At 26.4% G+C, this 72,089-nt stretch overlaps 3 protein-coding genes across 3 annotated transcripts in view; all 3 read right to left on the bottom strand.

Annotated features, from left to right (window-relative positions):
* The window catches only part of LOC145844147 (uncharacterized), a 16,589-nt gene extending 13,331 nt beyond the window's left edge, over positions 1-3,258 (bottom strand). The window contains exons 1-3 of the mRNA XM_082951509.1: positions 3,085-3,258; positions 1,423-1,506; positions 1-80 (exon numbers count right to left, since the gene is read on the bottom strand). The exon at positions 1-80 is cut by the window's left edge and continues 70 nt beyond it. Coding sequence (XP_082807635.1) covers positions 1-80; positions 1,423-1,506; positions 3,085-3,250 — 330 coding nt within the window. The 5' untranslated portion in view covers positions 3,251-3,258. The remainder of the gene's footprint in view (positions 81-1,422; positions 1,507-3,084) is intronic.
* Positions 3,259-10,233: 6,975 nt separating this feature from the next.
* On the bottom strand, positions 10,234-16,388 carry LOC145844922 (E-selectin-like). The gene is made up of 8 exons (XM_082952341.1): positions 16,370-16,388; positions 14,702-14,908; positions 13,467-13,676; positions 12,898-13,095; positions 12,472-12,672; positions 12,099-12,287; positions 11,746-11,958; positions 10,234-10,316 (listed from the first exon to the last, which is right to left on the bottom strand). The coding sequence occupies exons 1-8, from the start codon at positions 16,386-16,388 to the stop codon at positions 10,234-10,236; spliced, it is 1,320 nt and encodes a 439-aa protein (XP_082808467.1).
* A 14,048-nt stretch (positions 16,389-30,436) lies between these two features.
* On the bottom strand, positions 30,437-34,146 carry LOC145844107 (cilia- and flagella-associated protein 119-like). Its single transcript, XM_082951455.1, has 4 exons — positions 34,008-34,146; positions 32,760-33,241; positions 31,902-31,989; positions 30,437-31,020 (listed from the first exon to the last, which is right to left on the bottom strand). Exons 2-4 carry the CDS (start codon positions 33,230-33,232, stop codon positions 30,799-30,801), a joined length of 783 nt encoding a protein of 260 aa, XP_082807581.1. The 5' UTR covers positions 33,233-33,241; positions 34,008-34,146; the 3' UTR covers positions 30,437-30,798.
* Positions 34,147-72,089: the final 37,943 nt, after the last annotated feature.

Below are 72,089 nucleotides of genomic sequence, written 5' to 3'. Positions count from 1 at the left end.
ATCCCTGACCCCATCGCAAACTTTGTCTCCCGTCAGCACGACCCCGTTCAGGCACCTGAACTCTTCAGTTTCTCTGTAATCTGTTTTTTTTTTTTTCAACTTCAATTAATTTATAAACCAAAGAGTTGTATGCTTATAACTTAGAAATCTAATGAATGCGTACAGTAGTCGGGAAAACATGACAAACTTTTTCAAACAAACAAAAAGTTATTTGCTAAAGAACAGTATAAATGCTAATATGTAGACTTACACTACATGAGTATACTACATTTAAAGTGTTTTATAGGAAAATAAACCTTAGTAAAAAAGTTGCTCTACAACTAGCTAATAAAAAAAAGATTTACTTATAAAATGAAAAGCCCAAAACGTATGGAGATAATGATTTTATAAAACTTTTACAAATATTAAAAAAAATTAGTTTCAGTACTCTACGTTTATTCTATTAAAATGATATAATAAATAAATGAAAAAGTACAAAGCTTTGGCATTTTAATCAAAAAAGTAATTTTTAAGACAACTTATAATGTAAGTTTGTTATTTTATTGAATTTATGTTTGGATTTAATTTAAAACGTATATATTTTTTTAAAGTATGGAGCTTCATGATTTCCAATAACTACATTGTTAAATGTTATATTTATTTCTTAAAATTAGAAATGTTGTTGATGTTTTTGAACATTATAGTAATAGTCATAAAAATGAATCATTTTTGTTTGGTAACGCATTAAACTTTAATTTAATAAAGTCTTTTTTTTTCTTTGTGAGAAGGAGTTTATTTTTCTTAAAGCATCGCATTAGCTTAAGTGGTAATTGTAGCTCAGTTTTAAATTGAAAAGGATGTTATTATAATCGTTTTCTTTTTTGTTTTATTTTACAATTTAGATTTTATATAACGCTTTTAAAGTCAAGGTAAAGTTAAAAAATCAAAAGTGTAGAAGAACTTAAAAGCTAAAAATTTGTATAATTTTTTTATAGACAGTTTTTCTTTAAATTAAATATTTTTGTATCTAGTTTTAAAGATTATTTTTTATTGGACTTTAACAGTTAAAGCTGAAGTTCTTGATTGTGTAGAAAAAAAAAGTTTTACGATAACAAGTATATACTGTTTAACATGAAAATCATCATTTAAAGTTTGTTCAACAATAAAATCGTTACATCACAACACACAGTTAAAAAAAGTATTGTATAAAACAAAGCAGTTTTTTTTTTAAGTTAATTTTGATTTTTGAACATTGTCATGTTTACACTTCTAGCAATAAAAAATAAACTAAAAAAATTAAGTTTAAGTACATTTGAGCCAAAAATTATAATATAAGCAAAAATAAACTTATGTCTATCATTATGTAAAAAGGAATTAACAAAAAAAGAAATACAGTAAAAGCTTTAGACAAGCTGTTCTAAATTTTTTTTTCAAACAACAAACCAAAGAATTCAGTGGATAAATAATCGTTTTCTTTTTCTTCATCAGAAGGCATATATTTGTCACTGATATTTTTTAATTCTTCACCTTAAATAAATAAAGTTTTTTAGTGTTTTTCATAAGAAAAATAATCTAAGTTTTTATAAGTCAATATAAATCAAAAATACTACAAGTTATGTTAAAGTTTAGGTATTTCTAGTTTTTGTTTAAAAAAAAAATGAATAAAACTTTGTTAAAAATATAGTTTGATTAATGTTTAAAAAAAGATAGCTAAAATTATAAATAAATCTACTGTAATAAAATTGTTCAAAGTTACTTAAATTCTTATCACAGTACAACTATTGAACTTACTAAAAGCTTTTAAAAATCAACTTTTTATACTTATATTAAATAAACGAAAGTTCAAAAACTTAAGTTTGAAAATAATAATTAAATTAATTATATATTTGCAAAGTAAGCAGTAGTTTCAAAAGTTGATACATCTTTATTTAAAAAATAAATGAGTTATAGTAATTTGTAAGTATTGTATAATTAAACTGTTGTTATAACTTACATGTTAAGAAATAATTTGATCATAGAAAAGCAAAAATCATTGTTGTAAATAAAATTGTACTAAACTTATACTTTGTTTTGTTTTATTAAAACTAGTTTTTTGGTTTTTAAACTTAAAAAGTGATATCAAAAAGGAAGGATTAATATTATTTGTAAAATTTTACAATTTTTGTGTAATTTTCCAAAACTAATTTTTTTTTATGATATCATATTAATATTTTAGTCGTTGCGTAACTTTATAGCGTTTCACTTATCGGATAAAATTTGCACTACTGCCTCTTGAAATATAAATTTTAGCGTTTTGTTGTCGTTAAAATATAAAAAACAAACTTTAGAAAAAAAATAATATCTTAAATAAAAGATATCTAATCCTATAAAAATTTACTTGTTGGTTTATATTTCCCACTTTAAAAACTTAAGTAATTGATTTGGTATGCTATATTTAAGTTTTGCATTAAAATCTTAACTAATGTTTTATCTTAAGCTGAACCTTTATATCAACAAACAAACCTACTATAAACGACAATATTAAAAAACAGTCATACTTAACTTATCAGTTTACAACTATTTTTAAACACATTTTCTTAAAATTTACTACTAAACAAAATTTAGTGTGTAGATCTCACCTAAAATGATTTAATATTCATCAAAGACTTTTGTTGGTTTGTACTTTAGTTTCTAATTTTTTCGGCACGATGTAAAAACTTACGGTTTAAAAAAGAAAAAATTAAAATAGACTATTTGATAAACACTAGGTGACAAACGTGTGAACTAGTATGTAATTACAGCTTTTTAACCTATTTAAAAAATTAAGGTCGTATGTAAAAGCTGTTGCAATTTTAGCGCATGAGAAAATAAAAATTTAAAACAAAACAAACTGGAAATTTCATAAAACATAGTTAAATACACATAACAAATCGATTTTGTATAATTAAATCAAAAGATTTTCGGTCAAACTTCTACGCTTCAAAGTACAGAAAATTGTCAAAAGCCACTTTCCTCTCATACAACAGCCTTACTGCGAGCATACGTAGAACGCACGTTGAAATTCAATTTTTCGGTTGACGTGAAAAGTTATTTCCAAAAAAATTTTGAACGCGGAACTTTACTAACGTGAGTGGCTTTCGTTGAGTAGTCCTGAAGTTGTTTCGTCGTCGTAGTAGAACGCCGAGCTGTAGTCGGTTTGGTCGGTGCTGTTCACACGTGCTTCCATTAACACGATCGAGTTGATCATAAAAACAATGAGCTTGCAGCCCGTCATGCTGTTTTGAATAAACATAATTTATTTTTACACCTAAAGTCATTTATTATTGATTGCACAGCTGGATGCGTAGTTTTTTTTGTTGACGGTTATTCACCGAATGTTTGTACCGAGCATATATGTGTTTTTGTAAACAAGAAACTATCAATGCGTTAAATGATGTATGGAGTAGTCCCTTTGTAAACTAAAAAATCAGCTATTAGTTTATTAACAAAATTCAGAAACACGATACGAACAATTCTCAGTAAAACAAAGTGCTTTATAGCTTAAAAACAAAGTGTTTTGTAAAGCTTTCTGAATATTTTCTCCATTAACAAGTTATTTTTTATTGACTTTCTCAAAATTATTAATGTATATTGTATTGCTTATTAACCATTAAACACCTTTAAAATATCCTTCTCTTAATTAAAATACCAGTTTAAAACATACTTTTTTGTAAAATCTGACTTAAAAATAGAACTTTATACATGTTTAGTTTTTAACAAAATCTTTTTTTCTTATAGAAACCATGAGTTACTAGTAAAATACGACATTTAAGTAAAAATGCAAACTCAAACTCATTTTCACAAATTTAAAACTTTATATGCTTGAACGAATTCTCACTTTAGACTTTCGCGCACAAAACAGTCTGAGTATACTTTTTGTTTATAGTTTTTTCACTTAAGACTGATACATGTATTATAACGTATTCTACCCTTATATTTCCGAGCGAGAGCATTCCTTTTTTCTTATTTCTGGCATTTAGTTTCGCAGCTTTCAAATATCTTAAGCAGATTTATGCTTTTATGAGTATTGCGACTAACAACGTAAAGAAGGATTGGGTTTCCTGTGACGCAATTTTGAACGTTCAAAGCAAAAATAGAACTGTAGAGTCTGGCTTCATATCAACAAAAAACTTAATAGTTTTTGAATATACAACTAGTTTGAGGAATTGCGTAAAAATAGTGAAATAAGAATATTTTTAATTCAAATTAACCAAAATTTTGTAGTTTGTTTGTACTACTAGTGTAGCTACAACATTTAATTACTGAAGTTTTTTATCCTAAACAAGTAAATTAAACTTATCTAAAGTAATCATGGTGCAGTACTCAAGAAAAACATCGTAATTTAAGTTTTAAAAATAACTTGTGTGAAAAATATCAGTTAAAAACAAAATAAATTTTAAACATAACTTGTTTCAATACACTTAATTTTTTTACTCAAAACTTAAAAGATCAAAAATATTTTTGCTGAGCTCATATAAACGAAACCTTACACTACTAAAAGTATCTAGTTGTAATTGTGCGATAAAGAAACTGTGTTTGCAGTAGCTTTTTCCTTGATTATTAGTTTTTAATGACTTTTAGGCAGTTCAACACAAATTAAAACTACATTAACGAAAAAGGAGCTATACAGTTTGTAAAAGTTAAAGATTTTATTTACTGTTAAGCAAAAAAAGTTTAGATAAAAACATTTGAAAAAAGACTGAGCATGACTAGTTCAAAATTGAGACATTTTTTGAATGGATAGATATTTTTCATCATTTCCTGGAGATAAGCAAATAGAAATATAGTATTAAGATAAGTTAAAATATCTAATAGGGTTTGAGCTACTAATTGTTTAGTATTTGTTACGTATTTTCTATACAACATTTTTTACTTAATTTTTTACAAACGCTTTTTATTAAAGGTTGCAAAAAAGATTTTTGATGTATTGAAAATAACAAAACAACTTTAAACTTTTAAATAAAACGCTGTATATTAATGATACAAGTTTAGCTTACAACTACGAACTGTTATTTAGTTTTACGCAAGGTTTCAATCAACAACATAAAAGTTAGCTGACATTTAAAAAAAAATTAAACTGTTTCTCGAACTTTTTAATTATGATTGATAAATTTAATAAATAAAGTTGTATATATTTATTTTATTAAAATCACTAGTCAAATTCTTGTCAAGTATAGATTTAGAAATCAAATTGAACTGATTTTTGCAGATAATAGAATTATTTTTCGATATTCATTGGTTTTGTAACGTCATAGAGTTGTTTGTGAATTTTATATGTTTAGAAATGTCGAGCTGTATTACGCTTGTAATATTTAAAGTTATTTTCTCCTAGATTGTTTATTGACAGAAACGATAGATTTAAAAAACTAGTTTCTATGAACTAATAATTTAATAAATTGTTTCTCAAACTTTTAAAGTATAATTGATAATGAATTTGAATATCAGCTTTTTTTATTATTAATATTACTAGTTAAATGCTTGTCAAGTATAGTTTTACAAATCAAATTAACTGAGTTTTGCAGATAATGGACTGATTTTTCGATATTCATCAATTTTGTAAGGTCATAAAGTTTTTTTGCGAATTTTACATCTTAAAAAATGATTTTACATGTTAACAAATGTCGCGTTGTATTACTTTATTATTTCTTAAGTTGTTTTCTCATAAACTGTTTACTGACAGAATGATATATTAGAAAAAAAAAGTTAGTTCTGTGTTGTATTCTAAAATTTATCTTACGACGGATTGACTGAAAACTATGAAACCCAGCATCTGATTAATATGCACAACTTGTTTTGCCCAAGTTTATAAAACATAAGCAAAAAATAAACATAATACCTACATAGATTTTAAAACAAAAACTAAACTCTTGTACGTGTAAATTCATTTCAGCTTTCAAATATATACCTACACAGAAAAGCAGAGTGAAGTGCACATGTCAAACAACCCAAAAAAAGAAAAGACCAGAATCACCGTTCGCGTCAACGGGTTCGAGGGCACCTCGCAAAAGTTTCTCATCACGCGGGAAAAACCCTTCAAGAGGCTGATGGAGGCTTACGCGGAGATAAAAAAGCTCGACATCGGCCTGGTCAGGTTCTACTTCGACGGCAACCGGATCCAGCCTCACAACACGCCCACGGAAATGGACATGGTGGAAAATGACACCATAGACGTGCTTTCGAACCAGCACGGTGGCGGGACTGGTTAAGTTGACCGGATGTTTCGAAATTTTTAGATGTATTTCTTGGAGATAAACAAATTAGATGAATAGTTTTAAAATAAGTTTAAGTTCCTAGTAGGGTTTCAGCTACTATTAATCTATTACGTATTTTCTATGACCAAACTTTTTTAATTTTATATTTTTACAAACGCTTTATTTTTTGCATCGTTTTTAATTGCTATTTCAACTTAGCCCCCTGAGTGAATTGAATGTGAAACTGTTTTTATGAAGTCGTGATTATGCTAAGATTTTTTCTGCTGAAAAGTGCACTTTTTTTTTAAGTTTAGTATTTTTCAAACTTTTTTTTTTTAATTTTAAAGTATAAAAAGGCATGTTAAACATAAGTATTACGTTTTATTATGCATATAAATAATATATTTATTGGTTTTTAATGAACTGTTAATAGTACGATAATATTAATACAAGTACTTACTTGTAAAGTTTATACGAAAGTAAGATTTAATTAGTTTGTAATAGCTTGATTTATAATTTTTTCTACTCAATAATTAATATCAAAAGTTTCAAGAGCTTAAAAGTATAAAGTAAATGAAAAAAACGTAATTTTAAAATCTTTCTACGCTTTAAACAATGTCGGTTAAAAAAACAATTAAAATATTTAAAAAAGAAAGCCTTGATTTTTTTATAAAAGGTATTCGTAGAAACTGAGAATCTACATGATATTTAACTGAACTTTATTTACTAGCAATTTTAATGTGTAAAGTTTTTGTTTCAGTACTTTTGATTAACGTTTTTGTTTGTTTACAAAAAAAAATAAAAGTATACTCAAAGTAATTGCTAGTTTTTAACCATCTTAAATAGTAAATTTAACATTTTTTTTTTTCTTATGATTTCTTGTTTGAATGAAATTAAAATGTTGAACTATAACCGCATTTGGTTATACAAATACTTATAAAACTTTTAAACTGTAAAAATTATTGCCTGAAATTCAAGGTAGAGTTACAGTATTTTTTATTTGTTTTGATTTAATAAATTTGTTTTTCAATTAAAAAAATTTAAACTAACGACTGGTTTTTTTTTATAAAGAATGTTCACTGCAATTTCTAAAAACTTACGAATTTATGAGTAAATTAACAAAACAAACAATACAAATAGAAGTTTACATGAATCAATTTGTATATATTCAAGTAAAACACGTTTCTTCGTATGTAAAAAAATAAAAATAAAACCGATATACTATAAACAAATAATCTGTAGCTGAAATTTTTAAGAAATAAAAAGACGTATTTTAACATATATGAGATAACGACTGCTTATCTGTTAAATTAATTTATAATAATCGTACTAAGGTTTTTTTTTTAGTTATAAATTACGAGGTTTATAACTTTAGCTAAAACTCTATCTAACTTAACAACAAAAATGTAGTTTATTGATCAAACTTTACACAAAAAAAGCTATGTGTAATGTATATGGTGCAATTTTATCCCCGTCAATAAGTGGTTACAATATGTCCAATAGACTGATATATTTTTATCATAGGTAATTTGGTAGAACAGCCGTAGGTCATACTTTGCTCATCGTGATTTTACTTCTAAAGTTACGGTACCAACTGAAATATCTCAATACACATCAAACGCCTTTAGTTAGTATGCTTTTTATTTTTCTATTTCGTAAATGTTTTGTCTCTAGTCTAAATTTTTATCCTTCTTGTATTTTTAGCTACAATTTAATTAAACCGTTAATATTGAATTTAACTTATATTTAACTGTTTAATGTAACAAAAAGTTGTTAAAATGTGTTACTATTTTTTTACTAGTCGTTTTTGAAACTTGAAAATAATAAAATTTATTATCTGTAGGTTTCAATGAATTTAATTTCCAGTAAATTATTTATTTTTGAAATGGTGGTTTTTAATTCATGCAAAATAGTGTTCATTTTCAATTTACAATCATTGGCTTAGACTACACGTTAGAAAAATAAGCAAATGTTTAAGTATCTAGAAATTATATAACTTTAATTTTTTATATTATTTAACAAGTTTAGATTTATAATATATAAAATTAAGTTTTAGTTTTGTTGCTAATAAACATAATGCAACAAGTCTGATAAAAGTCTTAAACCTTATAGCTTATCAGTAATACCAATTGGGGCAAAAATAAAAGTACTATAAAATATATTTTATACCAAAGATTTCTATCTGTAACTTATTATTGCAAACTAATGTACAACAGTGCTTAGCCGTATATAAAAGGAACTATTGTCAGTTTTCCACTATTTTCAAACCAATTAGAGTTAGCCTGTTTTTTATTCTTACTAACTTATATCAATAAATTCTTCACTACAAGGCCAAAATATATACTATGTTCCTTTACTCTAAAAAACTATGTATTCGTAAAAAAGGACCATGATGCCTTTTCAAATTTGCAAGACATTTAAACTTTTAAAGACCTGTGAATCTACTTAAGTATTATTCCTTTTAAATATAGTTTTAAAATGTCAACCATAGCTTTATTTTAGTTTTGAGTTAAAATTAAAGATTTTTTTATATTTAGCAAAAAGTAAGTTTTCAGGCCAGGTAATGAAAAAATAACGAGTATAGATTAGTGTGAAAGCATCGAAAAATAGATGAAATCTGAACGGCTAAAAACAAACTATTGAAAGTTGAAGAGAACCAAAACTAAATGAAAAAAATCTGTTTGATAAAATTTCCTTAAAAAATATTTTTTTTAAATACAATGCTTTTTTTTATAATTATTTTAATTGAACTAAACTACGTAGATGTAAACGACATGAGAACAAGTTAAGAATATTGTTTAAAGTTTTGTTTTTAAAAGGAGTTTGTTCCAAGTATTTCCCAATTAAAGTCGCTTCATTAGCTGTTAGTAAAAATTGAAACACTGACCAACACAGTTGCGTGCCTAATGGAACATAAAGTAATTAGTCGGTAGACTTTTAAAACTGTTTTGTGCTGAAATGGAGCTTTAAAATTGTTTCCTTTTTAACTCCTGAATTTTGCAATGAATGTAATTTTAACAACTGCAGTGGTTTATATTATTAGAAAACTGAGTACAAAAATAGAATACAACATACTAATTGGTGCAAAAAAATACTATAAGATATATTTGAATAAAAAAATCAGCTTATCGTATCAGCCATAAATATTTTTGTACTAACTGATTTTTAAAAAACTTGCACTTATAACGTTTAATTAGCAGAGCTTCACTTATTAGGATCCCAAGTCTCCAATTTTAAATAAACAATTAACTAAGCCGGGTATTACCCATACACTAAGAATTTTTGATTAGTTAGATATTTACTTGTTAACAATGTGTAAATATTTATGTAACACGTTATTTTGTTGTAGCTTATATTTTTGGTTTAAACCAGTTTATATATTGTATTACTTAAATTTTTGTATACTTAGTTGTTTAACACTTATTTTTAGTTATTTTGCACAGTATGTTGTTGATAATGACTGATGAAAAGTCGGAACGTCATCTGCGAATAAATTTTAAACTTAGAATGTGTTTCTCTTTAAATTGGTATTTAAAAACTTCAGTATCCCCTCCTGTTTTATACTTATTTCTCTTTTAAGTTATACTTTTAAAGTAATGTGATTTTTACAGTGTATTTATAGTTCAGTATTTAACAGTAGTCTAGTATCAGAAGAGTTCTTAATTGTGAAAAATCATTTGTGTTTGTAAAAAAACATAAATTTAATTCTGAAATTTTAAATATTAAAATTTTTTTAAACAAATACCAGTTACACAATTTTATGCTGTTTTAAATAAAGAAAATTCTATATAACCAAAAACTTACACATTCGGTTTTTAATCAAATCAAATACTTTTAAACTAATAAATAATTATGCATTTTAAACTTTAAATACCTAGGAAAAATCAAACGTTTAAACTTAATGTCACAGTTTTGTATAATGTAAATTTGTTTGTTGAAGTTTACACAAACATAAAAAAGGTTAAAAAAGTTTGTTTCAACAATTACATTCTTTCATTCCATTTTTTCAGCCCGAAATATCCTTAAGTGTGAGTTTTCTTCCCAACTAACTTCTACCTGGCACTCTTGATAGTGATGCTTTTGTCGATGGAGGCTCGTTGTTGTAAACCCCGGTATTTAAAGCGGTTCCTAAAAAAATCGTCAACTTAACATTAAAAGCGTTATAAGCGTATTTCTGTGTACTTAACGGTATAAAAAGTATTACTTTTTATTAGTTTACAAAAAAATATTAAGACTGTAAATTAAGTCTTGTTTAAGTAACTCAAACTACTGTTTTGTATAAACTTACTTTAGCTTTAGAACTGCTGCAACGGATATTATTAAAAGTAGTATCAGAAATATGCTTGCACCACAAATTCCTAAAATACATTCCATTCCACATTTCCCTAGAAGAAAAAGTTATGTTAAACTAAAATGTTTGACTTACAACTTATGTTATAAATTAAGTATAACTATTTTACATTTTTATTTTATAAACACGTTGTTGATACTATTAACACTAGTACACTTCTTTTTTAAAGTCAACTAGTATGTAACAAATTTCTGTAGTATAAGAACATCTGTTAAAGAGTTTAGAATGCGCTCCAGATGTATACAAACATTTATAGCTTCAAAGGTCAGTTATTTATTTAATTCTGATTACATATAAAAACTGACTTTCTTAGTTTCAAAAAAAATACAGATTCCATACTGAACCATTTTTACTAAGTAATCCTAGAACAAAAGTTAAAAGTTTTAGAGTAAAAAACTCATAAAATTATGTGTATTAATACTTTTTGTTTAATTGTAAACACCTATAAAATTTAAAAGTTGTAAAAAAATTGCACAAAATAGGTAAAATCAACTATTCTAAAAATATATATGTTAACATACAACGGTTTATTATTTAACAAAGTTTTTGTTAGGTTTAAAATTAAACTGTCACGTTCACTTAAATTAATTGTAATTTCTTATTTATACGCAAACGTTTACATAGTTATCAACTTAGTATTAGTTAGTTAACTGTCTGTGTAGAAAAAATATGTCGTTTTAAATAATTATTTGACTTTAGTAGTATATGTCCATAACAATCATTAAAAACAACTAAACTAAAACCTTGGTGAGCACAAAAATAACATTTGTATGATTTTTACTTAAAACTGATTGAAAGCTATCACTGTTTAAAATACATTTGTAAAACTTTAGGCAATAAATTAGAATACGTTTAACAATACAATAATACTTTCTCATTCAAAATAACATTGTGCAAATAAATGATTTCAACTATTAACACAAATAGGTTAATAGTAGAAGTTTGAAATAAAGTATGCAACTAACAATGTAGTTTACTTGTATTATTTTAAAGAGTCTTAAACATTTTTGTCATAATAAATTACAAACTATAATTAATCTTACATAATGAAAATTAATATTAAATAGCTGTATGTTATTTAAGTTTTGGTCTATTTCTAAAGCAACAGGTTTATTTTACAAATTAACTTAGGAAAATTTTACTTTTTATCACACTACTAGTAATACAACTTTAAAAACTATTTTTAAATTCAAAAACCAAACGAACTTTTTTGTGGACTTTTCACGCATCTAAATCCGAGCGGCTGATAGCCCTTGTCGCATTTGCACTTGTACAAGTCGGTTTTTCGATCCAACCTACATCTACCGTTTTCAACACAACTTCTTTCAAGTAAGCAGTAGTTGCACATTAGTGGTGCCTCATCGCACTTGGTGTCTTTAGTAGCACAACTCTTACACTCGTAGTATACTGTACTTTTGTCTGTAAAGCTTGTTTAGATTATTTTGCTGTATGTGACAAACACTAAAATTTTATGTTTTTGTAAAAATGTTTAAAAAATATCTTAGGCTGTATTATTTACACGCTTGAATTTCCAATTACTACCGATATAAAAATCATACCTGCGTTCTTAACTTTTGCTTGTTGACAGTTGTCTTTAAACTTGCAATTGTCAATGCAATACTGCTTTTTGTTGATAATATTTTTACTGCAGCAAGTTCCATTGCCTACAAAGCCTAGTTTGCAGTGACACTGCCACTTTCCATTTGAAAACAAACAGTCACTATTTTCATCGCAATTTTCTGAGCAGGCTGTAAAAAGTAGGTTTTTTTTATTGTTTTACAAGGTGAAAAGTTTAAAGTTGATATAATTTTTCTGTAGAAAATATTTTTATAAAAATTAGTTAATTGTTTATTTTCTAAAAAATCTTTTAGAAACACACTTTTGTTTAATTTTTTTTTTTGTATTTTCAAAGTAATAAAGTAATGGTTTTACTTCCAAGAGTGCAGTGTGGTTGTAAGCTGTGCACCCATGATGTGCCCTTTTCACTGTTGATGCAGGTAGACTTGATACTGTCGTCGTTAATTTCGTACATGGGCAAGCATTTGTATGTGCAGCTACTGCCAACATAGTTTGAATTGGTGCACATAATATCACCGTTAGCTGGTGCTAGCAATCTTGATGAACATTGCTTCACTGTAGAAAATTTTTTGTATTTACCTAAAAAAGTGTTTTAAATCTTAAACTTAACCGCCGCTTATTAGGTCATTGAAAATTTATTTTACAATTAAAACTCATTTACAGAACTTTACTCAAAAGGTATACTTAAATGTAATTAAATCGTTAATAGATTGAAAACTTAACCGTGCTAAGTTTATTAGTTGTACTATAATAGCTTTAAAACTACTTATCAGTACTAACAATTGCATTTAGGTTGTTTATATAAACTCCATCTACCAATATTACTTCCAGTATTTGATACATTGCATGTGTTAATTCTATCAAAGGTAATTTCGTAATTACTGTTGCAATTGTACTTACAAGAACTACTTAGCTCGTTTGATTTGGTGCAAACTATGCTACCATGTTCAATGTTGGGTAACTTTGGGCAGTGTACTCCTGTAAATTAAAACTAATGAGATTTATTTGTATTGCGTTTATGAAAAAACAAATTAATTAATTTATTTATAATCTAAAATATACTTTTGCCAAACTTGTCTCTTTCCCAAACAAATTTTGAAAAAGTTACGTGTATAAACTATTTTAAATTATGATAAATCATAAAAGATAATACTAACTGAAAGCTTTGTTTTATAAAGCATAGAAGTACTTAATAAAGTTTATAGTTTAATTTTTAGTTTATAAGTTGTCACAAAAGTACTTGTCATTCTTGATACTATTTATAACTTTTAAATTTAGTTTATTGGTTATTTACCAAAAAATATTTTTGGTCGGAGACTATTTATATTATAAACAATATTCAAACAAACTTTCGCATTTTGGCAGTATGTCCAAGGTCCACCTTCCGAAAGCGTCACTGTTGCCGTCCAATGTGCATTTATTTTCGGTGAAGCTCGGGTTGGTGAACCCGTGACCCTCGTCGCACGAAAACTTGCACACACTCTTTATTTTGCTGCCCTCACTACAAGCCACTTTGCCATGCGTTATGCTTGCGGGCATGGGCGGATCACAAGAAATCTCTGAAATATGTTTTTTTCTTCTGTTTTTGATTGGAAAACGGTTTTTCGTTAACTTTGAAGTTATGAAGAAAATAATTAAATAAAAGCATTTTTTGACTAAAAAAACTGTTCATAGACCAATACTTATAAAATAAATTAGTACTAATGTAGATTTTTGCAGAAAGTAGTATTCTTAAGTTTCAATAAGGTTTAAAAAGTTACAGTTTAATCAGAAATACTCAACATAAGGTCTAAATGCGGACTACTAAAAATTCTTAATGAAGGTTACTACTGACTCATAAATTTATAATGTTTTCTTTATTAAAATGAGTGATTATCTGATTTAAATTAAATAAAATGTTCATTTTTTTATTTGACATGTTTAAAACTAATGAAGTGCCAACTTAAGCTAGTTAAGCTTCAAAGTAGGAAGACTTTGTGATTTTTTATGTGATTGAAAACAAGCTTGATTTTTTAGGAAAATGCGTTTTGTAGTTTTATAAGAAATATAAATATGCACGCGGGCAAAAGCACACTCTTGCGAAAAGTTTTTTTATGCATGAAAAACATTAAAGCTTTATAAAATAACTTGATTAAGGTCTTTATAGCAAACACATTTTGATAAAGAACACATTTGTTTGTAGAAAAAGAACAAACATGATTACTAATAGTATACAATAAGTTATTAATGGTAAACTAAATTTAGTGTGTTTGAATGTATAAATAGGCATAAAAGTTACAAAATTTTCAATTCATTTATATACATGTCAAGTTAATACTTAACAGCAGTACAAATTCAAAAAGTTATGTTTTTATAATAAGTACTTGTTTTGTAGCTTATTACAAACAATCAATTTTTTAGTAAAAGTTAAAATATCTAACTTTATACAGGATACATATACACTATTTTTATATTGTTATACAAGGTTAAACTATTTTTTACAAATAATATAAACTCAACTATAGTTTAGATTTAGGAAAAAAAAATTCATTTATAGCCTAAAAATATAAAAAAACATATGTATTATAAATTTTAAACTAAATACTTTTGCAAACAGGTTCTGGTATATCAGACCAGCTGCCGAGGAAGCTGCCGTTTTCATTTTTCTCGCATATAGCAGTCCTCGATTGGTTCGAGTTGGTGAAACCGTAATACGGCAGACACTGGTACTCGCAGACGCTGCCTAGAAAGTTGCCGTTCGAACAGCTGACTATTCCATGCGGAAAACTTGACAGCTTTGAACACTGCACTTCTGTTATTTTATATCAATTTAGTAAAACACCGAAAACGTGTTTTAATTTTTTTCTGTGTTTTGAACAATTGTATAAAAACTACGAAACGAAACAACGATTTTTTGTTAAATAAATTTACTGAATTTTTGGTTTTGTAAACGTTTTATTTGTTTTAAGTTCAAAGTTAAAATTTTCTAGTTCAACAGACTTTCGTTATTTAGTTTTAAAACAATCAAATATAAAAAGCTACTTATTAGATGAAAAATTCAACTAATCAATAGGCTTTAAGTAAAATAGGCTCACTAAATAATTTTTTAATTCATTTTTATTGGATTGAAAAATTTTTGAGTATTATTAGCAACGTCCTTTGAAATAACTTCTAAAACAAACACCTAGACTTTTAAATGATATTTATTTCTAAGTTGTTATACAAAATAAAAGTAGTTCAGTAGATATTCAGTAGATACTGTTAAGCTATTATTTAAAATTTATACTTTAAAAGTTGCGTTTATGCAGTTTATGTTTAAATTGTTTTAACTTTTAAATATGTTTAAGTACTACAATTTTTTTTAATACTCAGAGTTAAACTACACTCCCTTAAAAAATGAAAATTTTTTACAGGTAGAAAATTTTTAAAGTTTAGTTGTTTTAAATAAAAATTCTAATTCATCAAATTTATTACACACTTTTACTTTGTAAGACACTAGTTGTCAAAAAGGTAAACTTTGTAATTTCAATGCAGCAGAGAAACAATTTTGACACCAATTTGTGAACAATTTTGACACCAAGTTGTGAACAATTGAATTTTGTGTTTAAAGCAGATAAAGTACAAACGATTTTGATTTAAAAAGAAATCTAGTGACTATAAACATTTTAGACTTTTTAAGCACTTAAATCATTAATACTAGACTATGGAATTTTAAGTGTAGGAAACCATAGCATTTGCAACCTCTAATTAGCAGAAATTCAAAGTTTTTGCAGCTCTGGTATGCGGTTTAGTTATTAACAATCCAGATGATTGATTATTAAATTTAAGTTATGTATTTTTACGTCAAATAATTTTTTGTAAAGTTTTTTAAATACTTTTTCTTAAATTGTTTATAAAACTCCGTTCAAAAAAGTTATAGTTTTGAAATAAACTTTTTCAATTTCTTTCTACAAAACTAAAAAATTTACTAAAAACCTTGAGCTCATGCTTATATTATAGGTCATTATAAACTAAAAATACAACTCTTTATATTTTAAAATAAATTAAGTTGATATTCACACATTTTGAAGAAAAAACGTGTTATTTTTTAGTATTGTACTTTCTTTGAATAAAGAAATGCTTTAGACAAAAAGTTTTAAGTCAACAGACTTACGTTGTCACTTTTACTCACGAAAAAACCGTTCATAAATTTAAAGTAAACATGCTTTTGGCACAGTTACTAAAAATATACGGTACTTAAAAGAAAAACACTTTTCTACTAACTTTTGCAGACCGGGTTCTCTGCGCTCCATCTACCTTCAGCAGTGCAAACTGTTCTGTCGGCTCCTTTCAGCCCGTAATCTTCGTCGCACCTGAAGGAGCATTTGCTGCCGACGAAATTCTCTTCAGTGCACGAAACGTCCCCGCTCACAATGTGCGGGTGAGTGGGAAAGCACCGAACTTAAAAGTTTTTTTGTGTAAATATTTTGTATCTAATGTTAGCAATATTATTTTGTTAACAGCTTTTTCTAAAGTTTTTTTTAAGAATAAAAGCTAAATTGTTAACAATTACCATTAAAAAAAGTTTGTAGAATACTTTTAACAATACAAAATTTAAGAGTAGTTTTTTTTTCCGAGGACCAAATAATTTAAGCGCTTCTTTTTGTCGTTTAGTAAACAATATTATACATTCTAGTATTTTATGATTCCGTTTTCATAAAATATTTTTCTTTTTTATAGTTATGTACATTATTACAATCATTTAAATTAAAAGTATTTTTTCTTGTTTAAAAATTCTAAATCTATAAAAAGTAAAAGGTTAAAAAATATTAATGTTGTCGAAAAACTTTGTAAATTTTCAAATGCCTAAGTGTAACAAATTAAGTCTTCAATTTTTTTAATTAAGAAAGCACTAAGGATTTAACATAAATATACGAATTGTTAATTTTATCATAAAAAAAATTATAAATAACCAATGTTTTTTTTATATTTTTTATTGAAAAGCATTTTTAATTTCTACCTATTTAAAGTATTTTTTAACTTTTTTTTGTCAAAGCAGTATATATCTATTGAGTAAGTAATATTGAAGCTTAATTCAGTCTGTTCTTCATTTGTTAAATTATGCCAAACATATTTAAAACACTGTAAATCATATAAAAATTAGTAATTTTACTATCTACTAAATATAAAAACGTAATAATCCACGCAACAAGCTAACCTAAAGTATAACTTGTTCGATAAGTTTCGACGACATTCGGTTGTATTGACTTTGTTTTTAATTCTATCTCCAGCTTTGTCTTCGACCGAGTCAAATTGCTTAGACACACCTGCGAAAAGAGATAATTATCACCAAGTTAAGTTTTTCAACAACAAAACCGTAGCGTATCTTTAACAAGTTTATGTCAAGTTTTTATATAAATAATACAACTTTAAAATTTAAATTTATAACTTTAAGTAGTATTACTATGATTAAGAATGTTTAACAGTAATAGATATTTAAACTTATATCAATTTTTATTTTTATTTTAAACTTAACTTGTGCTGTGTGAACAACAGTTAGCTTTAGTTTTTGTACGACTTATATATCAAATAACTTTGTAATACGGAGAAGAATCCACGTGTTCGTTGTTTATAATCTTCACGGTTTTTCCCCCGTTGTAAGAAAATTTGTAGCTGACAATTCGTTTTAAACTTGACTTGAAAAACAGCCGAACCTCGTATTGATCGACTTCGTTCTGCTCCAGTTTGAAAGGTTCGAACTTGTAGTCGAATATTTCTGTTTTACAATTGAGAAGCTAAAATAAAAATATTAAACATTTTTGCAAGTTTCAAACTCTGTTTTGCAAAAAATATTTTTTTATTTGTTCTATAATTGCGTTAAACATTTCTTTAAAAAAAAAATTAAGCAAGAGCTGTGTTTGAACAAGTTTAGATTCTGTGATAAACATTTTCAGAAAGTAGATCTCCCTAGAAGGTAAGAAAGCTACTCTCTAGGTTATTTTTTGAAACAAGCAACAACTTCTTTACTGAGTTTAAAGTAGGAGTTGGATGCTTTTTTCATGTCGCGGGATTACTAGAAAAAGTGTCGTTTACGAGCCGCAGTTATTTTAAAATGTTTGTAGTTATATATATAAACATACCATTTTAAATCACAAATTTAATAAAATCAATAAGTAATAGTAGTTCATTGTTTATAAGTGTTTACTAAACTAAAGCCTAATTTTAAGCTTTTTACCAGAAAAATTCTTCTTTTCGTTTTTTAAAGTAAGCTTTGTTGTTCTATAAAGTACTTCTCAGGCCGCAAGTTTTGGCCTTGAGGGCCGTATTGGCCCGCGGCGCGTGCTTGCCGACCCCTGGCTTAGAAGTTTCAACAGTCTCACAGCAAGCACTCACTGGTGGATATGACGAGCATGACGTCAGAGCCGTTAACGTTCTTGCCCTGCGTCGCCCACTGCCTCCCCCACCGGTGACCCTGGTTGCCGTCGTCGACGAAGTAGAGGTAGTCCTGCCGCATCGCCATGACGCTGTTTGGCGTGAACGTCAGGTTGGCGATCAGTTTCTCGCTCCCGTCGTTGTTGTTGTGGATGTGGATGACTGTTTGGTTGTTTTTGTTTTCATTTTAAAAAGCTTGAAAGCTGTTTAGAAAAAGTAAAAAAACTCGTACGAGATGAAATTTGTTTTATGTAAGTGAGAATAAAACTAAATATTGAAAGTTTTTAAGTGTAGTCTTCATATCTTCATATTGTACAAGTTAATCGAAGCGTTTACTAAGCAAGACAAAAAATGATGTAATGTAAAACAAAAATTTAAACTTTTTTTCGCACTATCAATATTTCGTTAAACAAGCAAGTCTATAGCACCAACATCTGTCGTAAATTTCCACGGGGTTTTTGACGATTTTGGTGTCGTGCTCGAAGTAAGCCCTGCTCATCTCGCCACTTTCGCCCACCAGTTCCCACGTCACGTGATCGTGAACCTTCGACTCCTTCGTTTTGTCACGCAGCCTCAACCTGATATTCGTGTGCTCGTTAACTTACGCGATTTATCTTTGTAAAAAAAAAAGTTACAACCCTGCATGTGTTGCAGTTGAGAATTTATTTAAAGTGGTTTACGTAAAATTTACCGTTTGTAGGTGTAATATCATGATAGATGACCACAAAACAAAGTAACTAAAGTTTAAACAATTCAATGCTTTTCAACTTTAAATGCTACTTTGTCAGTTTCTCAAAAAAGTTTCATAGTAAAACATGATAATCCGTTTGCAGATGACTGCAAGTTTGTTCTGACTGACGAGTTTTAATAAAAACAAAACCGGGGTTTAAGTCCACTGAAAGTTTGTGGTCGGACAGTCAAAGTGGTGTGATCAACACTTGATGTTAACTTTTTAAACTTTGTAAGTAAATTAATAGTGAAAATGAAAAAGTAATACTAAATTTTAAACTAAAAAAAAATTGCTCGTAATGAAAAACCTTATGGTAAAATGTTTATAGTAATTCTAAATTAAACGTAAAGGTTTTTTATTAGCTTTTAAGCAATAAGCAAAAGAGTTTAATTATATTAGCATACTTGACTTTACCTACGTACTCCAAACAATGGGTCTCTTACTCTTGCTCCATTATCGGTATTGAAAAAATAAACCACATACCCCTCTCCTTCAGTGTCTGTATTTTAGTAATTATATATTTTTATATATTAGTATATTTCCAACTTTAAAATGTGATCTTAAGAAAAGTAAACTTAACGTTTTAACACTGTAGTACTTTATGGGTTATCTTTATTTTTATTTTTTATTTTTTTTTTGATAAAAATAAACTGTATGAGTTCATAAGTTACTAACATAACTTTAAGAAATACTATTGCTAGTTTTTGATCAACTCCGAATACACTTATCATGCTACTTACAATAAGACTTAGTAAATCTGGAACTCAAGACAAGGTCTTGGTCAGCTTTGATTGCTTCATCGAAAGCCGATAAATCGGGCTCTCCAAACAGTTGGTGGTTGACATTAATTTCGAGGTAGCACCTGACTTTGTCGTTGTGTTTCACCACTTCGTCGAGTATTGTCACTTTGTTCACCTGTAGGTTTTTACTTTGGTAGAAGTCGTCTAGCTTTCTTTCCAACTTAATTTTGCTTTCCGCAGAGCTAAAGTTTTCTTCGTTTGAGCTAAGGTTTAGTATGCTGTTCGCAAATACCGACGTTCTGTCTATATAAAAGAATTTTTGAAATTTTAATAAATATTAAAAAACAAAAATAAGCTTGTTATTATGTCTACGAACTAAAATCAATTAATATTGAAAAATAAAAGCTTGATATGTAAAGTTTAAACTATTTATTATAAAGTTAAGTAACTTTTTTGTTTACAAGAATTAATTTTAAGCAGATACTTTCGAGCTTTTTTATAACATTATAATAATTTTATAAAATTCCAAGCATCAACTATTCGAAAAATTTTTATTTATTTTACAATGAGAAGCAGGCAGTAGTAAAACTAAGAGTCCTGAAGTTACGTAAAAAATCATTGTGTATACAAATCAATGTGAAGAGAAAATGTTTTTCTTGTATTACTGAACTTTTAAAACATAAGTCGAAACCATATTTTTAATGTATAGCTTACCTTAAAAACATAACAAATTAAAATTACTTTAATAGAATGTTTTAATTTATTTGTTTACGATAAAGTTTTTGAAAAAAATTCAATTTTAAACATTATTACATAACAGCCGCAAGTTTTCACTTAAATCAAACAAGTGATGTTAACTTCAACTCTCAATGTATTTTCTATATGAGATGTTGTTTGACCGTAATATAATTAATTTACTAACGATCGTTTTATAAAAAAAGGCATGAATAAAACAAGGACACAAGTTTAGGAATTTTTTTTTTGTTTCATATGATTTGAAAATAGCAATAATGATTTTAAACACTTCTTTGAACACCAAATACTTTAAGTATTATTCTTTAAATTTGAATCAGTGTTTTTTATCTTTGAGCTTTAATTTTATCAAAGCTTAAATGTGATATTTAAGCGACCAGCTTTGAATGTAATGCTAATAAATAAACACTAGATTTTTGTAAAAATAATTTCTGTGTTGTTAAAATACGAACAAAACAAAGTTGTACAATTTCCTGTTTAAGTCTACCAAACGTTTTCTGGAAAGCACTTTTTAATTTTTTTATTAACAAAGTTCAAATTTATTTTTTTATATATAGTTAAAAAATGTCTTAATTCTATTAGTAACCTGTGTAAGCGTAGTAAGTTTCACCGTAGGGACTTTCTTTCACGGTGAAAGATTTGTTGTGAAACATCTTACTCACTCTTACTTGAAATTGATACTTTGTATTGCTTTTCAAATTGTTTATTCTGGTAATTAATGTGGTAGTTAGATTTAATCGTCGATTAATTTTTGTTTTTAACATTGTTACAGTTTTGTCTGTTTAGTTTGTTAAAAAAATATAATTTAAATTCTGATTACTTTTATACATATACAAAATATTACACAGAGAAAACAATAATGAAAATAAAAAGTATTATATAAAGTGTTTAAAATACTTTGAGACTAAAATTGTTAAGTATGTTTAGTAAAAAGCAAAAATAGGTTTCTTATAAATTGTTATCTACTGCTGTTTAACATTTTAGACTTTAGAGCAGGGTTTCCCAAAGTGGGCGATATCGCCCCCCTGGGGGCGATTTTAGTATTTTGGTGGGCGATAATTAGTAAGGGGGCGAAAGGGTGGGCGATAACTAGTAAGGGGGCGAAAGGGTGGGCGATAACTAGTAAGGGGGCGATTTTAAATTTTTAGGTTAACATAAAATAATATTTTGCTATTTTACTAATTTTAGCTTGCTATTAAATATTTGACCCTGTGGTAAAACTTAAACAAAAAAGTTTATTGTGTTTATGTAAAATATAGAGAAAAAAATCAAGTACTTATGACTCCTACTTTCAAGTTAATTACATACTTTCAGATATATATTTTCTTATTTAACACTTATATAGATCATAGACGATCTGAATTCTTTTCACTATTTTTTAACCTTACATATATGTTATTTAGGATCATAAATGGTTTGTAAAAATCTATGTTTTCTATATTAACTACCACCTCATGATATTTCCAATTGTTTTGAAAAGTCATTAAGTTAGACTAAGAAATAAAACTATACAGGGTCACCAATTTACCTAGAAAAACCTGGAATTTAACAATTAGGCAAAAAAAATTTTAAAATTTGGAATTTTTAACAGTTTAAACATATTAAGTAGTAAAACTTCGATTTGACACAAAAAAGCTTTCATATAGATAATATAAACGACTCACAGGAAACCTTCTCCGACTTATAAACTGACCTTGAACTTAAAGTATTTTTTTCCAAAGAACAAAATGAAAGCTTTTGGACTCAACAAAAACTAAGGCAAAAGTATCCAATCATTTGAGAGGAATTTAGATTGTTGTGTAGAGTTTTTCCTTCTAGCTATGTTGTTGAGAAAGCTTTCAGTTTAATTATCAACATCTTGAGCAAAATATCTAATCTAGATATTTGTAAAGGAGGTGACTTGAGGCTTTATTTGACTGATTTAGAATCAGATTAGAAAAACTTGCAAGCATTCATGAACCTCATCCTTCGCATTATATTAGAATTCAGTAGCAGACATTATTTTATGAAAGTTTTATTTATTTATTTGATCTTTTAAAATACTTCTTGTTTAACTTGGTTTGTATTGTATTTAAGTAGTCTTTTTATATTAAAAAATATTTTAAGTTATTTATTCTATAACAGGTTTGCATAATGCCTAATAAATATTAATTACGGTAGACTTCCTCTTGAGTTCGCACTTTTTACCCAAAAAAATTGCAAACTTATACTTTCTTAAATTTAACTTAAATAAAGTCTATTACTAACTAAGTATTAATAAAACAAAAAATACACAAAATTTAATAGCTTATATAGATCTTTTTTTTATGAATGTTTGTTTTATGTTTTAGTTGATTTCATGTTTATTCATAACGGTATTGCATATAACATACTTAAATTTATCATTTTGTAAAAAAAATGGTAATAATTTTTGAGTTTAAACTTTTTTATTTTATTCAAAGTGCGAATTGAAGAGAAAGTCTACTGTATTTATAAAATGTTTTATGTTTTAAATATGTTATTAGCTTTGTTTTTACATGGTTAATTTTGTAGTTTATATTTGTCGATTTACATTACACTAAAAGTTTTTATAGCATAGTGGTTAAAGTATTTGTTTGAAAGAAATTTATATTTTTGTTATTACTTGTTTAATCTGTATAAACAAAAAAATCTTGATAACCATTAAAGTTTTTATTTCAAAAATTATTTTTGGTTTTAAAATAGTATAGATTTGATGTCTCTATTTGAAATAACTTCAAATTTTTCATTTAAAAGATTATTAAACTCAAATTATTTTCTAACTTGATTTTTTACTGTTAGAAAATCTATATATTATATAACTTTAAACTATTAATACAACTGTTATTTGTTTTATCTTATTTTTTAATATATTAGTAATTACAATATGTTGTTTATTTTAATATTTCAACACTAGCTTTTAGTTTTTCACTATTTTCTTCTGGTAAAATATTATAGGCTATTAACTAAAGAAAAAATAAAATTAAACATTATTAAATAAGCAATCAAAAAGACTGCTACAGTTACAAAAGAAAGTTTTAACACAATTAAAAGAATTTTTTAATTGATTACTTTCTGTTCACAGAATTTACTGTAAAACATTTGATTTTTTTGAACTTAAATGAAGAAAAAAAATGTTAAAATTAAAGTATAGTTTCCTAAAGGTTATTTTAAGTCAAATACTATTTAATGGTATTCTTCTAAAAAATATATAGTTTAAAAAGTTTTGAATTAAATTTTTAATTTTACAACTAACTTGATTATAATATATCTCAGCATTGTAATTAATAATTTTACTGCATAAACAGAAGCTATTGATAAACCCACTTTTCATGTGAGATAATCAACCAGTCGGTCAAACTTCCTAAAAAAAGCAACAATGTTTTAATATCTATTTCATTATGTTTAAAAAAATCTGTTCATTCTGTTATAGTTTTTTAATCTCTGGTATTTAATTTTAGAATCAGCCTATTTATAAAATAATTTAAACATTTTGTGCGGCTTAAATAAGTTACTTAGTATTCACTCTAAATGTCCGAAGTTCGTTAAATGAGAGATAGTTATAATGTCAGGTTTCAGTTAAGATTTCAGATGGGTAACTTACGGTCCAGATCCAATCAAATTTCGACCCGCCAAGTAACTTGAAAACTACTTGTGCAAAATAAACAAAATTTAGTTTTTTGATGCTTATGATTTTGAAATACAGTTTCAATTTGGTTTTCAGTTACTTTAGTATTTCTTAGATCACAATATTAGTAAATCATTTTATTACAATTATGCTCGAGTTTTTTAGTTTTCTATATGTTTTTTTTTTTAATTATGCAGCCCGCAATTACATTTTTTTAAAGAGTTGAAACAAGAAAATATTTTTTAGTAAATATGAATTGCTGACTACAATAGTTGTCCACCACTACCCTAAAAGTTTCATTAGTTTCAAAACAATTAATATTTAAACAGGATTGATTACTGATTACACAAGGCTTTTAATACTTAAATATTTCAATACACTTTACTGGGCTTATAAGAAAACAACAGTAACTTATTTTCTCAAGCCCTGTAAACTACTTTGAACACAGCCCAAAAGTGCGTGTATAAGAAATACCAGACTAAATTACATTTCGAACATAACTTTTTTGGCTAAAAAGTTTGTACTCAAGAGAAAAACTAATTTTTAAAACCGTGGGGGGCGATTATTTTTCAAATTTCTGAAAAGGGGGCGATTTAGTAAATGAGTTTGGGAAACCCTGCTTTAGAGGCTATAAATATTTTTCAGGTTAAACTAAACTTTAAACTAAAATTATAACTTTTAAGCACTTTGCACTACCAAGTCCTCACCTCGCAATGTAAGAGTACTTAAGTACTGAGTTTTCATCGTCTTCAGGTATATTGACAACAGTTGGGGAATCCCTGCTACCAAACTGTTTGTATTTCAGCTGGAACCGGCTCGCACCAGGGACGTCTCCGATGAAAACTGATATGAGGTGCGGAATTGACACGTGGTTTGTTATCACTGCTCCTTTCGGGTCTTTATAGTTTGATTGAGTTAATTTAAGTTTTTAAATGTTGAGCAAAACTATAAACTAAATTTCAGCTGTAGTATTTGTTTAGAAATTTTTTTACTATAAAATAATTTTTGTAGTTTTAATTTAATATAAAGTTTCTAAAATAATAATGAACACTATTACAGTTCAACTCTTGTCAAAGGTTGAGATGAGACAAAAATCCTATTTGAAAACTTTGAAATTAAAATAAAAATTTTTTGCAAAGTTTTGATTGTTTAAATGTTTTTTTTTTTATATAAAACTATTTTGTAAAAACAAGATTAAAACTAACTGGTTCTTGCAGCTGTAGAGCTGATATGAGGTAAGTATTCTCCTCTGCCCATACCCTGAACTCGAAATGTGTACAGAGTGTTGCTTTTCAGATTCGTTGCTTCGAACTTGTTCGCTTTCGTCCTGTAGGTTTTCATGTCATGTTCCTTATCGCTGTCCAAGCCGTGAAATGGATATACAAGAATCTCATATTCGTCAGCACTTGCAAGCATTGACCAGGTCACTGAAAAACTTTCATATGTAATGGAGTTTTGCTCAATCTGGAGATTTTCGATTTCTGGAAATAAAAGGTTTTTTTAAACTGTTTTAGACACTGTATAAAAGATTCATGTTTGTACAAAACGCAGTATTTCAAAAAGGTTAATATATATTAGTTTAAGAATTTTACAGAAAACTTATTTATAAATTATTTTAGAAACTTTGTATGCAAAGTTAAACTGGTCTTCATACATATAAAAACCAAAACTATTTCAAAGTTCTTACGTCATGGTAACAATTAAAAGTAGACAGTACTCATTTTAGAATTTTAAAACAAATTAAAAAATTAAGTTTTTTTGTAAGTTTAAGTTAAATACTTTTTTTACTATAGTCTTTTAGATCAGTTTTTTAAATTTTGCATAGTTTAACTAGTTATCTGTATGCTAAAAAGTTTTGTTTTACAAAACTGTTTTAGATTGATTAATTTTTTTCATTTTTAAAAATATAAACTATTAAAATATAAGTTTTGTTGTTACTTATAAAAATTATTTATTTTTAAATTTGTTTTTGTATAATGTTAAAACTTAATATGCACAGTTTGAAAATTAATTAAGAACTGCTGTAGTAGATTATACTAATACTATTTAACATAATACTCGAGTTGAAAAAAAATTTTGAATCGCCTGTTGAATGTAACATAAGTAATTATAACTACTTTTGTTTGAAATAAACTTTCTGCTATTTGCAATAATGTTGCTTTCTTATCATCTTATTATATACTTTTTAAATTGTTGTTGCTTGTTAGACGACAAACTAAAAAGTGTTTAAAATATCAAAATATCTGGTCCTAGGACCTGGTACACGAAAAAAACTTTTGAGAACCTTAAAAAAGTTAAAAATTTAACACAAACTTGTATATTTTTTTTAATGAACACCAACATAAAACTAGATAACAAGGTTTATACTGTATAAAAAAACATAAGCTTGAAGATATTAGTTTTTTATCGAACTTTTACAAAATTCGTTTTTATTCATTAAAAAAAAATTACCATGTTGAACTTTTTTTTTTGTGGTAAAATAATTTGATAGTGATGCACTCTAATCACGAAACAGTACTGGTACATTACAAAAATACTATATCGTAAAAATACAATATCAATAAATTTCCAAGATATGCAAGTTTAAGTACAAAATAATGTTTTTTTACAAAATCTTACAAATTAAGATGTACAGAAAACAATAACTTTTATTTAAAAATAACAATATTAAATGTTAATAATTATCAACAGTTTACAAAAACTTGTGAATACACTTAGTGCATGAAACACTATGCATTTTAATAAAATCTAGGTTAAAAATTGCATTTTGTTATCTATTGACTTTTGTTAGTAGAGTTATTTCTCTGTAAATATAAGAAACTCTTTATTTATTTTTTCTTTTTTTTTTTTTTTAAATAACCTTTAAATAGAAATTTTTAAAGCTTTATCTAAGCTAAACTCACTCATGTCAGGGCTTGTAGTTGTTGCAAAAAAGAACATTTGAAAAAATACAATTAATATCCTCATAACTCGTTCGTAAATATATTAATATACAACTTTTCTGAATTAATTAATAGTTTTAAACTGAAAAAGAATTATAGTTTATTTTAAATTATTATCATTAAAAATATGTCAAATAAGTTTAAGTTGAAAAAATTTCGTTTACAGAAAATTTTTACACAGTTGTACGTTATACAACTTTATCTTTCTCAATAATCAGGAAATATAAAAATTTTAATTGCTTATAAATGTCAGTTAATCCTTTTTCGGTGATTTTTTGTCGTTTTTTGATGCATAAGTGCTTACAAAAAACTGAAAGTTAAGAAAATCCTTACTTAATAAGGGTTTATTGTCAACCAACTATAACATTTTACAAGATAAGTTTCGAATCATTGACTAAAGAATTTATAGTAATCTATGGTTTTGTTTAATTTTATAATTAACTACTTGTACTAACACAAATATATAATTTAGTATGCTGTTTTAGTTATTGTAAAAGTTTATATTTTACTAAACAATAAAACTTATCTAAGTTTTCAATTGAAACTACTTAATTGCACTATTTTTCTGTACATTTACAACTATGTTGTTTGCCGTGTTTGTATCGTTGATAAAAGTATAACAACTAAAATCTATAAATAATTCATCTAAAATTTCGTATTAAAATTTGGAATAAAGGTATTTGCCAAAGATACTTGTTACCTTATCAAAAATCACTTTTTTATAGTGGATAAACTAAAGTCATGTTATAATTATGTCTTTATCGAAAATTTAAAAGAAGCTACTTTCAAAACAATCCCAATAAAATGCTTAAGCTGAACTTTAAATAATACATAAAAAATGTTAAATTAAAAATCTACAAGTATTTTAGTTTTTTTTTTTAATAAAACACCTCACAAACATGTTTTTCAACTACTTTTAGTAGTCGTCAGTAAAAAAAGTACCAGTAGAAAATATTGAGGCTATTTAAAAATAAATATTAAACTACCCTTATAAAAATTTTTATACAACTTTCTGCAAGTAATATTGCACTAGGGTAAGAGAGAGCATTTAAAAAAAAATTAAAAGTACTTATTTTTATAAAAGTTATGTATACTTGTGATTTAAAAATTAGAAAATAAGAACAAGTAAAAATTACTAATTAGTTTTGATAGGTTTTAAATACTATATTAATGAACGTATTTGGAAACTGACTCTAAATACATAGAAATAGCTTTTTTTTTAAAGAAGTTACTTTGTACGAAACATTTTTTGATAAAAAAATTATAAATATTGTTTATAACTGTTTATTTTTCGAAAAAAATTTATTATTTTCTAAATAATAAAATTCCGCTTTATATGTTTTTATGTCCAAGTATTTCAGTTTTTTTTAACAGTTAATTACACTGACAACTTATAAAATTTAAGTTATAAGTATCAATAAGTAGAAATATTTTTAAATTTTAGCCTTATTATTATATTATTTATGTCAAATTATTATTTTTTGTGCAAGAAGCTTGTTTAGTCGAAATACAAATTTATATTTTACAGTTAGTTTAGATTTACTATTGTAACCAGACACTTTTAAAAGCTTTTTTTTGTGCTTAATTAAAAAATAAATTTAAATTAACTTACAGCTAAACAAAAAACTAATTTTCTACAGCATTTTAAATATCTCTACTGCAATGAAGTATGTGTAACAGACTTATTCGCGGGTAAAATTGTTTTCACACCAATTAGTTAGATTTTTTTTGTGTAATCTTGTGGCTTTTATTTCAAAGTTCTACGACTTAAAGTAACAAAAAACAAAACAAACTAAAATAGCTAAAAACAAAATTAGTTTAATAAAAAACTTTCTTGAAATACCTAAAACTATCCAAACGAAAATTAATTTGTTTATCAACTTAAACAGCTTTAAAAGTTCACTTCCGGTCTAGTAAGTTTTTCAACTTTTCAATGAAAATTTATTTAACGTCTGTTAAAGTTTTAAATTGTAAAAGTAACCTAAAATCTTACAATATAATGAAAACTTTAACAAACATATATTTAACACTTTTCTTAAAATATTATAAAGTAGTGTCTTTATAAACTTGTTAAATGCACAGTTTCTCAGCAAGTAAACTCAGCAACAGTGGTGAATTTTTATATTTTGGAGCTGCACTTCCTCTCTCAAACAACAAGTCTTTCTTCTCAAGTCTGCATTTTCTCACAACACAGCTGCTTCATACTATTTATTGTTAGTAAGAGTGTATTGTTTTTAAGTGTAAAAGTACTACGGTAACTTTACTACGAACATATTTGTTACTTATCAAGTAGGCAGTTAAAGTTAAATAAAGTAAAGTTATCAAGCTTTTCTTAGCTTAGGACACCTGATTCTTACAAATGAATTTTTTAGTGTTACTTTTACTGAAATTTAAAAAGGTCTATCTGAATGTATTGATAAAATTAAAACTTCTTATAGACAGGTAAAATTTCAGCCCTATAAAAAAATATTTTTTATTTCTTTTCTAAATATTACTACACTATACGTTTTTTTCTTATTCTTAGGTGTATTCTTCAACAACAAAACTTTAATAACAATTTACAGTAAATATTAGTGAAGGAAACACTTTAAAATAAAACTTTTTCTTCAGATAATAAATTATTTGGTTTTATTTTACTTATAAGACTTTTTTACAAGTACTAAAACAAAAACATTTAAAACACATAGTATAAATTTTAAACATTATATTACAAAAACAAAGAACTTGTTTTTGATAAATATGCAGAGTTCTCAAAAAATACCTTCAATAAGTCAAAGTAGAAAATTTTTACAAAACTATTACTATTTATTTAGAAGGAGGTTTTTATATTTTTAAAAAAAACTTCAAGTAAAAAAAGAGGTGAATAGCTCTTTGTTTCAAAAAGGGACAAAAATTACAGAACATTTTTTACACATTAAACTAGCAACGAAACTTTAAAACAAGCTTTATTTCACTAAAAGTAAATTACTGATAAACTTTTTAACAGAAAAAAAACAGTTTATTAAGACAAAAAACCAATCCATAGAAAAAAAATTGGTTAATGACAAAAACTACTCAGCAAAAAGAAATCAACAATTTTCACAGCTTCTTTATATAAAAACTTCATAAAAAACAGTTATTATTCATAATGTAAGGGCAGTTTATTGCAAGGAAAACACACAACTTTAAAAAAATTTAGTACTTTTTAACAATAACATTACTTAGTTTATTTTTTTTTACATCAAGTATTTTTAAGTCCTTTGATTTATTTATTTCGCTAAGCTTCAAAAAAACTTTTTACATTAACAGGGCAGACAATTACAAAAACTACAAACAACAAACTTTATTTCTCACTAATGACAACAATTTAAAAATAACTTAATTATTGTAATAATAAAAAACTTAAAGTACTTAAATTTAGTATTTTTTTAACAACTACTTTTTAACTACCTGTTTTGTAATGTACTTATTTTTTATAATGAAAATACAGCCGGTTGCATGTAACAACAACCAACAAAATTGTTATTTCTCGCTAATTTTCTTCACCCGCTTGTTCTTCTTGGCGCTCATGCCGTTCACCTCGCTGCCGCACTTGTTCAGCTCCTGCAGCTTGCCGTTCACCGCCTTGTCCACGCTCTCCAGCTGCTCCTCCACCTCCTGGTTGATCGTCCTCAGCTGCTCCTGCACCGCCTTCTTGATTATCATTTCCAGCTCGTTCTCGCAGTCGAGTAAGTCGATGTCCACCTTTGGAGACGGAAACGTTTTCATTATTCGTAATTTCTATACAGTAACAACATTATAACATTCAAAACTGTCAAATCGTCCTCAGGTGAGCCATTTATTCTTTGTGATTTTTTTTTTCTTTATCTTGGTACTATGTATAAAAACAACATACTTCAAAAAAAACCTCAAAGTTTTATTTTAAACTCGTTACATTGTTTGAAGTACTTTCAAACTCTTTTTTAGCAAGCAAGTTGAATATAAACTGAATTTATTTATGCAGATTATATTGAGCTTAAAGTGTAAAAATTTGTTGTGCCCTTTTTATAAAATCAAAAATGATCTACACAACTCATCAAAAAACCCAAAATATCTAGTGTAAGTTTCGAATTTTAATTAAAAGGGCCACATGGCCCATTTTAGAAAATCCTGGATTAGACCAAAATATTTCCAAAATTGTCGAAAGTTGTATGAAAATATAGCATTTCAATAAATATTTTTTTTACTTATAGTTTGTGCTATCTATTAGGAACCATGTAATTGTACATAGGAATTTTACAGCTTATATATCAAAATTTAATTTCCTATGGGTAAAAAACTGCTATATTAATCATTAAGCTACTAAATGAGACTAATTTTAAAAAAAAGAGTCGATAAAAATGAGAGCTTTTGAAAATTAAGAGATACAAAATAACTTATTTTGAAAGTATTTCTTTTAAACTAAACAGCTACATGTGTTTAAACAAAAAAAGCTTAAGATGTTTTAAAACAAATGAAAACTGTTACCATAAAACAACCTCATTTAAAACTTATGGTTTCCATTTAGTTTAGCAATCCAATTAGTTGCTTCATCAAAATCAATTAATTTAATATAAATGTATGTTAATCTGAATATAAAAACAAACTTCTTCAACTTCTTCTTCATTTGTGATGTCATCTTGGCTGACACAAGATCCTTCTTCGATTATCACTTCTTCTGGTAATCCTTTGTACCTATCAACATCTTTTTAGTCTAAGTTGAATAAATACGTAAATATAATAAATGTAATTTAAGCCTATTTATTATTCAGATAAATCAGCTGCTGCAGCAAGAAAATGTCAAATGTTTTGCTATTTTTAAAAAACTTATTAAATTGCATTTAAAAAATATGTTGAAAAGCTCCATAAAATATTTTTTATAGGGGAATTATAATCTATTATGTGTTTAAGATGCTTTGTATACTAATAAAACTGTAACTAATCTAAAAAAAATTAAAAGCTTTTATACACCTTAAGAAGTACCTTAATAGTAAAAATAGTAAAAAATATTTTTGAAAAGGGCAGATACAAATGTTTTAGGCAGTTTATATTTAATAAAATTTGTATTTATGATAAAAAATTTGCGAACTTTTAGAAATAAAGCAGAATTCTTATTTTCTTAGCATATATTTTTGAACATTTGATTAATTAAATGCTTAATAAATAAAAATTAAACTTTTGAAAAACATTTTAATAACAACTTAAAGTCTTTAAAAACAATATTTATTTTCAGCTTAAATTGAAATCTGTTTACAAAAGATAAGTTAAGTTTAAATTTAAATTAAAACAATCAAAAAATAAATTTATACAAAGTTTAAGATAGAAGATCTAGGGAGAAAGCCATAGTTTTTAAAAATATAAAAAAAACTTTGATAAAAAGGTGGCTTATAAGTAAAAAAAAATTAACACTTTACAACTGTTATCATCAATTAAAAAATTATCAAAAGCATAACAAAAGAACTAACGTGAATTGCAAATCTAGTCGCAGTCTGGCAGTGAAGGAAAACTTGTACATTTTAAAGTGCCGAAAGTAGACATCAGTGATGTAGTCATTAACAAGCTGGCATTCCTTTGTGTTGAATATTTTGAGAGACCAAGGCGGTCTGTGAACAGCATGCATTGGAAGCAGCTTCCTGAAGTACTTGCAACACTCGTCGAAATTTCCAAACGGAGTAGAGACACACATCTCATGAACACGCTTTATAATTGATATGAAAGTTGAAGTTTGAGCATTGCCAAAGTTCTTGGAGCAAGCGTGTTTGTAAGCACCAAGGTACAAGTCCAAGAGTATTTTGGAGTTGGTCGAATTACTTATTTGGAGCAGATCAGACAGAAGTTCTTCCAGTTCTTTGGAACTTTTTGTTTCCTTGAGCAAATCAATGTGCTGGTTCTTCAAGTCTGCCCAAACGCACAGTGAAAAGTCTTCTTTATTAGCCATTTAGCTGTTCTGAAGAAATAACAAATAATAGTTTTAAATTTATTAAAAAACTAATGCTTTAAATATTATGCAGCAACTTTTTTTAAATCTAACCAATGTAAAACTAACTAAGTTTTATAAAGAAGTTAAGTTTAAAATCTTGATAACAACTGAAAAGTTTAGGAAACAATTACACAATACATATAATATACCTAAATCACAAAACTTACAACAAATACAACCAAGATATATAAATTTTAAATTTAAAATACTTAAAGTTTCACAAAAAATTAGTAAGCACAAAAATTGGTTAATTATCATGGTAACAAGTCTAAATTTTTAACATACTTACAAAACATTTTTTTAATATATTTTTAAGGCAGTATAAAAGTTCCTAAAGTTGATAAAACTTTTAATTTTGTTTTGTTTATGATTTCAAATTATTTATCTAGCACAAGTGATTAAAAATAGTATGTCATAAAACATAAACAAAAGTTAACCAAGGTCAATAACTTCATTTTAATTAAAAAGGTAACTATAAATAACTTGTCTTATTGATCAATATAACTAGATTTTTTGATACAACATTCCTAAAAGTATACATACTTTAGAAAATACTTTAATTCTGGATAATTATTTGTATCACTGAAGTTTTTCATGATTTTTGTAAATTTAGAAACCTTAAAATAACAAAGTGTTTAAAATTATACTTAAAACATAAACAAACAAATCTTTGTTTTTGTATTAAATAGTATAATATCTAGATATAATTTTTTTTAAGTAAAAAAAAACTAACAAAACTTGATTTGTGTTCTGTATTCACTCTTCTTTTTGTAAACATTTAGCAACTTATATCTTTAAGACATACTGTATCTGCAGAGTCTTTTAGTGATCTTTGTAAGTGTAGTTTAAAGGCAAATAAAGATTAAAGACAATACTTTTGTACTGTATTAAAATTTATGAAAAAGAATATTTATGATTATTTATTCTTTAACTATTTCAACTAAAGTTTTAGTTGCATAAACATATAAATATTTTTTACTGTTATCAAAATTTCAACAGTAAAAAAAGTGTAGAAAGAATAAATTCAATTATTTTGCTATTTTTGGTCAATTTTAATACAAAAGTAAATTATAAGTTAAATATTGAATGTTAGTAAACATACCAATTTATTGTATAAAAAGTACATTAAAATGTATATGACTCTCAACTTCAATCATAAAGTATGTAATATTTAAAGCTTTTCAAACATCGTGTTATAGTTGTTTACATTATACACATTTTAAAAGGGTTGACATAATATAATATAATATATCCTAAAACTTAGAAAAAAATGTAAAATTATAATCACTATTATAACTTAATAAGGCTAAAAAAAAAACTTTTTTGGTTTTAATTTTTTTTTTACATTTTTACTAACTTAAATATAGTTTTTTCAGGTTGAATTATATAATATAAAGTAGTTTAATTTATAAAAAGCTTATGTTCAAAAAAATCATCTCAATTATTTAAAGCTATAGACAGATTTTTAAATAAAGCTCTTTGAGATTTTCTGTTATTTTTACCCATTTTCAAAAGCATAACTTTTTTGTCTCTTTTTTGTATAAAACTAATTTCAGGGCAATAATTAGGTCCACTTTTATTTTTTAAAGTTGATCTTAGTTTGTAGATTTTTATTTCAACCATCAGACATTTCAAATGCTTAAAAGCAACTATTGCAATATAAGTGATAAAAGTTAGTGAGCTCAATCAATCTTCTCCTTCATTTTTTAACAATCTCCAAAAATTTTACAGTAAGTCCATTACTAACATTTAGCCTGTTACTAAATCAGATTCTTTTTAAGTTAAAAAAATTGTTTAATAAACTTTTTTTTGTTATTTATCTAAAGTTTTTATTTTTTTATTTCCAAAATTTATAGCAATGCTCCTTTAAACATGTTTTATAACATATTTTTAACTAGTACCCATTTTGGCCATCATCAACACAGTTAGATGTTTTGCACCATCAATAATAAAAAATAAATTATACCACATGACCGCCTACAACAGCATCAGATATAATGACTACAACCTGTTTTGTCCTTATTAGGACTTATTAAGCAGGCATAGTTGCGAGAAACTGCTGAGACATTGGGTGTAAATAATTTGGTTGCACCAATTCAGACTTTACCCACAAACAGTTGCTTCAGTGCATATGTACTTAAATCGCTTGATTAGATCTCAACAGGGTTTCTAATAACTATACCTACTTGATGAGTTCTAACAAGGACAAAGCCAGTTTTAAGTTGTCTTGGATGCTGTTGTTGATGATCATATAGTAAAATTCATTATTTATTGTTTTGTAATTTATGATGTTTGGAATAGTTTCTATTTTTATTTTATATGACAATTAAACCTTATTTTGCTTAAATTTCATTGTTTAAAAAATAAATATTGTTAGGTATCAGAGGATTTTTTTTTATTTTTGCTTGAAATTTCAGTTTTTTAAGTAGTATCAAACTCAAATATTTATGAGAAATTTTTTAATTTCAGGTTATTCAAGATTTCTAGGTAAAATAGTATAGAATAGATTGATATGTGCGTGCAAGCCTGTCAAATTAAACATTTTTAAAATGTTTTTCCATTTAAAAAACGATTCAAATGATTTTAAAACAAGAAAAAAAATTATTCACTTACTTAGTAAACTAAATTTATATTAAAGTTTTAGATTAATAAAAGTTGTTAAAATACATTGTTTTTTTAATATAGAAATATATTTATAAAACTACTAGTAACTTAAACTTTATTTGTATATGTGTCAACCACTAAGTTTGTACCAAATTTTCAATTAGTTGATATTTAGCAATCTATAACACCTTACTGCATGTAAGTTTCATTCCTTGTGTCACAACAATTTAATCCCAACTTATTTTCATAGTATGATAAAAACTTGCTTGAGAATTTAAGATTCTGCACTTCCTAACACCATCAGGGTTGCCAAATGTTTTTGAGAAAATTCTTCTGGTTTAGAAATTTTTGGGTTTAAATAAAGTTTAAGGTATAAAACTTTTTTAAATAGTATAACAAAGTTAAAAGATACTGAATACCTACATTAATGTATTTTTTGTAGAAAATAATAACAACTGAATATTTTTATCTCTATCAGAGGTTTTTTTGCATGAAATAGAAATGTCATCACTATACATGTAAAAGTTGTTTGAATTGCTAGGTTTTTCCAGATTTTTTAGTATTTTTTGTTCAAAATTCAAGGTTACTTTATCTAGATCAATCTTTAGGTGTGTTAGCCTAAACTGTAAATTCCAGGTTTTTTTGGCAACTGTGCACTGTGTCACTCTTAATGCTAATATTTTTATCTCTAAAGGATGTAAAAAAAGGAAAATTTTATGTTAAATAACTGAGTACAACTTCAAGTATCAATTAAATTTTTAAAGAATATGCAAAATCTGAAAACACATCTTAAGGTATTTTTTTAAAGTAAAGATTAAAAACTACTTGAAACTTTTAAAAGTTATCAAGTTTTTTTTAAACAATTTGCTTTAAAAATTATTAAATTTATTTTTAAATTACTTGGTTTTTCGTTTTGTAGTACAAAAAACTGTTGTAATGTCTTTAAACAATAGTAATAGTTTTTTTTGTATTTTAAAAAATAAACATTACACAAAATAAAGTATATGACAAACATTTTTAAGTTATTTTTATGAAACCATGGACACATTAATCCCCTAACCTGAGTAAAACAATTTATGAAAAATAAATTCAAGACTAGAGAATATTATTTTGACTGTTATGTCTGTCAGCTGCAAACATAAGGCACTTTGATTCGCTAAAAATTTAATTTTTTAATTTTGTATTGAAATTTAATGTTTTAAGTTTTATATATTTAGCTAAGATTGGTTATGAATAAGATAAAATATTAACTGTTCTGGGTAAAAATGGTTACGATAGGGATTAGGGAGAGTTAAAGATATTGTTAATATACAAATTTATCATCACTTTACCTCAATCACATAATGTAATCAAAAAATCAAACTGCAGCTGACCCCGTGGTTTTCCTATTACCAACACAACGTGGTTTATAAAAGAATAATCCAAATTAATTATGAAGGCTGAGTTTAGTGTAAGTGTTGAACTTTATTAGCTGAAAAACTTTAATTAAAAATAGTTCTTTTTAGTTCCTGCGCGATTCAAAACTTATTCAAAAAGAAATAAATTTTTTTGTAAATTAGTGTGCTTTGGTGGACTTTTAAAATACCACTTCTTTAGAGTATTACACTTTAATAATAAAAAATTATAACTAATACTGTATTCAATGTTTGTAAAGTAAATGTTAGTAATAGAAATTGTTTTAGTGACCTTTACTTTTTTTATGAGATTCTAAAGTCTGTTATATTTGAATATATTTTGTTAATTGGATTAACTATTTAAAAACTTTTAATGTAGTTTATAAACGTAAAAATATTCATAGTAAAAATTATTATCTTGGTTAAAAAAACTCTAGTAACAAAAATAAACAATAAAGTAACTCTTTATTGGCTAAATAAAGTTTTATTGAATATATTAAAAATACAACATATTAACGACAAGGTCAACCTATTGAACTATTGAATTAAAAATAAAAAGCATCATAACTTCATTAAATAATATTTTAAAAGTATTAAAAACAAGATATTTGTTAATTCTGCTTTAGTATAACTTTATTTTTATTGCTGTATAATTGAAAAGAGTAAAAGTTTGCATAAAATTATTGTTTATTGATCTATCTTAAAGAGAGGGTGATTATAGGTGCTAGAGATAAAAGAGTATAGAGTCTTTTTATAAAAAGCAAATAAAAACCAGTTTTCTGTTTACATGAGCTAAAGTGCACCAAGATATATGGTAATTATATTACACTGAACAAAAACTACAGCTTATTACAAATATAAAAGAATACTAACAAATATCTGATAACATAAGTAAAAGAAGCATTAAACTTTCAAATTCAACACTATTACAGTGGGATATTAAAAGAACAGTGTTCTTTTATAAGCTTTTAAAAAAATTAAACCCCTTGTGATGAAAACTATTTCTAGAATGCATAACAAATATATAAAACTCTCTCCCAAGTTTTTCTGTGATAGTTCATAGGTATTACACTACTTTTCGTCAAAACTTAACAGTAGAACAAATTTAAAGTTATGAATAGTTTTTATACAAAAACACAAAAAGTTAAAACTAACAAAGTAATAAGCGCAATAAATAATCAGTCTAAAGTAATAAATAATTAAACTCAAATACTATTAACGGAGAAAAAATATGGGTAATTTGGCTAAATAAAGACACTTTGTAATCGAATTGTTTTGTTTGCACAGTTCTGGTTTCTCTGAAAATATGGAGATAGCCTCCAACTTCACGAGATCAAATACACTACTGCAATGATGGATTATTCTAAATCTGGACATGTCATATTTCCTAGCACAATTTCATTACCTTATTTTGTTTTAGTTGTATATGTACATACTTTAATAAAATAAAAGTGAAAAAACAATTATAATAAAAAACTATGCTATTTAAATTCACACTAAACCTTAATCAAGTAAAAGTTAAAAACATGAAAGTAAGCACTTATGTACATTGGTATGCATAGAAATTAATTTGAAGTTTTCAGTAAACTTACTTTTAAAGTGTTTTATAATTTTTTTTTTTAATTTGTTTGAAATGTGTCTGTACTCTGTACATATTTAAATATAACTAAAGTGAAAAGGGATTATAATAGAAGTAAATTATGCTTAGATTACATTTATTTTAATTAATTATTAATTTAAAGAAAGGTTTCTAAAATGAGCTTTTGTGTACATTGATGTGCATAAGACTGAATTTAAAGTGCACAGAAAACTTCTAAAAAAATTGAAACGTATCAAACTAATAAAAAATTAACTAATACACTTTATGTTTTATTTCAAAAGTTTTTGTTCACACTTACGTATAAAATATAGTTATAAAACGTTTATAAGAGAAACTTAGGAATAATTTGCACTTTAAGCATATTAGTTAATTTGTAAAAAAGTTATACTAGTTTATTACCGAGCATTACTTTTTTTACACAAGGATATACATTTGCACTTCGTTTATCTGTTTATTAGTATGTATCAGGGACGAAGCCTTGTACTTTTCTGCAAATCTGTAGAAACGTATAATTATGTGCGAAAAAACTTTTATTTAAGCTTTAAAAGACTCTGCTTTCTTAGCTTTTGGTATTAACTTATACTTAGTTATGCACTCCTGAAAGATAGTTTTGACATATATGCCCTCTTTAGCATTTTTAGTGTCGTAAAAATTAAACGAATTAAATACATCCAAATTGTAACATTTGTCGCGTTAAAGCTTTAATTTGACAGAAAGCTGCATTGCAAAATTGATTCTAATGGAAGCTGTAGCTTTCAAAAATCAAAATCATACAGTTTTATGTTACAAAAATTTGCCTAACTCGTTGTTACTATTAACTACATTAAATGTTTGATTTTTAAAACAATATAAATGTTTTTGAGTTAAATTGTGATTTTCTTAGACTGATTTTTAATGAATGTTTTCTGGGTTTACACAAATGGCAACACATAAAGAGTCATAGGGGGTGTGGGGCAAAATAAATTGCCTTGTATACACTTATCATTCGTATTTCAACATTCCATTTTTGATGTTTTAATATAACTGCATATTTTCAGATTAAGCTAAATAACATTAGAGGTAGTTTAAGTTACTGTGTTTCCGCTAGGACGTTATTACGCGTCATTTCAGATGTTTCAATTTTTGTAGATTCGTAACTTTTTTTGAGCTAGCTACGTCCCTGGTATGTAATAATAGCAAAATTTTTCTGAATACTTTTTAAACTTTGTATAGTTAACCAGTTGCAATTTAAGAAGGAACTTATTATTTAAACAGATAAAGAACATTTGTAGTAAGCTAATCTGTCATTTTCACAATTTTAAGTCTAAATAGTAATATTTATGATTGTTTCAAAATGATATACAGGAACGTAAAACTAAACTAATTTAATCTAATAACCAAAATAAGAGTTAATTTAAAATACATTTTTGTTCAGCGGGCCTCATATACATGAAAACGGGCCGCAGTTTGCCGACCTCTGCACTACATATCCTGGACATGACGTTAAACTGATCTGGTGCATGAATCGATAACTGAAAGGTTTTTTTGTGCACCAGGTCCTTGGACCAAACTTTTTGAGTGTTTTTTGTCGTTCAATAAACAATATTATTACATACTTAGTTGCAAATAGTACACAAATACGCTTCAAAACCTTCTAATAATAGTAAATAATAATTTATTTTTATTTCAAATTACTTTTTTATGTTTTACATTTAACTCTCATGTGTCCACAGCTAAAGTTTGTAACCAAACGAGAGGACTTAACTAAACAAGATAATATACCTACTCTATTGGCTGTTTTATCATAATGCACTTGGTGAAGAATAATTTAGGGACTTTTTAGGTTTTTTGTTTACAGAAATAGTTTTTACTCAAATGTAGTACATGTTGTGAAAAGTTAAAAAAAAATTGTTTATATTATCATTGTATTTGTTTATAAGTGCAAAGTATTTATTTTTACTTTGTTCCTTGCCCACTTAAGGTTAAAGTTTTTTTTTGCAGGGTACTTTCTCTAATACCATGCAAGACATGTTTAGTCTTAAGTGGGCATGAAACAAATTAGCTTAAAACAATAAGTTTATTAAGTTGAAATTAAATTTTTTGCCATATTTTGTAAGGAATTGAAAATAAAAAGGGGCAAAGACATCTAAATATAAAGAGCAAAGACTTAAGTTCGATAGGTTTCTTATGGAAGGCACATAATAAAAATTACTAAAGTCTCAATTTTATTAAAAATCTATTTCCTCCTATATTAAAAAATATATTTATGTACTTTAAACAGGGTTGCCACTTTACCTGGAAACTGGAACTTGACAATTTAGGCAAAAAAAAATCTGGAAAAACCTGGAATTTTTTCCAGTTTGAGTTTTTGTTAATTTTTATAAAATAGTTTTTATGACTTATAAATCAGACTTAATTGCAAAATGTGCAAACGAAGTATCAGTTGGTCTAATATGGGGGTTGCTGCTCTTAGAAGCCACGTAGTATCTAAAAATCATAAGTTACAAACAACTCTTTTAGGTGTCACATACATTCTTGTTTAATAAAAATATAATATTTTAACTAACTATTGCAACTTTTAAAATATCAAATTATCATTTAATAAAATATTTGAACAAGAATTAATAAAAAATTACACGTTCAAAGACTTTTAGCTATTTGTTGTATACCAACATTACGGCTTTTGAACAACCATCTTAGAATAATTTAGTACAGGTTCAACATAATAAAACAAATTGCAGTACTTACAGTAACTCTTAAGTAACAGATATCTTTCGAAGAGCAATCTTTTAAATAAATAATAACTTTCTACTAAAAATTATCAAAAATAAGATTTGCTTTCAAAAACCTGGAAGAAAAACTGAAAATCCTGAAGAAATTTAGAAAACCTGTAAAAAATATGTAAAACCTGAAAATTTTTGAAAAAACGAGTATCAACCCTGTTTAAATTTTATATTTTTAAATTATTGTGTTCTTTTCATCATTGTTGTCAAAAACATGGAGTCCTGTTAAACCTGAATTACCTAAAATTTTACAGTTTTGACAAAAAGAAACACGTTGTAAAACCTGGAATTAGAGGAAGTTTGAAAAAAACCTTGAATTTCAAACATTTTTAACATAAAGTCAAGAAACACAATTATACAAATCCTAAAGAAAAGGTTATTGAATTTATTGAATAAAGCCCGTATTTTTTGTTTGATACATTGAATGGAAAAATAAATAAAAAGAAAAGAAAGTTTTATCATTTCAAATTTATTTCTCCAAAAACGTTCATCAAACTAGCAGTAATAAAAATCTACCAATGACATTGACCCTTAGCTGTGTTGAAACATTACTTTTTGAAACAGTTTTTATTGAGTTTAGTTTGAAATTAATATTTTTGTTTATTATTTTGTGCCTTCTTTGCTTGAAGAAAAACTATTTTCAAGCTATCAAAAGAAAAGCAACCAAAACAGAATAGATTTTTTATTAAAATATTTATTTCAAATTCTTTAAATTAAGATACTGATTGTATGTTTTCTAAATATAATTACATACTTTTGTTAAAGGTATTAGCTTTCAAAAATACTTATTTTCCATGAAAATGTTACAGATGGTAGTTACACAGGTAAAAAAAGTCAAACTAAGAAGTTTTGTTTGTATAAACCAGGAGTTGTTTGCAGCAAATGGAATGTGGCCCGGCTTTCAAGAATGCGAATTTTGCCTGGTGAACAAAACTACACTTTAAGTTGTTTTTTTTTCGCTTATATGCTGTAATTTGATTAATTTCATCTAAAGTACCTGTATTGTATAACATTTAAAAACTTTAAAATTTATTGCTTAGACTTAAAAACATGTAAAAGACATATTATAATTTTATCCCTCTTTTTTCTCAGTTTAAAATAATAAACTTAATTAAATAAATATGTACAATTTGAATAGGCCCTCTATATAGCTATAGGTCATTAAAAAGCTAACATTATGAACGAAGTTAAGATTTTTTGTGACTTAAATTAAAACTGTATATTATTAAAATGTCACTAAACATTAACCTGTGGCCCTGAAGATTTTAAAACTTGAAATTTGGACAACCCAACCCATGGTATAAAACATCATTTTTTAACAATTTGCTTTAGAATCACTAACTATACTAGTTGTTTATTAAGTGTATAATTAGTTAGGTTAATTAACAACAGATAAGTTATCTTCCAGCTTAAGTTTTACTGTATACAGTCATAAGTTTATATTTTAAAAGTATTTGATAACTTTACAAGTGAAATGTTCATCAGTAAAATCAAGTAGTTGTGTTTTTAAATTCAACTGTTAAACAATGATTATTTTGAAAAATGAAAATAAACGGTGTTTATTATGTTTCACGTACCTTTTAAAAGGTAAATTAAGCTTTTTTTACTATAAAGTAATTCATAACAATGTTTTCAGCTTTCACTTTGCAGTTGCTATACTTTGACAAACTCTAATAAATAAATATTAGATACTTTTTGTAAGTACACTGATCATTATTACTAATCGTAGTTCTATGGGAGCGGGTCAGAATGACACAGCGACAAAATGACACGGTCGTCAAATAGACACGGTGCGTCACTTTGGCACAGCGACAAAATGACACGGTGCGTCACCTTGGCACGGTGCGTCACTTTGGCACGGAGGGTCACTTTGGCACGGCGACAAAATGACACGGTGCTTCACTTTGGCACAACGACAAAATGACACGGTGCGTCACTCTGGCACGGTGCGTCACTTTGGCACAGAGGGTCACTTTGACACGGCGACAAAATGACACGGTGCGTCACTTTGGCACAGCGACAAAATGACACGGTGCGTCACTCTGGCACGGTGCGTCACTTTGGCACAAATGGTCACTTTGACACGGCGACAAAATGACACGGTGCGTCACTTTGGCACTGAGGGTCACTTTGGCACAGCGACAAAACGACACGGTGCGTCACTTTGACACGGAGGGTCACTTTGGCACAGCGACAAAACGACACGGTGCGTCACTTTGGCACTGAGGGTCACTTTGGCACAGCGACAAAACGACACGGTGCGTCACTTTGACACGGAGGGTCACTTTAGCACAGCGACAAAACGACACGGTGCGTCACTTTGGCACGGAGGGTCACTTTAGCACAGCGACAAAATGACACGGTGGTTAATAAGGGAGGGAACGATTTGTTGTGAAACTTCAATCTTCATTGGTATGGACAACGATCTTGTTTTTCTAGGAAACTTTTCGGTTTCCTGTCTTCTAACCAGTTTTGTAGAATCAGCAACAATCACATTGATTAACTTTAAAAACAAAGACCGCAGGAATTTTTGATCGTGACTTCATAAAATAAAAAGAAACAAGTAATGTTTACACCTTCTGTTGTCCATCGTTGTACTTATAAACAACATACTCATTTTTAAACAGTAGCAAGGTGTATAAGCTTAATAAACGACAAATAATTATTTGTATTAAACAAAGTTCAAAAAGATGCGAAAGCAGCAACTTTTTTAACAAAATACGACTGCTAAAGTTAAAGGGAATTTATTTTTGATTTCTTTCGAAAGGAAAAACTTAAACACAGTTTTGTACTAGTACTTGATACGAGTAATAAAAATTAAAAAATGACTTGCCATTTTACGACTAAAAAAATAAATCTCATATAACTCATATAATCCTATTTTTTAAACTTCAACAACATTCTGATTTAAAAAATACAATCTACATTTTAGATCAATCATTCAGCACATCAAAACAATAAACTAGTAGGTGTAAACACAGAGGAAAATTTGTTTTATAAACTAAAACTCAGACGTTATCGAAAACAACTTTTCTGCTGTTGTAATTCTAAATTCTAATGCGGTTCTTATTTTTCGATTTTATGCTTAAAGAAAGTGATACTTGCGCTGTTTTGACGACTTATTAGGTTACAATTTTAAACTAAAATACTGCGTTTCCTGACGATTTACGTTAGTTGCAACATCTTCAAAAAACCACTGTGCACTTGACTTAAAAGATCGAAATTTTACGCCTCTATGTGACTTTTGTTAGTTGCAACAAAATCGTGCACTTAGAAGTAGAAATATAATGCTCTTTCGCAAATAAAATTGTGCACCTAAGCACTAAAAATGCATAGATAAAAGTATAAGTACAAATAACCGCAAACAAATTAGTTTTTATAGAAAAACATTCCCTACATCAAGCATCTCTTTAAATAAATCTAAATAAACCACAACTACACACTTGTAATACAATTGTAGACTTGCTTTAACAGAATACAATTTTTCTTACTATAATAATACTAAAACTAATAGTATAAATGCTATTTAATTCCTTAAATGCAAAAAAATACTATAATATCTGTCATACTCTAAGTTCTATTCTTTATATTTTAGGCTACAAAGTTTTGTAAAAATTAAAAAGACTTGAAGTATTAACTTTATTAGAATTATCTAAATTGACGATAAACTTAACATTTAATACACTATTTTTAAGAACAACTAATTTTGATTTATTAGGACTCAAGTTGTATAACCTCTAGTGCTTAATTTTATTAAAAGTGATAAATTCATAAATGCGCATGAATAGTTGCATCAGACTCTTAATTTTCTCTCAACTGTTCATAATACTAATTTTAACTTTTTCAAAAATTTAGGCTCCAGGACCGTTTATTTTAATTATTTGCTTTTAGACAAGTTTATTATACATTTTCAATACAGAGTTTTAAGTAAACATCCTAACTTATTAACTTTTGTTGAACTTTTTTTTTTGTATGTTTTTGGAAATTTAGGACTTAACTTTTAAAAAGTTTATTTTTAACTGCACGTAATAGATTGTTAAAGCATGTGATTTACGACTCGATAACTGAAATGTTCTTTGGTATAACTTTTCGAGCGATAACCTTTTGTCGTTTAAAAAACAGTAATAATAAAACTTTTATGTTTAAACAAACTACTAGGTTAAAATATTAAACATACTTAATATAACTGGCTAGATACTACAAAAGCAGCTAAACTCTGTATTTTCAAAAACTAGAGTTAAAACACGCATGACTTATTCTTACAACGAAATAACACTGTATAAAATTAAATCTTAGTTTTTTTTTATAACAATTCCTGATAATAATTAATTAAACGTTTAACAAAAAATACTAAATTTTATTCGTTACATAATTATAAAAAGTTGTGAAACGTAAAAAGTAAAATTTATGATTATTTTTGTTTTTATACTTGGACTTAAGTTTTAAAGCATTGTATCATATATAGTTTCAAATGTATCAAGCTACTATAGTTTGGAAAAAATATAATAAATCTTTTTTTTAACTAATTACTATCAAAGTTTTACAATTAAAAGTTATAATACTGAAAAAGATTAGTTTTGCATATAAGTTTGTTTATCCATGCTATAGTGACGCACCGTGTCATTTTGTCGCTGTGCCAAAGTGACCCTCCGTGTCATTTTGCCGCTGTGCCAAAGTGACCCTCCGTGCCAAAGTGACGCACCGTGTCGTTTTGTCGCTGTGCCAAAGTGACCCTCCGTGCCAAAGTGACGCACCGTGTTATTTTGTCGCTATGCCAAAGTGACCCACCGTGCCAAAGTGACGCACCGTGTCGTTTTGTCGCTGTGTCAAAGTGACCCTCTGTGCCAAAGTGACGCACCGTGTCATTTTGTCGCTGTGCCAAAGTGACGCACCGTGTCATTTTGTCGCCGTGCCAAAGTGACTCTCCGTGCCAAAGTGACGCACCGTGCCAAGGTGACGCACCGTGTCGTTTTGTCGCTGTGCCAAAGTGACCCTCCGTGTCATTTTGTCGCCGTGCCAAAGTGACCCTCCGTTCCAAAGTGACGCACCGTGCCAGAGTGACGCACCGTGTCATTTTGTCGCTGTGCCAAAGTGACGCACCGTGTCATTTTGTCGCCGTGCCAAAGTGACCCTCCGTGTCAAAGTGACCCTCCGTGCCAAAGTGACGCACCGTGTCATTTTGTCGCTGTGTCATTCTGACACCCACCCAGTTCTATACTACTAGTTAACTACTTCTTTAAAAATGCTACTCTATTATGACATAATACTTTCTTTGTTTAAGTATAAGTAACGTTTACTTAGATTAATCTTTTTATGATTTTAATTATTGATAGTTGGTACTTACTTTATTTGGGACTTATCGTTGCTGACTATGCCTACTAGTTTTTAAATAACAAGCTTTAAACTTATTTTTTTAGAAATAATAAGTTTATATATTTAACAATAAAAACTATTGCAAGCCAGATTTAATAAAAGTTTTAAAGGAAATGAACTAAATCTATCACTTAACAACTATATTTTATGGTTGTGTTTTCAAACAGTTGATATAAAGTTCTTAATTAACAAAAATGTAGGTAACTTTTTAGGTAAAAAAACAAATTATTACTACATTTACAAATTTTTGATATTTTATTTTTAATGTAACTAAACCTTATATTATGTCTGTCTCAATTGGAAAAATTTCAGCTTTAATCATTTTTACTCTTACTACGTATTATTTATTTATCATTATTTTGCAAAGTCATTACTTAAAATGTAGGTAATTTTTAACAATTTTAATGTTTATATTTTACCATAACTGTATTGTTTAGTCGAAAAAAATTTCATTATACTCATATAATCCCTTGAAATATGTTATTAACAGTTATTGTTTAAAAATAGAAGAAAATAATAGTTTATATAAACTTTCTATCATTTACCTTTGATAAGGAAAAAAAACAAACAAACTTCAGTATATTATACACAACAAAGTTTTAAAAATATATTAACCATTTAAAGAAGAAGAATGAAAAAAAAATTAACCAGTTGTAATACTAAATAACTCTCAAGTTTTTTTTCATACAATGCTTAAATATTTTTAATTAGATTATTTCCTTTTGGTCCTGGTAAGACTTGAAAGTAAAATTTTATTTAGATTGTTAAAACTTTTAAAAGCTTGCATTTTTTTTCTCTTTCTCGAGCGCAACCCAGCAAAGACACCAAGTACTAGCACTGCAACTGCAGCCAAAATGACAAGCGGGAAACTAATTCCACTGATCAAACTTTCTTTGTCTTCAACCAAAGGTTTGGAAGAAGGACCAGTAGTTGCTTTGAATCAAAAATACAGGTGTTTTTGTTGACTGGACTACAGTGATATTGTTGCCCGCCAATTCCAAATGGGGTTATCATCTGCAGGAGGATAAAGCAGGGCGATTGGGCAAGCAGTGTAATTTGTTCTGTGGTCTCTGTATATTTTACCATGTCTGTGGTCTTTCCATTTAACACCATTGGAAAAAAACTTCTTCTCTTTGTTTGTGCTTTTATCAAATTTTATGTCCAAACCAACCCAGTAACTACCACCAGAGTAAGTTCTAAACATACATTTAGGAAAGTCTTGATTTGATTTAAACAGATCTACGATTTTTTGCTTATCTCTCTGTGTGAACACAGGCGCTAGCACTTCACCTTTTTCTTTGCATTTTAACTTGGCTTCTTTCTTGGTGACAAGCTCGTCATAAAACGTAAATACCCCCGACTTTGTGGCAATCGTATCCTTGCAGGACATTATTTAACTTTTTCTGTAAGTGAAGCTTTTAAAGTTCAAATCACTAATCATGTAAATAAAAAACAGAAGTTAAATATTTGATCTTCAATAAAAAGTTAATGCTAGGTTTTTCAAGTCTTTTATATTTGGTGAAAGTAGTAGTTATAGTAGTTGAAACTTATTCATTTTACCTCAGAGTCTAAATATTCACTTTATGTGTCACAGTTGTATTTTATAAAGTATATTGTAAAGATAGTAGTAATTTTGTTCTTGTTTCACACGTAACTAAAATATATTCATGCTGAAATACTGTAATAATAAAAATTGAATAAAAATTCTATACGTTTAAGGTTTCATAAATTCTGTAAGAAGTTATAAAAAAAAATTTGATAAGTTTTTAAATATGATTTTAAACACTGACGAGGTCTTTGACCGATACTTAGTTTGTAAAATAAAGTCTTGAAAGAATAAATTCATTCTTGATAAGCTATTAAGTTTTTTTCTAATATTTATAACTTATTGTTCTGGTTTTTTAGTTTTATATATCTAGTTTTTAATTATAAACTTTTATGTACTGAACTTAATTAAATAGTTACTCATCACTTAAGCTTTTTGACAATTAAACCTATATTTGAATTTAATACTCTGTAGATATATGAACACTAAAAAGTTACTTTGACAATGCAGAAACTTTAACTTTAAAGCATTGCTGTAGCAGCTACAGTGTAGCAGAAGACACGTACACTAATTAGCTAATTATACATGTCAAAGTATACAAAATGGCCATTCAATTATTTTTAATTTAAGATAGTTTCAGTTTCAGTGTTATATGTAGTTGCTGGATACAGTTTATGTTTAAATTTAAAAAAAAATGTTTTTCTTTTAAATAAAAATTTAGTAAGATATTTAAAGTTGAGCCAATTTTAGGGAATCCTTGTAACTTGGCAACCAGCACTGTGGAGGTTTTTTTTAAATGAAAAATGGTCGAGCATGCCCAGTACGGTCCACCGTGCCGGTGACCACAGTCTGGTTGCGGTAAAAAACAAGCTGTTTGTTATTGGAGACAGCTTCGAAGTCTTCGACGGCTCTTGTGGGAAGTTTGTTGTGATGAAGGAAGTTCCGTCGCCCTTGGAGTCTTTGTTCCAGCAAAAAGATCTAGTTGGACCCGTTTCGTTGGCAAACAAAATATTTGTTTTCAGAAAAAATAAAACAGATGTTTTTGTCTATGACGTCAATAGAGAAGAGTGGACGGCGGAAGTTAGTGAAGCTGCAAAGGCCATTCAGTTTGGTTGCTGTGTTAAGTTGCCTCAGTAATAATAAAACGTTTTAAAAAATTTTTTAAAGTCTAAGTGTTTTAGGTGTACTTTAAAAATCATTAATACAAATATTTACCTTTTCTAGTGTGATAGTATAGACCACGGTTTCTTTTTTTTTTTAATGGCCCCTTAAATAGAAATTTAAAAAATTATGGCCCTTTTAAACAAGATTACTTAAAAAACTACAATTAAAACCACTTAAGACTTTTTTTTTGCTCTTCATCATCAACTTCAGAATATCTAGTGTAAGTTTCAAATTATGACCTCATGGCCCCCCTGTGGCTTTTTTACTGCTCATAATTTTACCCGTATATCTGTCATAGCCCACTTTGGAAAACCGTTGTATAGGCTATAACTTAATCGAAAAAGTAGTCAGATAAACTAAATTGTTATTATAGTTTATTTTTATTACCTATTTTATTATTAAAATAGTTTATAGTTTTAATAATTCAATAGTTTTCTTAGTGAACAATAACTTATTTCTAAATCAATTTCTAACGCAAAAAAAGAAGTGTATAATGTACAGTTTTATTTTAATGTAACTTTTGCAGATCCTTTTTCCATGTATTTAAGATATAAATTTTAAGAAACCTAAACTCAAAATTAGATAAAGCCCTTTGTATAAACACATTATCTAATTAAAAAACTAAAGCAAAACTAATATTTAACTTAAACTAACTTTAATAAAGTTTTTCCCCGATAATTATTGTAAAGTTCTAAGTATTTGTAAAGGAAAAAAAGAAAAAGTATAAAAATTCCAGAAATACCTGTTTATAAAATCAAAAGATTAGAGGAAAATCGGTTGCAAGTTTTAAACCTTAGTTTAATAAGTACTACATTATTTTTTTATTATTATTACGGTTTATTGACTAAAAGCAATTTTTCTTATAAGAAATATTGATTCTCAAATATCATTAGTTTCAGATGAATTGTGAAGTCCGAAAAAAAGCAACGTATAGAATATACAAACAATACAGTTCATGTAAATATTTAAGAATAAGAACAGTTTCCCTGAAAGAAGAGTAAAAGTAGTAAATTGTTTATAACTTAACGTTCCATACGAATTTTGTCTATTCCAAATGATCACAGCCATCAGACTTAAATTTATACAAATTATTACCTAACTTGGTACTTATATCCTCAATATAGCGGATTTATAAATTAAACTTTACAATGGTAAGTTTCAATTTGCCTATCATTAGTTTATTACCTAGTTCTTTTTTGCTTTGCTTTATAAGGTATGATACTGATTAAAAGTAAACTATTTCCAAAATGTTAAACTTAACTATTAGTTCTTTTAACACCGTTTATTTTTTTCTTCGTTTTCAACTATTATTATTGATTTTCGTATTTTGTCAACAAAGTTACCATTCTTTGGAATTTATTTGGTTCTTAGTTTGTAATTTTCTTAAATAGTAATGAAATTTCTATTAAAACACGATATTTTGTATTGAATTCAGCAAAGTGTAATACTAAAAATGTTATGTATCCATAATTTCAAAGATCCAAAATTTTGGTTTTACTGAAACGATTATTTAAAAGTTTTAATTGAAAAAGTTTTAAGTTCGAAATAAGGCATTTATAATAACTTAACACTCTGACTACTTATTTGAAATATTTTTTTTAGTTTAAAATTTGTTGTACCCTTCTTGGTAAGTTTATTATCAAACCTTATTTTAAACATTTTGATTAAGTTTTGTTAATTTATTTGCGGCTAAACCAAACTAATAATGAATCTAAAAACAAACAAAGTTTGTATGGTGTTATTGGTAAATATTAGCAATTTTATTACTATAAATGAAACTCCGGTTCTTAGCTTTTCGTCTTAATCATGTAGCAATCAACAGAACCTTAAAATATGGATTTTATAAACAATTGTCTATCTACTCTAATTAGTTTATCTTGTTTTCAACTTTATATTCCTAATTAGATATTATTTAAAAAAATATGCTTTAAAAAATGTTAGAAAGATTTAGGAATATCTATAGAGATGGAAAATGATATCTTAACCGTTATTTATATAAACTTTTTAACTTGTTACAAATTTATTCTTAAAATGTGGGCACAAGCTTTCTTGTAATATTTTTTAGCATCTTTTCTAAAAGTTTTTATGAAGAGTTTTGAGATTAGTCATGAAGTAAATGCAAGCTTAAACTTTTTAAAAATGTATAATACAATAAATAATTATTTAAGGAATAGTTTAGAAACCAAGTATAATAAAAGTTATAAACACATTTTTAAGTGTAATATTTTCCTAGTAACCGAATTTGTACAATATATTTAATTTGCACTAACTACAAAAATAAATAAAGACATAAAACGAATTTTTAAACCATATGTTTTACTAATCTTAATTATTTTTAAAATCATTTTACACTATTAATAAGCAAATAATTATTTTGTAAGTAATCTATTTTAAGATCTAAAAAATTATTTAAGCCTGATTTGCTATTATAATTTTAATTATATAATTTCAGTCATAAAATTTTTATGATTTGGTCCGCAACAACCAAATATATATATAATGCCGACCGCTGTACTAAGATATTGTATTGATAAATATTAGTGAAAAAGTCTTTACAATAATTATTTATTACGAATTTTTAAATGTTTTAATAAAAATATACATCGGAAAAAGTTATATTATCTTTTATAACTAAACCTAATTAATTAAAACCTGTTATTTTAGATTTAAAAAAATTAATCATTGTAATATAATACATTTTTCCCATGTAAGAGATCTATTAGAATAAATAAGCCTATCAAATAATTTATAAACAAGTATCAAAATCAAATAAACAAAAATTTAAATCATTTTAATTGCAGAATTACATTTTGAACATTAAACTAAGCGTTAAAATCAAACTTAATTAAAAAGTCAAAAAAGTTCAAACAATCTAATATAACAATGCAATAATCAAAAATAAGTAGAAACTTAATAAAAAACTGATTCGAAATGCTAAGAAATTAAAAGGTCATAGATGTTTTGATTTAAAAATTAAAACTGTCAAACATTGCAAACTAAATTTAAACTTAATGAAACTTATTTATTGTTTTTTGGACGTTTCCTGGATAACCCTACCCTTCTAGGTCCGCCACCACAAGTTTTAAGTGGTCTTACCGGAGACAAACGGTAACTGTTATCTGTATTTATTGTTGCTTATTTTTCAAGGTATTTTTTCAAAGTAATTAACTATTAGATTATCTATTATATATATCTATTTATCTAAACCTGGATTTAATATTTGTGTAATTGATAAAAAATAGCTTGTTAGACTTAATTTTTGCAACATATTGTGCTCATCTATTGTGATTTAATCTGAAATATATACAGTTTTGACAACTAACTCTAATTTGTGTGAATAAGAAAAGAAACCAGAGAAAATAATAAATGATTGTTTAAATAATGTTAAGTATTTTCACTAGAAAATATTTTTTCAACATACAATTCTGCTTAAACATTACCATAAACCAAAACTAAACAGTATCTAAATGAAAACTATTCACGACTGAATAGTGTCTAGAACAGTGGTCGGCACGCTATTTGGAATCCGTGAACCTTAAATCACAAAATTAAAATTCTATGCACCCCAATTTGCATTCTTTAGCGCCGCTAGTGTTTAAGAATATGTAAACACTTTTAATCGTTTTTTTACTAATAGTTAAGTAACACCCAGTTAATTTTTACCAATGACCTTTAAATTTACCAGTTTACCCTATCCATTTTAATAAACTTTAATATCGATGATCTAATTTTTACAACAACCAGTTTTAGTATTTAAAATTTAATAAGTAAGTTTGACACTATTACATGTTAACCCCTTTTGAGTCAGAAAATAAGCCTGAGTGACTAAAAATTGGACTTTGTACACTAGCTAATCTTAAAGAGTGGTATGTATAAGCAAAAACTATTTTAAATTACAATGAAAATTAGACATTTATAGATCTTGAATTATTTAAATATTATTAAATAATAACAAATTAAAAAATTTCAAGTAAAGTAACAGTTGTAGATTTTTAAAAGATATCAAAATAAACCCAAGATTTTTAATAAATTTTTAACTAGTCTCAGTCAAGCTGAGTTTTTGTAAATATGTTAAAACTAGCCTCAGTTGGTCTAGGTTTTTCATGACCTAAAACTAGACTTAATTATTCTTAGAGAGCTAAGTATGTGACAGTTCTGATATAATTGACCCTTCCTATACTTTAACTTTTTTATAAGTAAAACATATTTGAATTTTTTTGGCCTAACTAAATTTTTGTCGAATATCAGTTGATTAAGCTGATTAATATAGTGTTTTTAAGGTAGCAAAAGGCTTTTAAACAATAAGAGCTAATAAAAATAAACATTAATAGAATACTAACCGTTTTATTTTGTTTTAAGAATCTATGAGATTTGCTCACTTCTGTTTTTCTTTGGGCGGTTAAGGGTGGAAGAACTTTTACATAAGGTAACAGAATAGAGCTAGGAGAGTACAAAAATGGTCGTTTTATTAACAACAAAATGGTCAATTAGATATCAAGGTTGAATATGTCTTAAATGTAGAAAGATTAAAAATAAACTTTAATTTACTTTCTCCGCGAAAAAAAAAATTCATGTACCCCAAAATAAGTTTCATGCACCCCAAAAGTCTCGTGCACCCTAAAAGAAATTTCATGTACACTAGTGTGCACCAGTGTACACCGTGCCGACCACTGGTCTAGAATATGCTACTATAACATAACAAATAGAATTAACAATTTGTTGATGTTCCATACATTACTCATACTTAAAAATATTTACTTAAAACTTAATAAGTAATTGTATTTTGCAATTGTATACTTGTCCTTCACAATAATTACTTTATTCTAAAAAAAAAATTATAAACTAATCTACAAATGTTTAATCAAAAATAAATAAAATAGTGAAGTATAACTATTTTTCAAATTGTATAAGTATTAAGTTTTACTATTTTATATGGAAAAAAAAAGGTTTATATACTAGTAGTAATATTTATATCATCATTCAGATATGTGTTATATCGTATGGTTTTTTAAAGCGAACTTATGAATATTATTTCAGATAAAAAGAAATGTTTCAAACTGACCACCGGTTTTGCTCCATTTTTTTCCAATTCTTTTCGGAAGCAAAGAAACATCATATGGCTGCAATCTGGGTAAAATTATATAAATATTTTTTTTAAATACTTTTACATCCGTAACAAAAAAGCAGAAAATAAGATTGAAAATCGATTATGAAACTATAATTTATCTTATAAGTGCAGTTACTGCATTTGTTTTACAAATATTTTACCCAGTGTTTCCAGAATGTTCAACAAATAATTTTACATTGTAAATAAATATCAATTAGCATAATTTTTTATTTAAACAGGTATACATTCTGAGTTTTTTTTTTATTCCTAAGGCTAAACATCTTTAAGCTTGCAAACAATTTCTTATAAACAATCACTGTATACTAGAAAATATTATTTATCAACAGAAATATTAGCTGCATTTAAAAAGTAACATCTTAATAGCCAGTTGGTAACAAAACTTTATTGTTTAGTGATATCATTTACAGAGTTTTTTATTTAAGGAGCTGTTGACTAAACAAACGTTTTATTATCAATTAGAGTGTTTAAATAAAGGTTTTACTTACACAAATAAAAAAAATTATACCGTTTCTCAAAAATAAACGTTCCTATGAATTATTTATTTTGGTTTTGTTTTAGATATTTTGTATACTTTTAGACTTGAAACATTCAAAGTTAAGAAATATAAATTTCTAAAAATATTCTTTAATTTAATAAATTAATTTTATTAAACTATCCACATCTATATAGACTTATAATATATGTAACTTATAACTTGCACTTACAGCTTTCACAACAAATAATGCATTTATTTAAATAAGCAATAAGAGTTTCAATAATATTTTAATACAAGAGGTATTTAAACAAAAATTATCTTATACTACCAGCTTTTGAAACAATACAAATTAAGTTTAAAACTGCATTTGGTGTTTGACTTTGAAAACATCTCTTAGTAATTTATAATAATTTTTAATGTGTACAGTAATCTTACTTTTTAGCAATTTTTGAACACAGCCGAAAAGTGTAATATATAAATTATTGTAAATTTAAATAAAAAAATATAAAGAGGCACCAGTCTTGTATATTAAATAGAAATAATTTAATAAAAAATAATTTTCAACACAAGGTTTTTCCATCAAAAGTGATTGTTAAACAGAGAGATTACTATAAAACGAAAACATTTTTTTACAAAATTATTAACATAAGGAAATAATACATCAAAAAAAATTTAGATAGCTGAACTTCCAGTCACTAAATAAAAGATAAAAATAAACTTTTTTACTTTTTAAAGAACATGAAAGTTAAAACTAGCTTTCTGAAAAAAAAAAACATTTAAAACTTTTGGTCTACCTCATATGACGACCTTATTTTTCTATAATTGCATTTTAAAAATTAAAGAGTCTTATAAAATTAAATCTCTTGTTAAACATTTCTAAATTAGAACAATGTTACTAGTTTTAGCAGCTACTAGTTATACATAACTTAAAAACAAATTGATACCTTTAAAATCTAAACTGTATACCTATTAAAATACTTACAAAAAGTTATGTATACTTGCTGCATAGCAAAATAAAATATTTTCTACTTTAGCTGATACATTACCTAACAATGAAAATGTTGGAGATCTTTATGCCAGGCAAAAAAAATAATAAGCTAAAGTAACATAAACTCAATTCAAACAAATATACAATTGAGTTTTTACAAATTTTATGTAAAACACCGCATATTAGGCTAAACTCTTATAACAAAGCATAATAAAATGTTCGTTATTAAAAAATCATTAAAAAAAATTTAACAACTAACTCGTCTTCATAGTCAGTTGAATCGCTTGAGACATCAACATCACAATCACTGTCATTGCTACACGTAGGTACAAGAGCACATTCTTCGACATCAGATTGTTGAGATTTGACATCTTCACTTACAATCACGTGAAGTTTTTGATCAAGATCAATGTTCGTTGTCGAGAATGCAGATTTTTCTTTTGTCTTTTGACTACAACCGTATTCGCCCTGCTTTTCAATGCAATTGGTTTTGTTATCAGGCACAATTTGTAAAGTTTCTGGAGTACTGTAAATCATGGTTAAGTCTTTAACTCCAGATTTACATTTAAGCTTTGAGTTATCAGTAAATGTTTTATCTTTTTCGTTATCAGATTTGGAAAAATTTAACGTTTTTGAAATATCATAATTACTTGCATCTTGACAAAAATGCATGCCACTAATTTTATTTTTCTTTGCATTATCTGACAACATTTTTTCTGGTATTAAACCAGTTTCAAATAGACCAATAACCAAAGTAGAATCACTTATTTTAACATCATCTTTATTTTTTGATTTGTAGGTACTTGAGTTCCGCCTTTTCTTTTTAAGGTGTAAAATGTCTAAAACTTTTGGTAGATTCAAATTAGTTGATTTTTGAGAGAAATAAATATTACCAATACTTTTGCTACTATTAGTATCATTTGAAGATCTTTCTAATGGTTTTTGACTTACAAAGTAATTATTAGTACCTTTACAAACTTGAGTTTGTGCCTTTAAACATTCTGTATTCTCAGACAAAATTTCATTATCTATTGCTAGTTTTAACTTTCCTAGACTATTTGATAACTCATGAGACGTAATCTTCATATTTCTATGTTCAAACAGGTCGTTGCTAACTGCATTGTTTGAAATTTCTTTAGCAGGATACTCAAGATCAGGGTTAACAAACGACAATTTGTCTTCTTCGTCTTCAACAAGTTGAAAGGAGCAAGCGCTCACTATTTCAGCTCGTTTAAAACTGTTTGGTATGACAGGTACAGTGTTGAACATCAACTCACTTTCACTAAAAACTAGAGGATTCAACAAGGTCTTTTCTTCTTTAGGAAATCTGGAAGCTGGGCGCTGAGAGCATGAAAGCATGTATTCCAAATCATCAACCACAGATTTGTCAGTCAACTCATCATCAAACAAATCTGCCGAATCGTCAACTTCATCAGCAGATGAGTTCGAATCCGGTACTTCAGAACCAGCAGGTAAATCATCAAACAAATCCCCGCTGGACTGTGTTTCAAAGTTTGACGGAACTTCGCTTGAGAAGTTGTATTTAGATTTACTGATAATTGCTTTTAGTGCATCAACTTTTTTTATTGGTGAAGTCAGTGTCTTGGCCTGTTTTAAAGGTGCAACTTTGGCTGGTTTTAAGCTCCTTTTTCGAACATTTTCCTTTCTGTTTGTAGAGTTTTTGATGTCATCTTTGATTAATAAGCTTTTTGAGAAACAGGTATTGTTTCTAGCTGAACTTTTAATTTTTAATAAACAGTTAGAAAGCATTGGATTGAAATTGAAAAACTGTAATAACAGTTGGTTTGTAAAACTAGACGTATTACAAAATATTTTATTAGCTGTAAAATTTTTGTAATTTCCTTTTAATGAAATAGTTGAGTTAATTTTATCATTTCTTTTAGGCAATCCAGTTATTTCAAACCTAGGACTAAAACAACCAAACTTCATACTCAATAAATCAATTTTTGCACTACTTTTCAATATGTTTAGTTTTTGTTCAGGGGTGGAACTAAAAATTTTAAATGAAGTTTGAAAAGATTCATCTTCTGAAGAAAAAACTTTATTACTTTTTTCATTAAAATCTTCTTCATCCAGTTGGGTGAGGCAATTTTGAGAAAAAGAAGAAGTTTTATTTAAACAGTCTATGACTTTTACAGTACTGTCTTTTTCTCTTTCTTTAATATTTTTTTCTAACAACTCCCAAAAATTATAGTAAATTGCTACAATTTTGCAGTTGAAAGAGTTTGTTTGAGATTGGACAACTTTATTTAAGGCTGAGGTATTTTTCAAAACTGAGCTTACGCTTTTATCAACCTTTTGTGAGTTTAACAAAAAATATGAGTGGTAATTATTTGAAAAAATTGTTGAACAACTTTTAAGAACTTTTTTTGTCAGCTTTAAATTTTTATTGACCATTTCTTTTTTGACAATTTTAGGCATACATTTAATTTTATTATTTTGGTAAATAACTAACGATTTTTGATTGTAATTAGCACTAGAAAGATTCAAGTTTATTTTTTGTTCATTGTTAATTGACTTTGAAAATTTCAAAACTGGTTTCTTAGTTTCATTCTTACTAGTTTCATTTACTTTAGAAACATGTATATGTTCTATAGAATTGCCTTTATATAGTATGCTATTTAAAGTTGAGCTAACAGGTGATTTTGATTTTAAAGTATGAACTTTCTTGGGATCAGAAGCATTAGTTTCATTGGTTTTGACTGGAGTTGCTTTTTTAGCAAAACTAGTTACTTGTTGTTCATTATTGAAAATACGAATATTTATGTTTCCAAGTAAAGACGCTGCACTTTCTAGTGGAATGAACTCATTTTGAGCTTTTTTGTGATCTGAAATTTAAAAAGTAAAATAACTTGTACCTTTATTTCCTTTAAAACTAAATTTACAACATATACTTTGCTGACAGTAAGAGCAGCTACATTATCAATATAAATAAAAGCTTTAACAAAAATAAAAATAACCATTTGTAAAAAAATTCACTAGCTAGAGCATTATAACAAACAAACGAAAATTAAATTATATTAAACTAAAATACATGAAAAACTTTAGATTAAAGTCAAAACATATTTTTTAAAGTATGACTAAAACCTATAAAACAAACAAAATTTGAACAAAAAAAATCTAAAATATTTATTTTAACTCAATTTACAATTGAAAAAATATAACTTCAATAAATTGATGGTGCATGTACATAAGGATTTCCCAAACTCACTTTCATAAACTCATTTTCATAAGTGTAAAAGTTAAAAATAATCACCCAACTATAAGTTATTGCCCATTTATTAGTTAAACTACTCATTTACTTTTTTGCAGCTCTACTAACTAATTAACGCCCCCAGATAGCCAAAATATCCCCTTTAACATAGATATTGCCAACTTTGAGAAACTTAGGTGTACATTTATGTTAAATAATATATTTTTTTAAATCAAGAAACCCAAATTAGAAACTTAAAATCAAGTATTAAGTTGTATTATAGCATTCAAACCAACGTTTGATAGATTGAACAATGGATTTCAATTCAGTCTGTTTATATCTTATGGGCTTCCATATCCACGAATGAAGGTTTGCAGAACTGTGTTAAAAATGTGTAAAATGACTAAAAACATAACAAAGTTACTTTAAAAAGCTGTCTACAATTGCACCAAAAACATCAATATCATCTTAATATTTTTTAAAAATGATATAAATAAAAAAAGGACTTTCAATTGAAGTATTACAAGTATGCTACTATAACAAACTACTATCACTTTAATTGTTAAAATTAAAGTTTTCATAAAGCACATAAAAGTAATGATTTATAGCAGCGGTTCTTAAACTTTTTTCATGTTTTACCCCTTTTTAGAATGTTATCACCAAGTTCACCCCTTTTTAGAAGGTAATTACCAAACTTACCCCCAATATACAAAATTATGTATAATTTGAAGAAAAATTTTAAAAAAAAGTTGTTTTCAACTTTAAGCTTATTAAATATAAAAACTTTTTAAATTCAAATATTTTATAAATATTTATTTCTTAATAAAAATTACAGTTAAATACTGAATTTAAAATTAAAAAGACAACTAAAAAACATTAATTTTCATAATCTGTAAAAAAGAAAATTTACCCCCTAAAACAGGGGAATTTACCTCCAGGGGTAAATTTACCCTAGGTTAAGAATTGCTGATTTATAAAAATAGTAACACTTAAAGCTAATAAAGTAATTATATTTTACAACTGTGTTATTTTGAACTTTAGACAATAACTATTTTTGACTTAAAATGTTTTATCAATAATTAAGTGTTCAACATGCAAAGGTCTTTTTCAAAAAAAAAAGTTTTTTATAAATTTCAAAGTGAAGAAAGTGATAATAAAATTATACTATATAGTAATGGTATAATTTCAAATTAATTCAAATGTCTATGAAAAATAAATGATAGACACTTTCTTATAAAGTTTAACTACTAATATTTTAAGTAATAACGTAAAACATACATCTACTGTATTCATTTCAAAAAATTTATTAACACTAAACAAACTTATTTAAGAAATAAGAATATTAAAAATTTTTATATAAGTTTATAACAATATAGTAACTTGAAACATAAGTTCAACTAATAATATACACAGACTAACTTTAAGCATATCTGACCAGATCTTGAGTTAACAATAAAATCATTTACTTGCATTTGTTCAAAATTTTTAACATTGGAATATTCTTTAGTTGTTTTTATATCTATAAGGCTTTTTAAAAAACTATCATGGGAAGTAAAGTTAGAAGCTATTGATGATTTATTGTTCAAGGTTACTGAGCTTTTGTTTGATGATAAATACCTACATGGTTTGTTTTTATGAACAGAAGCATCAGCTAACAATTTTTGTTTTTGTCTTGAAGTTTCTTCAACCTCTAACGAATTTTTGGTATGTAAAGAATATGATTTAGATAAACTATATTTTGAACGTTGTAAAAACTTTACTAGTGAAGATTTACGCTGTTTTTTAACAAAAAATGATTTTTTGTAATTCCTTTTAAGTTTAATTGTGAATTTAACATTAGAAAATGTTTTTGAAAGGTATGCAAGAAGCTCTTCCTTCAAGCATAAAAGAGTAGGTCTAACCAAGCCTATATGTTTTACTGTTCTTTTTTGATAAACTGTGATTTGCTTCATCATTTTATTGTTATCAAATCCTTAAAATTAAAATCATATTAAAACTTGTAACATCATAATTCATTCTAAAAACAATAATGGTAATCTAAAAGTGACCTTTATAATTTATTCATCTGCATTTACAACAATTACAGTTACAACTTTTTTAAGTTTTGAAAATACAAAACTTGTAAACAATTTTGCAATAGTAAATTTAATGTTTTCAATACATAGTGGTTTTAACCTCTTAATTATAACAGTTTAGAATAATAAAATAAGTTATCTGTTAAACTACTTAAACTTGGCTAATGATTATCTCAACTATTTTTTTCAATTAATAAAAAAAATTATAAAGTTAATTTCAGCAACTAGAGCAGTACTTTTTCTTTATTGAACTGACATATGTTTTTGTGTGTTAATAACTTATCAATTAATTTAGTTTATTTGAAAACTTTTTTTAATAATATCAAATAAAATAAATCAAACCTTACAAGAGACAAAACATAAAATAAAGCTATAATCTTACTGATAGAATTTCAAGATACTAACTAGACTCAGTTTGAAATAGTATCAAATATTAAATATATATACATAAAATAAAAAGACCCATTTCTAGAGTGGGAAAAAATTGAGGAAACAAAATACAATTTTTAACTTTCTCCACCTGTGGAACTATTTTCTTTTAAATTTATAACAAGTTATTAACCTGAAATTTAAAAAAAATACTAATTGCTATACCACAGAATTAAACACTTGTTAAACACAGAAACATATGTCAGTTCATGAAAGAAAAGGTTCTGCGCAAACTTTTTTTATTATATATTCCAGCAAATTTGTTTCATTAGATCATGATTAAGAAAAATTTGCTTGGAATTTTGAACATTTAAAATTAATTTCTTAAGTTTCAAACTTATAATTATAACTTTGTTAAAACTATGCTGGTGTACACTTGATAATAATCATTCTTTAAACTTTACAAGCAAAGACTTTTAAAGAAAAAAATAAAGTACAATTATTTACTCTAATTAAAAAAATACTAGTTTACTCAACTTTACAAAAAAAAACATTTAAACTTAAAGCCATAAGTAATAAATCACTTTTTTTAAAGTTAGTCTTACTTTTTATGTTAATAACTAAGCTACTAGTTGTATTTTTACTGGTTTTTTAAATCTAATAATTTTTGAAATGTGAGTAATCAAAGTTAGAGAATTCAATTAGGTTCATAATGAAGGGCAGGGCCCAAACTTAAAAAAAAAGGTCTTCACTAAAAATCTATATTCTCCTAATTTTTTTGAGCAATTGTTTTAATACCTTTACAGCATAGTCTTGGACAAGTTTAAACAAGTTGTATGAAACACACTTATATATTTTTATCAAAATTTTCATTTACAGGGTTGCCACTCTTAGAGTCAAAAATTCTTCTCGAGTTTTCTTAAATCCTTTTTTTTTTTGCTTCTGGCGTAAATTTTACTAATACCTTGTGCTGTTCATGCTCAAAATTAATTACCATTACAGCTACTTTTGTTATTTATTACAAATAAAAATTTAACCTCTAATGTAAAAGTAAGACAACACTAATCTATACTCATTTTTGATTTTTATTTATACTAAAAACAAGTTGTAAACGAATAACAAATAACTTTATTTAAAAAATAAGGACTTATAGTACAACATAGTTTTATTAAACTACATCAGTAACTAAAAATAAAAAGTTAATTAGAATTTTTCAATGCATAGTTAAACACAACTTTCATTTCTCTAAAATGTTTGTTTTTGTTTAACTTTAGCCATGACATATATAAATTTAAAACATAAATAAAACTACAATGTTAATTATAAGAATATTGAAGAACTAGCTGCAAGGCTAAAAAGTTACTAAATAGCACTTGAAAATAAATAAGATATTGAAACTGGTTTACCTAAATATCATTCTATATTAATAAAAAAAAATCCTATGATTCTTTAAAAAAATCTTAAAACTTCTCTGAAATTTTTAGAAAAAATCAAAACTGCCCTGAGTTTCTCTGAGTTGTAAAAAAAATCAAAATTCCCTGAGTTTTCCTGAGTGTGTGGTAACCCAGCATTTATAAAAATAATCCTAAAAAATAAAAAAAAAGTTTTAGTTTTGATCATAACTTGTTTATGGTTTTTTTACCCGCATTCTAGTTTCTACAAGCTGTTTATAAAATCTTTTTTTTTAATCTGAAAGTTTTAAGAAAATTGCTTTAAAAATGAAAGAAAAGGTAAATTATTAGTAGGTTTTGCAAAATTCCAAAAATTTTCCATGAAAAATTTTAATTTCATAGGTTTGTATAGGAACATTTTTACAAAACTGGATATATCTCTAAAAACAATTGATTTATTTTGTTATACAATAAGCATCTTATAGTATATACTTTAAACTTTTTAATAAGAGCCAACTTTAATTTATATCAAAAAAGTGTTGGACCACTCTATGCTTTTAATTACATTAATCTTTATAATATTATTTATTTTTAAATCTTGTCTTATTATAAGGTCAATTCTTACTTTAAAGCTTTAGTTTGTTTTCATTAATTTTACAGCTAAGAACTATTTTCAAACAAATATAATTTATTCTTAGCTGTTCCTTAAAGAAGAAATTTTTTATTAACTTTTGAGGTTGTTTTAGAGTTTTTAATCTTATCTGAGTAGTATGCTATCATGTAACACTTTGCAGTTGTTATTCAAAATATTTTTTACAACCCATCAAAAAAACAGTTACACAAATAATGTATAAAACACCAAAAAATGCAAACATTGATTTAAAAAAAACATTTTCTGGTTCATAAAATTAGTATCCTTTTAAAATACTTCTATCTTGGGGCATCATTTTATTTGTTATAACATGTTTAAATTTATGACATAATAATCAAATGTTTAGAATAAATTTTTTGCTAAATTTACTTTTTGGCTTTAAACTTTACAAACATGTTAAGTTTTATTGTAATTTCATATTTGCAAAACTTTAAGTTGATATCATTTTGTATAACCATGAATACATAAGGTAAACCTATAACTCTATACTAAAACTGCATTTTTGCAAAAACTTGGTAAAACTTAATATCAAATTTTTGTAACAATTATTTTTGATTATTAAGTCATTGGCAATTTTTTCAGCTAATTTTAATTTTTTGGGTAATTTTTCATTAATAAGATTTTTGGTTCAATAATTTAGAATAAAAAATGTTTTGAGATATGGCCTTGATAAAAACATCTAATAAATATATATTAATTTGAGCAAATAACCTAAGAGAATAACCTGTCTGGTGCAATACCTAATTTAAAGCACTTTTTATAAACTAATACTAAAATAATTTAATTTCAGGTTTGCCTCTCTTTTAATCAAAAAACTGTCCTGAGTCATCCTTATTTTTTTTCAATTTCAAAAAGTTTAATTTAAAACTTAATTTTTTTTTTAATTTCAAAAATAATTAAAATCATGTTTTTTACAAAATTTGTTATAAAATGTTTAAAATATTGAAAATCCAAAAAAACATTTCCTGAGATTATCAATAAAACCTAAAACTTTCCTGATATTTTCACAAAATAAAAAAATGCTGAATCAGCATGAGTTTATAAGTAAAGCTCAAAATATCCTGAATTATCTTAAGATTTACATTACATTTTATGTAATAACTTTTAATACATGTTGAAGTCCGAGAGTACAGTAGTTTCATTATTGGAGGAGAAGGCTTCTAGGGTGTACAAATACAAATTACTAAAAGTATATCTCCTCTTACTTATTTAGAGATAAATAACTAAATTTTTCATACATTTTTCATTCACAAAATTAAAATAGTGTGTAGTAAAGAATTTTTTTAATGAAAAGTAAGAAGCCTATGACAAACAAAAAAAGTTATATTTTGTTTGTTTGTTTTTGTAACAAGATAAAACTTTAATAACTTTTACAAAAAAATTGCCAATTTCTGCAGGAGATAACTCTTTAAAATTTTAGGTATATATCTCAAAAAAATTAGGAGAAGATAAATTTTTAGTAATTTCTATTTATTTGCTGTTTTACTTTCTACTCCAATAGAAAATCTTTTGTAAATTGTGACTTAAACTGACTATATCTCAAAAACATGTTTAAATAATAAAAATGTGTAAAAATGAACTTGCAGCTTAGTTAAAACTCTGTAAAAAATGATCAAATAGAAAAAATTAAGTTGATTTTCCAGGTTATGTTTGTCTAAATTTGGAAATTACAAGTCATTCAAGCTTTTTACAGGAACCCAGGTTAAATGACCATCTTGACATTTTTTTAAAAAACAACCAAGCTCAGGGTAATAAATAATGGGAAAAAACAGTTTGTTTAAAATTAAATGGTTTAATATTATTTGTGACGTTTCAGTGTAAGAAACAGTATTTATTTCAGTATGCTAAATTTTAATCAAATGATATGTTTTTTTTACAAAAGGAAAGTCAATGCTAAGTCTTAACAAATACAATACTAACTTGTACCAACTTGTATAGCAGACTGATTTATGTTTATAAAGTATCTATGGGTGTTTGCTGTGACGAGTGTTCACAATTTATAATTAGTAACTTGCTTAAGTATATAAAGTAAAAACATATATTTGTTTAAAAAAGAGATTATACTTGTTTTTAATAGTTCTTTGCAGCAAAGAACAAATTTAAATTTATTAGTTTTTCAAAATAATCTTTCAATCAAAATAAAGTCAAAAAAACTTAAGAACATTAGTTTTAGTCGGAATATATTGTTTAATTAACGATAAAAAAGAAAGCGCTCAAAAATTTAGTACAAACTCCAAACCCAAAGACTTGGTGTACGAAAAAAACCCTTCGATTATCGAGTCTTACACCAGTTAGATGGATACAATTTAAACTTTCGTTCAGGATTAAATACTACTATATAGATATTTTGTAAGATTAGTTTTTTCAATAATATTAAGTGACAATCTAAATTTTGAACTACTAACAAACTTTTAAGTTCTACAAATCAACATTTTTTTCATCAACAAGGTTATTTTAAAATGATTAATCTATATTGAATTGTTTGTTACACAAGTATTTAGCTTAATTTAATTGACTCTGTTTTGAAGAAATATTATACCTAATTGATTTAGGTTTAAACAAGCTTTAAAATACTTTTAGTCAACCTTAGATAACGTATAAGAGTATTATTTTACTTTTTTTAGTTTAAAGGAACTTCTTTAATTAATTTAGTTTAAAACTAGTTCAATTTTTTTTTTGAGCTCGCACTTCAAATAAAACCCAAAAGTAGGAATTAGAAATCAAAAATCCAAAATAATTTTTTCTACATAATTGCTTATTTCGCTTTATTTAAATCTAATAACATCTAACAAACATATAAAATTTCCATAACCTTAACACAAGCATTCACTAAGAATATTTTTTCACTGAAGCTAATGTATGTTTTCAACTACTGAAACTATTTATACATATAAAAATAGCTTTTTAGAATTTATCAACAATTTGTAACCTTTTTTTGGAATCCAATAAATGTTTTTAGTAATTGTAAATGTTTTGCTTCTGTTTTAAAATAAAGAACTTTAGTTTAAGTTAAGCACTGAGGTTTAAAATTAATTATAACGGAAATAAAATTTAAAAAGTTTTTTTTTTTCTAACTGCTTGTATTTACATAAACTTTACATTTCTATATTCAAACAGAGTTTTAGTTACAAATTAACTAACATTAAATAACTTTTAAACTTTGAAATTTTAGAAATTTAATTAATGTTAAATTTAAATAACAGATTCATATTTTGAAAAATTCTTACTTAAATAGTGAACCACTCTTTAAACTATTCACAAAGCTCAAAATAGGCAAAAATTTTCTAAAGGAAAACTAACTTTTAATATTAAAGTAATTTTTTTCCTAAAACTTTTAAATAACTTAATAGTTTATAATTTTGCGTATAATTTATTCAGACAGTCAACTTTTTCCTATATTTGTATTTAAATTTTTAGTGTTAATATACATACTGTTAGAGCAGTAGTTACAATATGTTAAGTAGAACATTTTTTTGTTTCTTAAACAAATTGAAAGCCTTAATTTATTAGGATAAACTTTCACAAACTATAATAAAAGTATGACAGTAGGATAAAAAAATCAAATTTTTGATATTTGAGTCATAATTTGGCAAAAAAAAACTAGTGTAGTCAAAAGTTGCCGGACTAAATTTTCAATTTCAAGATGAAATTGAAAAAATATATATGGGACATAGGATATAAAAGAAGAGTAAAATTAAAAAATAAAAACTTTGATAGATGTCTTGTTTTTTCAATGCAAAGCAATGGCGTCTGTTTTTTTGGTGATGCTCCTGTTTTTTGTTTTGCTTCTCCTTAATTCACCTGTTATGGTAATCGTTTAATCAAAGTTAGTTAGTTTTTTTTTTTTAACAAATGTTTTTAATTAAGCTTGATGCTGACAAAATAATTTGCATTTTTGTTTTGGATGACGAGTTACAATTACGGTCTTTATTGTTTTCATTTTCAACAACAAAAATAAAAGTTTTTTCGTGATTGTACATTTAAGATAATTAATTAAATTTTCGAGATTGCTCGTCTTATTGCATTTTATTTTTTCATCATGCAGCAGTGGTTAAGCTACACCGAATACTTGTTTTCAAGTTACCACATCAGAACAACAATTCTCCAACTTTTAAAACATTTGAACAGCTGGTAACCAATAAAAGCTTTTGTGCGCTATTGATCAAGAATAACACACATTTTTAAAATAATTAATATGGTTTGATTGTGTTTTCTTTAATGGATGAGCATGATTTGTATATCAAAAACTTTTTTTTCACGGTAAAACTCTTTGTTTTCATCACTAAATTTCAACGCAGGGTTGCGGATTGAATCTTTAAAAATGTAGAACTTGGTAGTTTTTTACTTGGTTTTTCAACATGCATTACAATGTGAGTTAGATCACTAGTCTTTATTGCTGACTAATAAGGTTAACACTTAACAATATAATGAATAAACACCTACTTTAAACGTAAGCAATCTCATTTAACATTTTTTTTGTTTTACATAACGCGCAGCATTTATTGTTTTGTACAGACAGTGTCCCCCACCTGTTCTTTGATAAGCGCATACCTTTCGATTGTTTACCGCCATATTTAAAAATGAAATTTTCCAGCCTTGAAAAGTGCTTAATAGGAGTATAGAAAGTTTCCGCGCAAATGGAAATTTTGCCCGAAAGAAAAGCAAATTCTCTCGAATCAATACTTCATATAAGCACGAGTTTTGCTTATTGCATCGCGCTTCCCTAAATGAAATGGGCAAAGTAGCCAGTATCGTGTCTTTGAAAATTGTGAGGTGTTATATTTACTACGTTATCTGCTTCATTCTGTTCAGTTCGAAATTGTTTCATTAATCGCTATATCGTATTTTTCATCGTTCAATTTCAAAGAACTTAGCAGCTTCAGTCTACATTTGCAGCTTGTTACCTCATTTTCTTTGTCCAGGTTTAATCCATCGCGAGTTTTTGTATTTCAGGGTTCTGCCCAAGTTTTTAGTTGTATTCCAGAGTTATTAGTTATTTTTGTATTTTTATCTAGTCGCTTAAAATAATACTAATTTTTTGTTGCGTTTTTTTTCTAATCGTTTTGGAATTTTCTGTAACATATACTTTAATATCTTATTTCCATAGTTTTAAAAAGTTGAAATAAACCGTAGTGCATATTGTATTTGTTTAAACTTTGTTGTGACGTAACTGTTTTATCTAAAATACTAGTGATAGTTAAAAAGTAGTAATAAATACTTTGTTGAGTGTTTACGTGTTTTGAAAGTAAGTGATACATATATACTTAGTTTAAGTTAAAATCAATCTTTTGAAAAGATCGAAAACTAACTTTGTTAATTTTCGGAGTCTCTAACACTATTAAAGTTGTTAGTACTTACTCTTAACATAATTTGGTTTGTTTAGATTTTTCCACGAAGACCTTTATAACATTTTGTTATAAGCCAATCCAACCAGTTTATAATTAAACAGTATTTATTCAATTACTTAGTTTTCGGTAGCGCATTAATAATATTATTACCTTTTATGTTTCCCTATTCGCTCCCCTAACGTGTCCTTTACCTCTCGTAACCGCTCTTTTTTAGATGGTCATAGTTTTAAAACTACAGTTTTAATTGGTTTGCCGTGATGAACGAAAATGTCTTCTAAACGAAGTAGCACATAAAAACTAGTCTTAATATCAGAGCATCACACACAGTTGTTGTTAACCGCATGTAAAACTGCTGATCTATCGAGTAGTAACTTTGACAAAAAATAGTAGCTTAAATTTTTTTTCCACTCATGTATCTTTGTAGTTTTTTTAATAGCTAATCTTGTGTAAGCTGTTGTCAATATCACAACTTTTTTTTCAAAATAAAGTGAATAATTTTCGTCAAAAAAATTTTTATAAAAAAGCACCCAGTTAGTCACTAGTTGTTAAAAAATCAAAGAGGAGCTTTAAATTATATCTTAGAATAAAGACTAATTATTTGTATTAGCTATGGCTTTGAATAATACAAAGAATTTGATTGAAGTATGTACTACAGACTACAAAAAATGAATATGTTTTAAAAAGCAATAAAATGTGATTTTAATGATTAAAAACGTCGTTTTTATCACAAATTTAGTGTTCTTTTAAAACGGATAACGTATTTTTATATTGCTTATTGAACGACAAAAATAGGCGCTCAAAATATTTGGTCCTAAGACCTGGTGCACGAATATAACTTTCGGTTATCGAGTCGTACACCACTTGGATACCTTTAAACGTCTGTATGTCAATGTGAAAAGAAAACTCTTTGTGTATAAATACTTTGTTGACAATAAAAAATTTGAAACGTTAATAAGTTTAAACACACATATATAATATGAACACTGATATACAGTACAGTAAGCTATAGTTCAACATAACTTGTACTTAAAAAAAAAAAGTTTTTAAAAAGTTATCTTAATGATAGCTGTAAAACTTTAAGTTTTATCACGAACAAACTTTAACAATTGATATTATCTATTGTAGTAAACATATTACTAATATATAAAATAAAACTTTGTTGTTTTGCCATATATCTAAAACAACTTTTATCTTAAAAACATTGATTTTTAAGTAAGCAAAAACATATTTCACCAAAGACTTTTTGAAGTTTTTGTTACAAAACAAGTTAAGTTGTTGTAAAGCTTGATTTAACGGGTAGGAGTCTAACACGCACGAAGGGTCAAATATGCACGAAGACGCTTTTGCACAAAAGGTCACTTTGCACGAAGACACTTTTGCACGGCATCAATTTTGCACCAGGGATCACTTTTGAACAAAGAAACTTATGCACGGGTAATTTTTTTTTCATCAGCTTAATTACTTTTTTTATCAATGTTACCCCTAGCCCTTACCCTCGGTCGGTAATTTTTTGTTCTTTTTTATTTTTTTAATAGTTAGTTGTTTTTTTACTCTTTTTTTTTGTTGTTTTTTCTGTTTTCTTTTTAATTTTTACTATCACTGTTACCTCTAACCCTTACCCTCGGTCGGTAATTTTTTTTTACCCTTCGTGCAAAAATCACGCTAATAAAAAGCGAACCTGCACAGACATATATTTTTGTTCAATTTCTTTAACAGAAAAAACTTTGCTATCACAGCTTTAGCATGAAAACTGCGGCCAGCGGGCCAAATGCAGCCTTCTGAGTCTAAACCTGCTGCCTGCGAGCTCCTTTTCAGCCAAAAATTAACACTTTAAGGCCATAGGAGGGAGGGTCCGATACGTTTTTTTAAATTTATTTTCGTTTTTATATGAAAGCTTTAAGTACAAATTACAAACCAGTTTTTATAAAATTTTAAAATATCATTTAACATTTGAAATATATTATTTTTTGTAAAAAGTTTCCGATAAAAACTTATGGACTGCAAACTTTTTAGGGTTAAATTTCTCGGAAATTTTAAAAATCACATAAAATCTATCTCCTTCTTCATATTTCAAGCAATATTCTTCAAACTTTCAGAAAATGTTTCTGATATTATAAGAAAAAACGTTACTTATGAATTTTAGTAATAAAAAAAAATTTATGTCAAAAATTGAAAACAAGACTTTTTTTTTAAATAAAAGATAATTAAATTACTTAAAACTCTTTAAATTCCAATACAACGTTTTATTTTTATTGTATAAGATTAGACTGTAAAAGTTTTTAAGTCTGAGTCTAAAATTAATTGAGAAGATTACTTGAAAAATGTAGGAGAAGATAGATTTTAAATTAAAAAGTCTTTTTTCGCTGTGTTAGTTTTCCATTCCTATAGGGGACCTATTATGCGGCCCGACTAACCTGTCATATCTTAAAAAATAACTCGAACTTTTTAAAACAGTAAAAAGCAACTTAAAGCTAGTAAAAACTCTGTAAAATAAGTTCAACTTGCAAAAAACATGGCCTACCCCCCTATGGCCTTAAAAACAATAAAAATTAAAGAGTTTATACTAAAACCTTACAGTAGGGTCTTAATTCAATAAATAATCTTTATTAGTGTTCTAATATTGTTTAATTTATCATAGTTTTGATAACATTATTCTACTGATTACTAGAATGCATTAAATAAATGCGACCCTTGAAGGTTTTTTTAAATAGTGCGATCCGCGAGTTACATAA

The sequence above is a fragment of the Thalia democratica genome, chromosome 9, assembly GCF_965202585.1.
Source record: "Thalia democratica chromosome 9, ktThaDemo2.hap1.1, whole genome shotgun sequence".
In the NCBI taxonomy this organism is placed as follows: Eukaryota; Metazoa; Chordata; class Thaliacea; order Salpida; family Salpidae; genus Thalia; species Thalia democratica.
The sequence above is the reverse complement of the archived record's forward strand: the minus strand, read 5'-3'. Positions and strand labels throughout refer to the sequence as shown.

What these genes read in the sequence shown, in the direction of transcription:
- LOC145844922 (XM_082952341.1), bottom strand. An exon ending in ACCAGAACCTGTTTGCAAAA is followed by an intron (nt 13,677 to 14,701) that starts GTATTTAGTTTA and finishes AACATATTTCAG; the next exon opens with AGATTTCTTGTGATCCGCCC. An exon ending in AGCAAAAGTTAAGAACGCAG is followed by an intron (nt 11,959 to 12,098) that starts GTATGATTTTTA and finishes CAAGCTTTACAG; the next exon opens with ACAAAAGTACAGTATACTAC.
- LOC145844107 (XM_082951455.1), bottom strand. Translation starts at nt 33,232, where the DNA reads ATGGCTAATAAAGAAGACTTTTCACTGTGCGTTTGGGCAGACTTGAAG. An exon ending in CGACTAGATTTGCAATTCAC is followed by an intron (nt 31,990 to 32,759) that starts GTTAGTTCTTTT and finishes AGATGTTGATAG; the next exon opens with GTACAAAGGATTACCAGAAG. An exon ending in ATGAAGAAGAAGTTGAAGAA is followed by an intron (nt 31,021 to 31,901) that starts GTTTGTTTTTAT and finishes CCGTCTCCAAAG; the next exon opens with GTGGACATCGACTTACTCGA.